Raw genomic sequence first — 72,089 nt, 5'->3', positions numbered from 1 at the left:
TGGCACTATATGCCTTGAAAGTACATAATATTCCATCTTTAAATTTGGCCATCGTGACCTTCCAGAGAACAAAGGGTGACGCTGGTAAGCCTGGGAACCCGAGGCCAGCTGTGAAGTAACAGCGTTGTGGCTGCAGTAGAGACTGGTGCACTTCACCAATAGATTCCATCAAAAGAAAAGAAGAAATGTCAAAATGTTCAAGCAGGTGGTTAAGACATGGACTCTATTGTGTATTCCAAGACCCTAAGCAGTAACTCTCCCCCCTCATCTTTATGAAGTATGCTGATAAGAGTGAAGAGATACTGTGTGTAAGGTTTAAAGCGGAAAAAGAAACACCAAATACCCTGAATGGTGAGTTTGAAGAAGTAGAAACATAAAAGGTTCACCACACCAATGTTTCAATACATATGTTGTCTCGATGTGCAGTATGTCAGTATATGAGAGCGCCACCAGCAACAACACAACAACATGCACCAGTCTGAGACCTGGAACAAGTCTTCCTTACATGGACTTCTAATCCTTTCGAATGTGCTCTCCAAACATCTCAGCAGAATATTTTATTCCTGCTTTGACCCTGCGTGTATGACTGCACTTTAATTCAACATTTTGTTTGCGGCGCTGTGCTTGATCTTTCAGCTTTATCCTGTTTAGGAAATTCCTGGAAGTAAGAAAAACTTTCAGCCAGAGTAAAAATAGAAATTCTTAAGCGGTGATGTAACCCTGTGACTGTGTTCTTAAAGTTTTTCTCCGAGACCAACATATGGCAGAGAAAGGGAACCAATTTATTTTGGCGTAATTTCAGGACTCCAGCGCTGATGAGGGGAGGCTCGCGCAAAATAAATCAAGTAGAAAATAAGCAGGGTTGAATTAACCCGTGGCAGCAGCTGATGAAAGAAAAACATTTCAGAGTTTCCCGCCATACAAATTCTTGCTCTGGATATTAGCACCTCTTCCTGCACACACAAAGGTTCAGGAGGACAAGATCTACGTGAGGTTGCTGCACGAGTCAATGCGCCTAACCAAAAAATAAGAAATCCTAAACTTTTATCTGAGTATCAGGAGCAATGGATCAGAAAATAAGAATTAAAGAGTAACAGAGAGACTTTTCTTGTGTACTTTGTGCTATTGTTTTAGCTGCTAAATATCAAACTAGAAGGTTAAATTAGATCATTTTCATGTATTTGATCATGTTTGTGTTTTCCATTTAACACAACTTGCTTTACAGTTAACCAGTTACCTAATAAATTTCTCACCATGTGAACCATTTGCTACACACCAAAATCCTTACTCATTGTTATATGATTGTTACTAAATAATTAAGGGTTAGAAATTGGAAATTTTAAATAGTTTGCAAACACTCTTTTACATAAAAGCTTCACTATTTAATTTGAAAAATTATTGCAAAGTAGTTTCCACATCAGTTATGCATAAAAGTCAGGCATTACAAATAAAATAAAACTCCCAGATGTTTTTCAACACTGAATATTGATATGTCATAACTTGGACTATTGAAAATCTAGGTTCTTTGTTCGTCGTTTGGCTAAGTCAGTGAGAGCCCTTCAAGTTATATTGTTTCTCTTCAAAATAAACAAAACAAAAAAAATAATAATAATGGGATACATTATCTCGAATTGAGGTTCCATAACTACGAACCTAAACCAGGCACAAAAAACAATGATTCTATTGGCCTTTCAGATAAAGATCAAAATATACTATGAAGGTTTGTCTTTTTCAGAGTCCACTTACTGCAACGGCATAACAAATGTTTTGTCTGGTGTTGGGTTTTACTCCTAGTCAACAATCAAGGAATCAGGAATTTTCCTCGCTAGCAACAGAAATGACCAAATCAGCTTTAAATGAGGACTCTGTTAATACAACTTTGGAGCTTTTAAAGTTTTTCCTTTGTGTGCAACTGGTGTGTTTGTAAAGCCGGTACATTGTTGTTCTCTTGGGACTTGTAAGCCAGATGGGGGCCCTAAGCAGCCACAAAGTGCTGGTATTCCTCTGCAAAGATAAATCTAGAAATGAACCTTTAAAATCCCATTTAGCTTGGAACAAAGAACTGATGTGTTTGCCAGACATTTCCATCCTCTCATCAAGACTCAGCTGTTGAAATTACTCATACTTCTTCCTTGCTCTCGCAGTAGATTGATAAGTTCCACACCATGGCTGGCACATATCTCAAGCATCCTTGTCTACAACCCACCAGAGCCTTATGCCTGCAAAGAAAATCATTTGTTGTGCAGCAATCTGCCTCTTTTTGATTAACACCCCCATTCTGTTTCCTTGGCTTGCCCCCGCCTCACCTCTTTCTTCTTCCATCTCTCTTTATGCACATCCATCTCTATGATTACTTAAACGGGTGCCAGAAAAACACTGTGACCCGTCTAATTTGGGCTGTGAGGGAGCGCAGGAAAAAAATAAATAAAAGGAGGAGAGGGGCCCTGCGATTCTCCACACTCGCTTTTACCGAGCGGGGAAGTGGCGGGCGAGAGAGAAACTGTTGCCATGGCTACCTGCTGGCAGCTTCTGTCCTTGCGTTTGGAGAGCACTGGTTGTTCTCTCTCTACCCAACGCCTGGGAGGGGAGGGGGCGGAGGCGAGGTGATTGGGGGGGGAGTGTATAGGAGGTGAAGTGGGAGGGGTCCAGCCGCCAAGGGGGACAACACAAGGTCCCTCTGCAACAAAACCAAAAAGCTAGAGGCTGAGAAGACAGCAACCAACCAGTAACAGCGAGGACTCTGGTGGCTAGTTACACACTCTCACATCCACACTCACTGGGGTTAATGACAGGTTTGACAGCGGTGGGGGGGTTTGCGGAGGAGTGGCAGTGGGTAATTGCTTTTGTGCTGCCATGCAATTCAGGTGGTTTCCATTTCTTCATGAGCTGGCTATTCAGCGATGACAATGAAGACATTAAAACTTTGTTTAGAACTACCAAGCCAGAAAAGTCATATTTGAATGTTCATCCTGCTTTGCTAATCTAGAGACTAAAAAGTTTTCTCCATTCGTTTTTGCTAAACAGCTCAAGCTCTGTCAGACTGGATGGAGAGCATTTGTGAACAACAGTTTTGCAATTCTTGCAACTGATTTTTTATTGAATTGTGACCTGAACTCTGGGTCATAATAACACATATTTATTATATACTTTGATTTAAACCACTCCATTATAGTTCTGCCACCGTTATGTTTAAGGAAGGAAGCTGAACCTCTTCTCTGGTCTCAAGTCTTTTGCAGCCTCTGACATTTTTTTTGTTCAAGACTGGGATGATGATGATGATGATGATGATGATGATGATATGATGATCATGATCATGATGATGATGATGACAATCAGCTCTTGTACCAGCTTCTCTGATGCTACTGAAGAAAAATGTCCCCACAGCTTAATGTTACCACAATTTTCATTATTGCGAGAGACATGCTGTGTTTGTTTTCCTTTACATACAGCTCTGGAAAAAAATTAAGAGATCACTTAAAATGATCAGTTTTATAGATATACGTTTGAGTAAAATGAACACTGTTGTTTTATTCTACAAATAACTGACAACATGTCCCCAAAATTCCAAGCCAAAGTTTTTCTATTTATTTGCAGAAAATGAGAAATAGTCAAAATAACGAAAATGATGCAGAGCTTTCAGAGCTCAAATATTGCAAAGAAAACAAGTTCATGTTCATTCAGAAAGAACAATATTTATGTTTTAACTCAGGAAGAGCTCCAAAATTATTATTTGGTGGAATAACCAGGAGGTTTCCAATGGGGTTCAGTGCAGTGGGGTTTCTTAATTTTTTCCAGAGCTGTATATCATTTTTAAAGCAGGTCAATCATGTTTTTTCCTTAGTAATGTTTGACCAGCGTATTGACTTGACATGTTATTTGTGTTCCCTACGTGATAGCAAACAGGACTTCCTTCTTTCAATTTCTGTTTTACAACAAATGTTTATTTTTTAGAAATCACTTTCCTTTACTTCACTCTATTTGTGATTGTGACAAACATCCAAATAGAATACATGAAAGCTTGTGGTTGTGGTAACATGTGAAAAAGTAAGTACATGAGCTCAGGTCCCGCCGTGGGTTTAGCTACCCAGTAAGGTGATCCAGGTAATAGATAGTTGTGGAATGGACATAATACGGAGTGAACACACAGGTCTCCATGTTACCCTCCTGGCTTTCCCTTTCATACCCCTAATCTCTGGAAGTTACTTTGTCAAGTAATCCAAAGTGTTTCTCTTTGCATCTTTAAAATGAGTCTATAAATGACTGCTGGTTTTCCACTTTGTCTCCACTCTGGAGTGGATTCTAGGCGTGAGTGTGAGGTTTGGGGTCGCTGTTGGACACCGTGTGCTGAGACCCCGGAGGCCATGCTGCTGAAGCACCCTCCACCCCCATGCTCCACACCCCACTGGCAACCACCGCCCACCCCCACCCACCTACTGGCAGACAGCTGACCTTGGCAGGGTCTGACAGAGAACTGGCCTGGAGGGGGATCCACGGAGCTCCACGCCAGCCCACTGAGCCAACCCACTCAGTCTGTGCAGGTGTGCAAACGCCTGGACAAACACACGCACACAAACACCAGACAGACACACACACGTACACGCACACGCACAGAAACACACACATGCTTGCATGCATGCATAACCAGCAGACCAGGGAAGGCCCCAGAGCAAGCAGATGTCCGAATGCTCCATATCTCTGTATTCTCCTGGATTTATCAACATTCTCATATTTCTGTTTTCTTCTCAGCTAATTTATTTTCAACAATGTTTTTCTCTCTGTCCTTCATTTATCTGAAGCGCTAAGGTGGAAAATGTGAAATGTCAAACAATAAAAACATAAAACAAACCTTGGGATTCACAAACATTTCTGAAAATAAAACATTTTACATGAAGCAAAGTCTGAACAACAAATAAAATAAATCCACAAAGAAATTTTGAAAAGAGGGATGACACTGATTCCTGTCAAATGTCAAATTGTGACTAAAACGTCAAAATATAGCTGCATAATATTATATGTATGTTAATTATAATTGATATAGGAAACAAAAAGTGAAAATATGTGAAGTTTTGCCATTATTGAAACTTTTCCCTCAAGTAACAATGTTATGTTTCATTCTACAGAAACATTCAACTTACATGTCTCACTTCTTTCAACTGGTTTCATTTTTGTTTTGCTATGATTCAATGAGATGTTTACTATTTACAAAATATAATAATAATAATAATAATAATAATAATAATAATAATAATAATAATAATAATAATAATAATAATAATAATAATAATAGAAATACCAACATTATTATCATATTTATTATCAATATAAAACAGATGTAACAAGTATATTATATCATTATTCCTTGATATACCCCCAAAAAATTTTGTTGTGATTAGAAACTTTCATATTAGTACACTAGAAAAAAAAAATACACATGGATTTAACCTGAGCAAAATCACGATGACCAAATCGCTGTAACCATAACATATTTTAACATATTGGGTACATATTTTAACAGAGTGGTAGTAGATGATGCTGTATACTTGAGATATATGCTTGAACAAATATTGTCAACGATAACAATAGATATACAGTACAGACCAAAAGTTTGGACACACTTTCTAATTGAATTCAATGAGAAGGTGTGTCCAAACTTTTGGTCTGTACTGTAGGTTTTGCAACGATGCGTCTTGTAAACAAATACATTCTAAGTGTTATGTCTAAACAAAGACAGTTAAAAATGCAATTCAAACATTTCTGTTTTTTTGTTATTTTATAAGATTTATACAATATTATTATTATTATTATTATTATTATTATTATTATTATTATTATTATTATTATTATTATTATTATTATTATTATTATTATTATTATTATTATTATTATTATTAAGACCAATGCTTCTGTGTGAATTGATGAACCTAATGTGAAAGCATGAGCTTCAGCCAACTACATCACACCTGGATGGTACGCTGTTGTGTAAATAGTTTTATTTAAAAGCATTGGTTTATTTTTATGCTTAGACTCTCAGTTGTGATTCACGATGGAAATTCAACCATCTGCTGAAACATATTCTCAAAATTACAGGGCATTATCTCAAAAACACAGGTGTTACATGATGTGAGACAAGGCGGGCCCTCATTAGAAACTCCAGATCTAATCAGAACGACATACAAGAAAAATATATTAAAGCACAATTGCAGTTGTTGATCCCTTGATTGAAATCGCATGGAAATATGTGTATTAATCAATGTGTGAAGGACATGGACAGTGTCTCATGCGTTGATGCCTAGGTCAATAAAAGTTCACAGCTGCAGCTTTTCAGTGATGTTCCAAGATGTCAGCTGTCAGATGTTACCAAACAAAGAAAGAAAAAGTTGAACCAGTGAACTGTTCTCATGTTGTCTGATCTTAAGAAAGGGGTTTTCGAGCTAATGTTGCTGGAAAACCGCTGTAGAACTCCCATAGATCTCCTAATACATGCTTACTTTCAATTTAAAAATGATGTTATAGAAATACTGTTTTAAAAATACACCTTTTTTTGACTGATGCGTAAAATGTTAATTCATTCTGACAGACATGAATCAAGGATTAAACATTACTGTCTGCAGCCACGAGGAATGCTAATCATGGGTTGAAAGCAAGATGGCCAGCAGTACTTAAAGAAAGTACTGCTGGTGTTCTCACGATCTGTGTGACCTCATCAGATTTTCCTTCTGTAGTCTGTGTGGACAGCTATATCTATCTGTTAGCACTACCTTTTGAAAAGGCTGGAACACCTGTTGAGGCTTGTGAATGATGCAATTATGTCTCCATGCCATTGTAGTTGTGACGAAGATGAATCTAAAAAATTACTTTGCAGACAGGAATTCATGCAACGCAACCTCCTCTCTGTAACCCCGGATTTATCACGTGTGTCTCCGCTTCGCTGCACACTTCGCTTGTGGAGTGGAGACATTCCTGACCATCCTTATTTTCAGTATGGATATCAGTGCATCAGAAACTGCAGACTTCCAATCCAAAGTCTGCAGGTCTATGAATTTGTTGAAAAGCAACTGAACCACAATGTATAACCAGATCATATCATTAACATGGACAAAGTCCGTTTTCAAATTTAGCAGTTTTTGAATACATGCGGTCTAAGTTTAAGGTAGTCAGGGAGATATTACTTCATCAATGTCATTCTAGGAAAAAAGCTTTCATTTTCTATATATAATGTGCAGTCACATACCAATTTTAAAGGTACATTTTCCAAATACTCGATCTGACCTCCAGTTACCTTCAGAACTGCATCAGTTGTTTGTGGTATAGATTGATCTAGGTGTTGGAAACATTCTCTAAAATGTTAGTTCTTTCTGACAGGAAAACATCACTGAGTTGCAAAGGATTTGTCAGCAACTTATCCATGGTGTGAATCTCCTCATCCTCCACATATCAAAGGTGTTCTACTAGACTCAGATCTGCTGACTGTGGAGGTGATAAGAGTACCGTAAACCTACCATCATGTTCAAGACACCATTTTGAGATATTTTGATCGTTTTGACGCAGTGCATTGACTTGCTGGAAGAGGCCATCTGGAGACATGGTCATTAAGGAATGGACATGGCCAGCAACAATACTCAGCTATGCTGTGACACTTACATAGTTTTCAGTTATTACTATTGGAGTAAGACTGTAATATGTCTGTCTGCCTTGTTTGTCTGAAGGTTGTGAGGGTAACGGGTGCAGACATTTTTTTTTTGTATCTCCAACTTTCCAACTTGGTGCAACAAACCCAGGAGACTGTGAGAGTGACTTATGTTATCCTAAACTATCTCTATAATAATGTAGCGATAAGTTTAAACTCTTGGAGAGCATACTGATCAACTTTTCTCTCCCTGCTACTTCCTTACATTCTACAATTATGCGATGTCTGTAGTTATTGCTAACATTAACTTTGTGTTCTGTGTTGTTTTCTTTTCATGGCGTTTACTCCTGGCTTGATGTTTTGTGTAGCTGTAAAGACTTTCTGGAGGGGACTATCGGCTGAGATGTTCTTTCCTATAATGCCTCGTCTTTTTCTATATAACTTGGTTCAATTTTTCAGTGTTTAACCCCGTCTCCATTCTAGTAAAAGTAGAACCTTGATTCTACTAAAGGAGCTACTGATGACATTAAATATTTGCATTGAACCAGTCCTTTTGTGTTTTTCATGTCTAGTCTGTTGTCTAAAACGCCCAGTTGGTGTTAGTAAGTGGTCGCTCACACTGAGAAAGATTCTGGTGGAGATTTCTTGTTGTTAAATGGGACTTTTCCTTCCCACTGTCATCATATGCATGTTAAGCATGAGGGATTAGTGGACAGTTAATGACTTAATGCAATCAACTGTGTACTGTTGCAGCATGTTGCAATTTTCCAAGCTTTTAGTTGGAGGAAGTGATTGTGTTTCACACCTAGCAGCTGGAAGTCAATTCTATATATCCAACATTAACCGAGAGTAAATAGAAAAACCTTGACTTTTAATGGTGAGACGACATGTTTTTCATCTTGTGTTACAATTCACAATCTGGGAATAGTAAGGTTGTTGGGCATAAAGAAAAGCTCCAGGGTTGAGCACTCAATTGCCTACAAATCGCCATTTTTGTCTGAAAACTCAAGCATGTAAAAATACATTCTTGTTCGTCCAAATTTCAAGGCTTTGAGTTAATTCTTCTGCTTTGAGTTCTTTCATGGCCACTCCTTGTGCGTTTCATTCATGTTCTGTCAGTTGCAGTTTATTACTCCACTGGAAGCCTGGAAGAAAACATTTCAAAGTGAATAATGATTTAGTTGACCTATCACTTAAATGGAAAAGAACCTATCCCAAAAGACTAAAAAAAGGACATGAAATGTGTTATTTGAAGCAGAATCCCCAGAGGGAGAAAAAAAAAGTGTTTTCTGCATTGGGCAACACACACACATTAATTCCCAGCTTCCTTTGCATCAGTGAGATGCTCGCCTCCTCAGCATAGATTTCGCAGCGTGTGACTAAATGATGAATGGTGTTACAATAATTTGATGAGATTGGGTCAGATGATGCAACGGAGAGGGGTGTAATCATAAAGCTCTTCATGATGTCTTACAGCCTATTATGTTGCTCCAACAAACCATCTCCCAGGCACCCACGCCTTCTTTGAACTACTCCCACCCAAGGGTGGCACATTTGCAACCCGCCTGGGAGATGTGTTCGGTTGTCAGGTGTTGAATAATCCCGGCGACAGGCTGAAGTGCCGTTTTCCACACCTGACCCCTTCACAGATACCTTCCTTTGTGGCTTGCTTTCTCCATCTTCACTGTGACCCTTCCCCCTTTGTCCATTTCCTATCATCCTCTCCCGCTTTCCCTCACCATCATGCCTACCGCCATCTCGTTCTCCAGTTAACAATCTACCTTCTTCCATCTTGAGGCATCTGTTTTTACTCAACTTTGCCTTCCTCCCTTCAACATGCCCCCGGACTTTATTTAAAAAAGCTCCTCAAATTGTCAGGACAGAGATCATCCATGAAACTGACCTTACATTAGCGTTCCATCACACACTCAGCCTTCATAGCTAGTTCTCTCGTAACCCTAGTTTAAATATTTCTCTGAGATTTATGTGTAAGGTCACAATAATCTGAAATTGATCACTCTTTTGCACCAGGTTCTTTAAAGCAGTTATGAAACGCAATACTCATCATAACACAGTAATAATTGCAAGTCTGACACAGAGTTTAGGATTGCCTTCTACTGAGGAAAAGAATTTTCAAACCTTATTCGACACATTGGCAAGTTTGTGTTAATTGGTGTTAATTATGGATCTAAACCAAGAATGATTAATTGTGGGGTTCCTCAAGGCTCCATTTTTGTGCATCTTTTTTTCAATATCTTCATGCTTCTCCCCATTTATTTTTGTAATGATTTTTTATATGTTTCTGGGCCATCTGTTTGTTGATTTTTATAATGTATTTATGTTTATAATTTTTTTCATTGATGGTGTTTTTTTTTATTCTATTTTTGTTGCTATTTTTATTTTTGCTACACTTGTTTGGATTTACGTTTGTGTCTGTGCCTGCTGGAGTGTGAAATGTGTCTTTGTGCATTGTTTGTTTGTTTGACATTCAGGTTATGGATCAGCAAAGAGGGACAGAAATATCTACATGTACACTATATGTGTGTTTCATTTCAGGTTGGGTGTGTGTTGATGCTGGGACGTCCTGGAGCTACCATTGTTTCATTTGCTTTTATCTTGTAGATCCCTGAGTTGCATAAGTTAATACAAATAAGCTGCTGTATAAATTTCACCCATAAAACAACTGTATGGGATTTATGAACTTCTCTTGCCACACTTACTCATAAAAAATGTAAAAAAAATAAAAAATAAAAAATTGTGTCTTACTATTTATTTCAAAGAATAACAATTTTATTTCTATTTTTAAGTTTTGAAATAGTATGGATACTTTTGCAATATGAGAGCTACACAGTTGGTAGCACTGTTGCATTTCAGCAAGAAAGTCCTGTGTTCGATTCCCAGCCCGGAGTCTTTCTGCACGTAGTTTGCATGTTCTCCCTGTGCATGGTGGATTCTCTGCGGGTACTCCAGCTTCCTCCCACAGTCCAAAAACATGACTGTCAGGTCAATTGGTCTCTCGAAATTCTCCCTAGGTGTGAATGGTTGTTTCTCCTGTCTGTCGGTTGTGACCTGTCCAGGGTGTACCTCTCGCCCGGAACGTTAGCTGGAGATAGGCCCACCAGGGGTCGGAATGTGCTGGGGTCGAAAACTAAGAAAATGGATGGATGGACTTTTGCAATATGAAAAGAAGTCAAGACAGTGTGATGCTTTTCAAATGGCTGATTCCATTTAACTGAGTTCAAAAATGTCATTACTCTCAAAAGCAAATTAAATAACCTTTATGACTAACTGTGTGGAGTTTACTAAGTCCTACAAGGACCTTTACGTGGAGCTATGTGCATTGGGTAGATGAGATGAAGTACTCCAGTGTAGTGTAAGGGATGAAAAAGCCCATCATGCCCACTTTTATGTATGGACATGAGGTAAAGCATAGTGGGGGAGCTGTGAAGCTGTGGGCCTTTCTCTCTTCCAAAGGCCCACAGAAGATTGTCAAGTTGCAAGGTGTCATGGCACTATTACATACATTGGTGTATTTATTTATTTAATCTGGTGGCTGTTGTCAGTAAACTGAAAGCAACTCATTGTCAGATCGTGAACACGATGAAAATCGTTGTGTGGCCAATGCAGTACCTGTAAAAATCCCAACTTCATTAAACAAGCCTTTCCATCCTCTCACATTCATACTGTGATGTCATCCTGTACTGACTACAAATAAAAAAACTTGTAGTACTTCAGGTGAAGCAGAGGATACCGGTTGGAAAAGGCTCACTCTACTGCACTATTTGGACAGTTTTGTTTTTTGCTTTTTTTTAGATTTTTTTGTCCTTTGGTGCTCTCGCTATCATAACTGACTCCTTAAACTCTAAGGCTAGCACCAATTTAAAGTGGTACGAGTGCCATCAGCCATGCAGATAAGTCCCGCTTCCTTTACCTTAATTAGAGCTCCCAGGGGAGTGGGTCTGAGCTTCGGAAGCTTCGGTCCCACATACCACAGAGAAGCCTTTCATTAAGGCCGGCAACACCAGGAGGAAAACTGACAACGGAACTGCAGCTCAGGGATTTCACAGAAGAAAATTTTGAAACTGTCATTATGGGGGAAATATTCCTGGGTGTTTTTGATCATGCAGGCAGTTACACACAGCAGGCAGAAATGTGCCATTTGATTGCAGGAGCAGAAACTGCAACTCCAGTGAGACAAGTAAAATTAGGAAAACTAGTTCAAAAATGGTCTTGCATTGCATACATAAACAGTATGTGGTAAGATTTTTTTTTTTCTTTTTCTTCTTCCTGAGTTTGTTAAAAGAACCACAAACTTTGACAGGACAAGTAATCTATCACTGATTGAAAGCTTATCTGACGCTGTTTCTTAATTAAAAAGATAAAAAAATTAACAGGTTGCACCAGTGTTTAACATTGCTTTGTTTTTTTGAACTTACACATAAGAGTGAAGATTCTCTTTGTTTTTGTTTTTTTCTTTTCAGTCTAATAAATTTACTCGTAAAGATGTTTCTCGCAAAATAATAATGCTTATCAAACTGTAGAAATAACAATTTTTTTCTTTTAAATATTTGTTTCAAAGAAAAGTAATATTGTAAGTTTCATTTACCTTGGAAATCCGAGGTTTTGGACATGAAGTCTCATGCAGTTTAATTATCTTCCAGCTGAAAGCAGCCCCCTTATTGCATGTGGATAGATGTCAGACCATTCTCCCTTGGTTTTGCTACTCATTGGGGATAGTTTTGACTGGATTGAGATCATAGCTGCAGTAAGAAAGTTTACCATGTTGAGGCCCGCTAAACTAAACGGTATTCAGCCTAGCAGGCTAAATATCCTGCTGGACTAATGGCATAAGCCACAAATTAAAAGCTTGTGTCTGCACTATTTTCAGCAAAAGGACTGAGTTAGCAAGGGTAGCAAAAACATCCCCTTTTTGTTTTCTAGTTTTGCTGAACAGTCACAGCTTCGTTCCAAAAAGGAAGTGTTGTTTTAGAATGGCAATTACACAAATAAAATAAAATTGAATTAAAAAGGAAAAAACATGAATTGGGGACATTGTAAAATTATCATTGACGGATGAAAATCTCCTGTGAATGGATGTACAAAGTTTTTAAAGGAAGTAAATGAAGGAAAGACTCAGCTGATTAGAATAAGAATAAAAACGTGACAGAGGGTAATTTGTGAAAATTTTCTTGAAACAAAGTGTATTTTTGTAGACAAAACTGTAGTTATCTGTGGGTTTCTGTCTTTTGCATTTGAATTATTTTGGTTTTGGAAGGTTTTTGTGTTTTATGGTTTGGAGACTAATGTTTCTTACCTGTGCTCTGTACTTTGTTTATCGGTTTACATCAGAGGTGTCTAAACTTCAGCCTTCAAGAGCAGTGCTCATTTGCATCCCTTCTCCAACATACCTGAATCAAATTACAACTTTTTCCTACTGCTTTGTTGCAGAACTGAAATTCTCATTACTGTGCGTTCAACCCCCTCAACATTTAGTCCTTTATGCTCATAATTGTAGCAGTTTTTCTTTCATTCCAGCAAATTAATCTTTTGGACATGCACCGCTTGCGTTCATAAATTTACTTATGTTATGTCAATCAAAATTAAATGCAGCCAGTGCTGAATTATCATGATCATTCCATATACAGTTTTTCTTGATTGCTTTGACCTGCTTAACTGGGATCCACTAAGTTGCATTGTATATGTTCCTCTTTACCAGCATGGATCCAAAGCAAACAAGATTCAATAGAGGGAAATTTTTTTACTGCAACACATTTTATTTATTTATTTATTTGCTTTCTTATTCTCTGATTTTATTTTCGGTTTACATGTACGGTATTTTCTGTAATATTTACAGCATTTCAGTTTTCATTCAAAAAAAAAAAAAAATAAGTCACACAATCAATAAAATTCGTAACAAAACATTTCTGATTTTAGATTAAATTCTTTTCAAGAAAAATTATTTGACACAGCCTGTGTAGAAAGATAGCAAATGCTACTCGCATGAAAGCGACGTGATGGACTACACCGGGGCTTTTCAAAGTGTGGGAAGTGTTCCCCCCGTGGGGGTTGCTACAGCTCTGCAGGGCATTGAGTTAAAAAAATAAACCAGAAAAGGTACCTGCGAATATTTAGTCAACTTCACCCAGCCTCAAGCCGGAAACAAAATTGACAGTGAGCAAGCTCTCCCACACTTCGAAAACCCCTGGGCTACACTGACTGATGAGAAAGTGCTATGTTTTGTTGTTCATTATGTAATGATTTATTGGAAGAGTTCATACCGGTGGCCAGATGTGCTGTCTGAAGGCAATGTTTGCTTTTTGTTTTATATTTTTAAAATGTTTTGGCACTTGTTAGTACTTTTACCAAAATGAATAAATAAATAAAAAATTTTAAAAGACCACATTTTAGGCCTGTGTTAACTGTCTTGAAAATGTGGAGTCCGATGAGGCGACAACTGCATCAAAGCAATCAAGAAAAACTATAAGTAAATCTCAGTTTTCACTAATGATTTTGTTCACAGTTGTGCACAGTTTTACCTGGGGGGTGTTTCTTACCTTTGTTATTGATATGTTTTCACAATGATGTGAGCAAATTAGAAACACAAAGAGCATACACAGTTAAAATGTGAAGCTTACCTTTTCAGGGGTTTTGTGCTCATTTGCCCCTCTCATTGTAACTGTAGGTTTCAAATGACTGCAAATTAGCACAGTCATTTGCAAATGACTGTGGACATCTGTATTCGGCAGATGTCGAATACACTGAATATTCGACTTCGGCAGGCATCGAATACCCACCGACAGTCTGGGTCACTGTCAGACTTTTTTGGCATTGAAAAATACTTTCGAAGTGAACTGTCATAATGAAAACATGGTAATGTAATTTGACTATTTTGTTCATAAACTATTGTCATCTTTTCATTCAGATGACGATGAAGCAGTCATTGAAATGAATGGGTGAGGAATGTGTCACACTTTTGCGAGTTGCCAACTAGGTTTGCGGAGTAAGCTAATTGTACCGAGAAATGCAATAGCTGTTGTAGCAATTCAATCTGGATAGACTCACACAGAGAAAAATAGCAGTTAGAAGATTTAATGGTACAAATTCGTTGGCGCTCGAACCCGGCAGAAGACTTGTGAGCTGAGGATCACCAATTACATCGAATTCGATCGGTTCCGGCGAAGCTCAGGGTAGTCTTCCCCGGGTCTGAACACTGGTGGTGGAGCGAAGCCTTGAGATGAAGGAACGCAGAGGGAGCCAGCAAAGTGTCCGTCGGAATGAAGGTGGAGAGATGGGAAGGAGGTGGGTCGAAGCGCGGCTGATGAACAGGTAGATCCAAGGTAGCTTGTCCTTTTGAAGGGATCCTTGAACGACGATTGGCTGGTGCGGCGCACCGGTGTTCTGTCAGATAGCCATACATTGTCAGATCGTCATACGCGTATGACAAACTGACAAACTATATCTGTCAGATCAGCATACGTTTGCATACGTTTCAGCATACGTTGTCAGATACGTTGTCAGATAGTCATACGCTTAGCTCAGACATGTATACGTTGTCATTACCATATGATTTTATTTAATCAGCAACATAGAATCATGACAATAGATAATATTTTTTCAAAAGTGAAACACTGGTTTTGCCCCAGTTTCAGTGTGGGTAAAATTATGCTTTTCATACACGATATGCTATCCAAGTTAGCAGACATGTTATCCAACCCAAAAATATTAAGGAAGTGGGGACGTGAATTTAAACAGGGATAGTGTTTTAGGACGTGTTTTGTAGTTTACTGCAGCTGCAGCAGCATTAAATTTAATTTATTTAGTTACTTTTATTGTGTCTCTGATGACAAGCTTTGACGACTCCTCTCAGTATGGCGGACCTTCCTGCAGAATGCGTATAAATAAATAAGTGCTACAGATGCGCTCTTACCATATGTATGCTATTCTGACATGTATGGCTATCTGACAGAACACCTGCCCTGATTTTGGCTGGCCGGGGCGTGGTGAGTAGATGATATGAATCAGATGTGTTTGTCTCCCAGCTTGAATTTTCGCCTAGGCTTCATATGTCTACAGTTACAGCGAGTAAGAAAAACTATATTTTTATAGTTCTAGCTAGTTAAAACTAGCTAGCTAGCTTGAGATAGATAGATAGATAGATAGATAGATAGATAGATAGATAGATAGATAGATAGACAGACAGACAGACAGACAGACAGACAGACAGACAGACAGACAGACAGACAGACAGACAGACAGACAGACAGACAGACAGACAGACAGACAGACAGACAGACAGACAGACAGACAGACAGACAGATAGATAGATAGATAGATTGATTTAATCGGTGATATTTCGCTAACAGTTTCCGTGTAAGGGCCTAGCTGTCAAGTAAAAATTTTTTCTCCTTGAAACTTGAGAACTTTAATTTATGTTTTGAAATGACGTGTTCCTTTCTCTGAACTTTGCTGAAAAAATGTTTTCTACATATTCAGTTGCATTTATTATGTAAATAAAGAACATAATTAAGGAAATATTTGTTTAAATTGAAAACACTCCCATATCTGTCAGGTTTGAGCTAATCCTTGCAGTGGGAGTTTCTTTTCACCTATTCAAACCTTTTGATTCGCCAGTTCATAAAGCACTGAATATGCAAACTTGCTTGAAATCAATTCTAGCTAAAAATGTAAACAAATACAGATTTTTTTCCCCCTTAAAGATTATTTATTTTAAATAATTTTAATATGGTTGTTTTTTGGGCGGAGTGGTAGGAAGAGGAAATTTTAAATAAATTTTAATGCAACATAACGGAACTTTTAAGGTGACAAACAAATTATGACATCAGGTTATTGTATTTGAAACATATATTCATACATCAAAGTTACTGTTAATTTATTGTTACTAAAGCACAGGCAATACAAATCATCTTAAGAAAGTTTAAGAAGAGCAGCCAAACAGTTACGGTAATAACTTGAGTGTATTTGCTTCCCCTTCCTCTCCGTCCCCTTTAAACGGGGAGGTGCAGCGGCGCAGCCCGGGGCGCACTGAGGGAGTCCGGGCTGGCTGTGAACGGACGCGTCGGAAACCTCCCCGGAGGGGCCCCATGTAATTCGATGCACGCTGTTAAAGCTTAGAGTATATTGTCTTCCCTTTTCGCTTATGAAGCCTCCACCCACCGGCCCACCCTACATTTAGCAGATCATGTGACTCGGGGTAAGTCATTTGCAAGTACAACAGTTCTCTGTGAGCTCCCATTCATTTCCTGAGAACTGCCCGAGCCGAGCAGCTGAGAGGCAGAAGGGAAGGGGAGGGAGCCGCTCACACACACTCACACATCTACACGCACACGCACTAACACTCCGCACATTCACGCAGGAGAGAAGAGGAAAGGGAGAGGAGGAGACGAGACAGAGAGGACTGTGGAAAGGAAAACAGTCTCCTAGTCTCCACGGCTCTGCAGCTTTTGACAAGGTATGTGCGTTTTTCCCGTTCTCTGCTCACAGTGCCCGTCTGCGTGAATGTGTTTGTGTGTCTTGTTTCATTCGTCACGTTGTTGTGCTTTGTGGTTGTGAGCTCAGCGCACCTCGCTCAGCTGTCATTGCTCTGTCAAAACGGATGACATCTCAGATCACCTATGGCATTGTTTGGTGTCCGTCAGTGTTGGGGTCGGGGGAAACAAGAGACCCCCCACCTCCCCCGCCCTCCTGAGTGATGGTCACTGGGCATGAAACCTCCATGTTTCAGTGTGTGTTCATTGGCTGTCATGAGCAGAGGAAACAGAAAAGTGATTACTCTCGAGAGTGAACAAGAGCAGCATCCGGACTTCAGCTGTGCCGGGGCTGGTTGTGGTTCAGATCTCCTGCCTCTCTCAGTCCGGATCAGCTCAGCGGTGCTCCACTGTAGTACAGTAACACTGGCTCAGTGTCTTGATGGGAGCGCAAAAAAAGTTTACTGCTGTTGTTTGCATCTCTTAAAGTTGTTTATGCCTGAGTGTGCAATTTCGCTGGGTGTGTGAGAGACCCGGCTTGTTTGCCTGAACTCCAACCAACCCAAATGTTAGCAACGGGTTAAACATTAGAAGGCTCGGGTAGCAGAGGAAGGACACTGGTGTGTGTTTGTGCGTGTGTTTGTGTGTGTGTGCGTATTGGTGTGTGTGGGGGAGTGTTGCAGGGGTGGTGTCTTGGATGTCATCGGCGGCGCTCTCACTTCCAGGGCAATAGTCATTGGTATTGATGGGTGGCTGTCACCACGGCAGAGAGCCACTGGGCAGGGGAGAGTGGCCGTGGGCTGGCCCTTAGCTGTTATTTTCAATTACAGGGGTCCAGGGCAGAGCTGACAGCAAAGGCATTTGTACATCCAGAGAGGGAGGAGGGAGAAGAGGAGGTGGAGGAGAGTGTGGGTTGTGTGTGTGTGTTTGTGTGAAGGGGTGGGTGGGCAGAGGAGAGTGGGTGGGTAGGAGAGAGGAAGGTTGGAGGGGGCCGAGACTCTGGCCTCTGCTCCTGGGTTTGATGTGGAAACTAAGCTCTGACCTCTGTGACTTTACCCACGCGATGCAGAGAGGCCCTGACTTGTCTTTATCTGCGCGTCAGCTGTCGGGTGTTTGTGCTCCACTGTTCTTGCATTCATAGAAAGTCAATTTGTCAATGCACTGTGCATATCTGTGTGTGTGTTTTAAGTGGGGGCTAAAATCTTCCATCTGCCGGTGTCGAATACCCATAAATGTTCCTGGTCGATTCAAGAGTCTGAGTAAATTTTCCCCGTACGCTTAGTAAGAGATGTATATCTATTCTTCTGTCTCCAAAGCAGGGGAGCGTGTGTGTGTGTGTGTGTGCAGGAGTGAATCAGACCCCCCGTAGCTCTTGGATGTTCAGGGAGGGAGATTAATGCCCATTTAAAGTCTCACTTGAACCCATTCACTAAGGGGCCGGCTTCTTGCGCATGAATAAACATGCTGATATCATCACTAAGAAGTTAGAGAATTGATGCATTGCTCCAATATTTTGAACTGCTGATGGTCACATCAGCAAGAGTTTACTTCTGTTTGTTTGTGATGCTGTAGTAATAATATATAGGGGAAATATTAAATTGTCAGCTGTCAACATCATTTATTACAAGTTGGTGCAACACTGACCTTTTTGTCTTGTCAACGCATTATCGTAGTAAAGAGTTGTCCCACCCAGGCTTTTATTAGCAAATGCTAAGCCACAAGATTCTCATGGTATGACCATGTTGCTGTATTAGTTTAACAGTATGTTGGTACTATCCTCTAGAAATTGGTCTTTCTTGAGAAAATCTGTCAGCCAGCTGACCAGCAGTGCACGGTGACACGTGGTAGATGAATGCTGTGTTACTCCACACCTCTTGTAAGCTCCCATATTTCTGTGTATTTTCCCTGATAATCTACATAAAAAGGACTTTGAGCAGTAGGAAATGTTGGTGGTTGTGAAACTAACAATTTGATACCGGAAACCAACTCATGCCTAGTCAACAAGGACCTCTGGTTTTGAGGTTTGACATGCCAGTTAAAATTTTCTTTTTTATCAACTTTAATAACACACACATCCAATCTTACCAAGTCTCCTCGACGCAAGCCTGGTTTTATTTGAGCAATTAAAAAACACTCATAAAATTTAATAAATGGCCTGCAGAGTCCTTTACGGATGTTTTAGTGTTGAATCCAACTAAACATGAAGTAGTTGCGACAAAGAATATGTCCCTTGTTAAACCCAAAAGGGGACCAGGGGGAATTTAGTGTTTAATGATGGGTTTAAAGACCAAACATGTGCTGATTTCCAGTTGTAACTGGGGGTTTCTACCAAGATCTCATGGCACGGGCACAATATTTCTCATCAAAGCGAAGTCTGTCCCGTAAAGCCCTGTCCAGTCTGCATGTGACTTCGTCAGGTGGAACATGTGCAAGCAAGTATTACGAGCCCAATGTATGAAGGTGAGGGTGTTAAACTCGACACCCTTCATCTAAGTTTTAGACTCTTAATTTGAAATAAGAAAGGAGATAGTTTGCATGAGTTATGATAACAGCTTTTGCTCGCAAACCTTTCATCAGTCTTGCCAGCACAAGCATCTGACAAGATTCCACCACCTTTAAATTGTCTCTGTGGCCATGTTTTAAGTACCAGTTCTTAAAAAATTAACAGTCAGGATACAAGTGATAAGCTCAAACGCTAAAAATAGCTACAGTTGAGTCTTTTGTTTTTGCAGAGAACAGTTTTGCACCAATTAGCATTGCTGTTGCTGTGACCTGCTAGTGCTTCTGTGGTGCATTCACTGGTCACAAACAAATTCTGGACAGTGGGTCACTGATCAGGGCAGCTCAAGCTGAAAATCAGTCTCTGCATCTCCATGCTTGACCACTGTAATAATTCAGCAGCGGACTAACGAATGCAGCAAAAGTTTGTGTTGGTCTCAGCGCTTCCATCAGGCAATAATCTGTGCTTCATCTGATCACCTCTAGATAAACATAAAAAAAAATTATTTGGTTAAATTCTTCTAAAAAAGAAAATTTAAGTTTTATATTCATGGAACATTTTTTTTTTCTGTTTTCAAAAACATGAAAAGGAATGGAATTCTTTTTTTGGTATTAGGATCGCATTGTTTTAGCTGCTAGCGGTGAAGTATTGAAAAACAAAACAAAAGACAAGCAAAAAAAAAAAACAACAACTATAAACCAACCACCAGTCATAGCCATTCAAGTAAAAATTGGCTGATTGAACAGTGTTTCAGAAAAATCAAGCTTCCACTAGAGTTCTTCTGTTTATTCAAAGGATTCTTTCATTCTGAGGCGACAAAGCTGGACAGCTTTCAAGATTGAGAACATCACCGGCACATCTGCTGTGGTGAAGACGAAAACTGTTTAGTTTATAATAATTGTTTCTCAGAAGGCTGAGCCATTAACTCAGCTATCAATTAGCAGTATTTGCACAGGCATAAGTTTCATCTGACTCTAGTGTGACAGATGCAAACAACAAAAACAGTCCAGAATGGTTTCAGATAAGTTGCATGTGTTCAATAATGAGTTTGTTTCAAAAAGAAAAGAATGTTAGGAATTGCAATTCACTAAACAGAAACTGTCTTAAAAAAAACCTCCACTGTGAAACGCTCATCTGTTACTTTAATTACATTATTTTTTTAAGCATATCAGTTTCAATTTTTGCTCGGGGCGTCTTTTCCTAAATATAATGGTTGACCACACTGTTTCTTGTTGCTGTCATTTTCATATCAGTAGATTCTATTAAACATGTTCGCCAAATTCCAATTAGAAATCTATGTGTTGGTGTAGGATCCGAAGCTTTACAAGATCACAATGCTACTGTAGCTGTTTGCAGAGATCGTCTGCGCACTGCCATAATCATTAATTTTCTGCATCGACAGGGGTTTGGATAGATATGAACAGTTCACTAATACTGGAATCCTTGATCAGCAAAACATTTGGAACAATTACAAACGAAAGTGTTAATTTATAGGAAGAAGGTTAAACCAGCTTCAAATCGGCTCTCCTGAGGAATCATTCATACATAAAGGGGGGGTTTGTCTTAATTACAGCCAAATTGATGTGAACATGTAAAATATAAGTGTTCATGAGTGTAATTACTTTCGGTTTGACTTCCTTGATAACAGGTGTGAGCATCCTTTCTGCTGTGTCTACGCAGCAACTGGTCCAAAGTTAGCAGTAACATTAATACACTCAATTAACTTGAGAACTTGCTGTATATTATGGTGCTTGAAAGAGGTGCTAGTTATTGAATTGTGTAGGTGCTCTCAAGAGTCATATACACATTTTGTATCAAGGAAATATACTTTGAATATAACTCCATGAACAAGTTTATTGTGTGCTAACATGTCAAGATATTTATAGTGTCTTTTAGAAGCCCTGCCAACAGTTTACACATGTTCCACCTTTAATGCACATGGCAACATTTCCAGAATTTATATTATTCCCTAAACCCACATTGCAATAGTTTTCACCTTATGTGAATAAATACGCTGGTTTCAGTCAACAGCATGATGGCTCACACATGTTTACAGTTTTTTTTTTTCCCACAGCTAGCTGTTCAAGGACAATAAGATAGAAATCTGTACAGGTGTGAGTGTGTGTGTGTGTGTGTTTGCCAGTTGTAAAAGCCAATCTAACAGATAGACTTTATCAGTCCATCAACTCTTTTCTGCCTCGGATGTTTAATTACTGGGTGAGATTTCTTCACTGAAGGCATCCTCTGTTTGTCGCAGTTCACAAAACGCAAGGTGAGCTCCTGTTGACTGAATCTTTCAATGAAGATGCTGTGGTTTGTTCGTGCCAGCAAAATATAGGGGCCAATTCATATTCATGGAGATTGAATTCCCCGAATTACCCCCTAATCAGCTGGGTTAACTACTGACATATTGAGTGACTGCTCATTGATCCAAGGGGGTGTTATGGAGCGCATCTGCATTGACTGCAGATAGAGTGCAGTGTACTACAGTACACGGCTGGATTCATGTTTAACTATAAGGCAAGGAGAAATAAAAAGAGCAAGGGTTTATTATTTACAGTGTAGGGACCCATTTAGAAGAACAACACACAGCATACAGAAATCATTCAAATATGACAGATGACAGATTTAGCACACGTTTCAATAAAACTTAATTACAGTTCATACAAAGTGTTGATAAAATTGTAAAATATTCAATAATTCTCCCAGCATCGGTTGACTCTGACCTGAACATTCATTTTCTGAGTAAAAATATAACAAAGATGGAGAGGATGTCTCCCCTTTATTCAGTCGCATATGAAATGATAATCAATTTACCTGTGCTTATTTTAAATTTCCACGGGGTACAGTAAGATTTAATATTATTTGCGCCTTGCAAATTGGAAGTCCCTGAGCTGTTATTTCATCATGTCAGAAAAAGACAAAGTGTTCCCTCCCTCCGTGTTTTCTCTTGTGGATACAACCTTTGACCCGGGACTCCAGTCCACGTTTGTTTACCAAATTGAGTTAAGGCTGTCCACAATGTTCTGGAGCGTGTGTTTTCAGGGACTGCAAGATACAGAGACAAAGTGCAGAAGGTGTTGCACAACAGCAAGTGATGTTAAAAAGTTGTGAAAATGTGTATATCTATCTATCTATCTATCTATCTATCTATCTATCTATCTATCTATCTATCTATCTATCTATCTATCTATCTATCTATCTATCTATCTATCTATCTATCTATCTATCTATCTATCTATCTATCTATCTATCTATCTATCTATCTATCTATCTATCTATCTATCTATCTTCATCTATCTATCTATCTATCTATCTATCTATCTATCTATCTATCTATCTATCTATCTATCTATCTATCTATCTATCTATCTATCTATCTATCTATCTATCTATCTATCATATCTATCTATCTATCTATCTATCTATCTATCTATCTATCTATCTATCTATCTATCTATCTATCTATCTATCTATCTATCTATCTATCTATCTATCTATCTATCTATCTATCTATCTATCTATCTATCTATCTATCTATCTATCTATCTATCTATCTATCTATCTATCTATCTATCCATCCATCCATCCATCCATATCCATCGATCCATCCATCTATCTATCTATCTATCTATCTATCTATCTATCTATCTATCTATCTATCTATCTATCTATCTATCTATCTATCTATCTATCTATCTATCTATCTATTCATCTATCTATCTATCTATCTATCTATCTATCTATCTATCTATCTATCTATCTATCTATCTATCTATCTATCTATCTATCTATCTATCTATCTATCTATCTATCTATCTATCTATCTATCTATCTATCTATCTATCTATCTATCTATCTATCACATTGATGCATTTATTCTTTTTGTTTTCATTACGACACCTTCTCGAGGGCTGCACTGTCAGATCTTTTAGGAAGTGACTCACTTTGCAGAGATCTTGTCCCTAGACTCTGATTGAAAGTTGCTTGACATGATTTTATGTCAGAAGGGTCTTCTATCTGCAGTGACGTTTCCTCCCTCTACACGGTGTGGAGTTTTACTTTGACCAAATATGGTTGGATAACAAACGGAAGGAGAAAAGACAGAAAGCCAAAGAAGAAGAAGGTTGTGGAAGACCAGTGAACCTCGGTATTTTCAGAGTGTTGTGGATCGTTTTACTAAAACAGCTTCCCCTAACAGAACCTTTGGGGAGCTTCGTCTCTTTAGCCTCAGTGCAGATGGCTTTTGCAGACCTGCGTAAGGAGGCAGCACAGTTTGCCTTTAGTTTTAGGTTACTGCAGGTCAGATGAAACGATGCACTAGAGATTTCCACTAGGTCTTTGACTTGTAGCAGCGGAGGCAAACGTAGGTGCAGACTATGAGCAACGTCGTCCATCTCGCACCTCTTTTCAACCTGGTATCAATGTGCTACAGTGCTGGCTTGAAAAGAGAGCGAGAGGAAAAAAAAAAATAATCGAAGTGAAGGCGTGAGCGGATGAGTAATGGAGGTAAACGTAGCTGCTGGCTTTCGTGGAGTGGCTTTGGAGCTCTGGCACGGGTCAAACTGAAGGGAAAAACTTGCTGAGCGAAAATAACTGCATACACTCGGTGTAATAAGTGTCAGTGTGTTGGAATGTTTTGGTTGGTTCGTTATTGTCCATTTCCATGTGCAGCATGTTGGAATGGATTTGGTTGTGTCAGCACAAAGTAAGGTTAGATAGGATGTGATGTCGCATCTAGAGGAGTCTGCGAGGCTGTTGAACTCTAAAACGCCCCTGAGCTTGCTATGCGCCTTCACGTTCACCACTCTTTATATCACCAGAGATACCAAGTGAGAGAGAGGGGAAAAAAAAAAGATAAAGGAAAGAGGGAACTAAAAGAGTTGATATATATTTTTTTCTCTCTGTGAGTTGTTCACAAGAGACGCTGTAGATGAGTCAGGGTATTGGTGTCTGCTCACGCCTGCGTTGTACAGTTAATGTAGAACATCTAGGTCGATCTTTGAGAGTGCTTTTGGATGCACATGTGCTGTGATGCATGCAGACGACCAGGTATTGTGAGTTCTATATAAGAACAGAACGTATGTTCGGCGGGAGGGGGGGAGGGGTGGATGGAAGATCGCAGTCAGCCATAGACGGTGGAACGCAAGAGAGCACACATATAGGATCAGAGCCTGAGGGGAATAAAAGACAAAAACCTGCTATGAATCCTCTAGTAGGGCAACAGACATGCCCTACTAGGGAGAAATGGGGGATGAGGGATGGTCTGCAGGGAGGGTACTAAAGATGCAGCTATGTTTGCATCATAAAATGCTCTGTCAATATTTAATACTGCTTTGGTTTTGGTGTTTTTCCAACTTGGGTTAATGTTTTTTTTAAATTTTTTTATCAGTATTAATACATTATATAGAATTCTACCTACGTTGCTGCTGTATAAGTTCGAGACTGTTAAGTACTGCACTGCAGTCACCTCGGTTGGGGACCTGTGAACTGAGGGTAAATAAAAGACTCGTACTGAGTCACTGAGTGCATTTCTTATTGATCCACTGCAACTAACCTTTTTCTCCCTGTCTCTTGTGCACAGCTTACCTCAATAGTCTGAAAACATCATTATAAAGATGAAAGAGGACTAGAGTATCTTTCTAAAAAATGGTGCAAGGCAGTACTTTACATATATCAGTACTTTTACATGGCTTTAATAGGAGTTTGTCCATGCATCTATTTTATAAGACCAGACAATATTTCTGCATTACTTTTTTATGGAAAAACGTGAAGCACGTAGGATGAAGGAGTATTTTAAAAACTGAGTAGCTGAAAGTAATTTACTTCAAGTTTGATCTGTCTAAGCAGCGACTAAACAATCCTTCAGTCTAGCGCTGACAGGAAGCTTTGAGGCAGATGTCTTCAGCATTGTTAGTAGCTAGCAATTAGCAAGTCACTGTGTCAATAGGGCACCAAGTGAAATGGGAATATTTTTAGCTTTACAACCAGTCAGCACCTTGTGAACTTTCTCGGATCAGTGAAAACACCATACCGTGCCCCAGTCACGTCATGGTAACAAGACTCAAAGTGAGATAATCGAAGTTTCAGTAAGGTGTCCAAGTTTAATTCAGAGCAAACACAACAGTGTAAGGAGCTATTTGAAAGGGACAATATTTTCCATATGTTGATGCATGTTTACTTATCATTCAGGCTCAATTAGAGGCAGAGAGAGAGAGATTAAGACATTTTTTTCGTCAATAACAGGAATGCTTAACGTAGTCCGTCATAGTTCCTCTTTTATGGTTTTTGAGTTTTCAACCTCTGGCTGTCATTGAACATGTTAGTGTTGTTATTGGAAACCTAGCCATGCTAACTGTACTAATAAATCTAAGCAATTATAGCACTTATTGCAGGTAGCATGGCTGTCATACATACACAACATATAACCACTCTTTCCCTCTTAATAGCACAAAAAGGCATAGAAAAAATATGAAAACCTTACAAAAACTAAAATTGAAAGTGATACAACTGCATTTACAAATCTTTCCTTTCTTCGTTTGTAAGCAAGTATTTTGAGGCAAGAGGTCTTTATTAGCCGAATGCATGACAGGGCCACTCAAGAAGTACCTCCTTAGCTACTTCAAAATAAGAGTCTCAGATATAGAAACAAGAAGCCAAGCTTAAGGAACATCTGTAGTTCATAACAAAAACTTACAAACACCTCAAGAGATAACGTCAAATGCTGAGAGCAAGTTGATAAAATCTGAAAGAGAGAGGTTAATTTACAACATTTTATTATTGTAAGATCATGTGGCAAAAGATCTAGATTTTAGGACTTAGTGTATATGTCCCTGTGTCCTCTTCCTTTTTTTAAGAGTGAGGTTTTTGTGTCAGAGGCTTTTTTAGATACAGCCTGTAACTACAGCATTTACACACACACACACACACACACACAGACCTTATCGAGATAAGGTCTGTGTGTGTGTGTGTGTGTTGTGTTTCTTTGAGGTCACCAGACTTTGTGGACCTTTCACTAAATTGTCTCTCTATGAAGTGTTTAGCTGCGTCCAATTGTGCTTTTTTCCAACTGTAACCATGCTAAACATTTACCTCATTCTTTCTCGTGCTTACATCAAAATTGTAGCCAATTGACCACAGACCGTCTGGAACGGTGTCGCAAATTGCTTTGACTCAGAAGCCGAGGCTCGCTCGAGTAAAGCCACCTCACTTTAGAGCTGTCACAGTCACAGCTTGTTTAGCTGCTTCTCTGCTGCATTTGAGGCACATGATGCAAGAGGATGTCAGACTCTTCTGTTTACCTCTCTCTGGAGCACTGTGGAGGAGTGTACGTGCGTTTGCGCGCTGTTCGTGTGTGTGCGCGGTAGGTGTGTGGGGGTGGCTGTTTGTGTTGAATGGGCATCCATATTCTTCTTTCATGGGCAGAACTGCAATACAGAGGGGGGATGTTGGTGTGAATGTGTGAGTCTGTCTCCAAACCTTAGATAAATATGGTTTATTGTGGGTCCAGGAAGAGGTCATAAGGTTTGTAAGCGAGTGCGCGCATGTGTCGGCGTGTGTGTGTGTGTGTGTGTGTGAGATTGCGTGTGATTGGGTGTGTGTGCATGTTTGTGCCAGATTGTAGAACGGAGCAGCAGCTCAGGAAGTCAGCTTTGTAAGACGTGCGTTTGACACACAGACGGAGACAGACAAACCAGACAGTGACCGACTCTTCTTTTCGCTTTGAGTGTTTCCTCTCAGAATAAACAGCTTCTTCATTTCCCACAGTTTCACAAGAGGCAGAAGATTGTAATGGTGGAGGTGGGGACCTTTCACAATCTCTAAAAGACGGGGAAAAGAAGAACTCATTTTTCAAGTGGAAAGAAAAAAAAAACAAAACCACACCACACCACAAAAGTTTTTTTTTTTCCTTTCTTTTTCTTGTCGTCTGAAAAACTGTCTCAGGTAATGTGCTGTACACATTACTCAGCGACAGGTTCCTCAATATTGTTCCGTCTGTGTGTGTTTGACTGTGCATATGTGTTACGAGGATGAAGGCAGTGGACTTGAGCTGCATCCGGCGACCTCATCCCCCTCATCCTGACAGGATTACTGACACAGGATCCCCCTGCCCCCGGCAGAAATAGCACAGGCCCAAGGGCAATCCACCAGAATATGGGAACTTCCGTGGGCCTTACTGTTGTATAAGTGTGTCTTGTGTGTTTGTGTGTGATTTGTGTGTTATCTGTGTATTTGCATGAGTATCGGCTCTATAAATGGAACTGCTTTGTTCTCAGATTCTCAGAGCTCGGTGGCTCAAACACAATTCATCACTTTGTTATAAGGTTTTGTGTAATAGCTTTTTGTTTTTTGAAAGTTACTCCCATTGTGTCATTCTGAAGAGAGATGTAAACGACGACACTCCATCTTATTCCTCATATTACATGAGTTCTGTGTTGGACAAGATGCTGTATTTGACTGAAGCAAGAGCTTTACGGTTCTATGTTGACGACATGTGAAGCACCACATGTTTAGTTGCACATCTGGAAGTTTGTCTTTAGAAAATATTGTTTTTAAATATCCTGGTATTTTCTAGAAAATCAAGTTCAAATTAAGTAGTTTGTCTCAGTGTCAGTAGAACTGTAACAGTGTTTGGAGTAATCCAGTATTCAAGTCAAAGTGGGTTAAGATAAGACCTGTTTAGTTGGTGGCCTGTCTTTTGAGAAAAAAACCTCTGTAGCTCTGAAAAAAATGATTCCAGCCATTTAAAGCCCTGCTGCTATTGGCTTTTACCACACTTGCTGTAGTATCACCACTTTTCTGCTGGTATAAGATGATGATTAGTTTAGTTGAGCTTTAAGGCCTAGAAGACGGATTTTGTCATGATTATAACTTTTACTCAGTAAAACTTCTCAGAACAAGCTAAAGTTTGTCCACGTCTGTGACATAGTCAAAGGTTTTCTCAAGGATGAACTTTATTGAAATGGAAGTTGATGTGTACTCTGACAGAGGGATCAATGAAATCAATACTCATCTTTTTCACCATTCTGCCTTCAGCCATCCACACCCTGAGCTCATCTTTGGATCTGTCTCGGTCTATTTTGTGTGGTGTCTCTGCTTTAACAAATGCTTAGGCTTTTCATACACTTGGGATTTTCTGCCATGCATTTAGTCGATGCAACGCTTGACCCAGCAACGTCCTGGATTGGTCTTAGAGGGCATGACCTGCTGGAAGAATGTGTTTTGTTGCATTTTTCTATTTTCCTGACCATGCAGTACTATAACGTGGAATATATTTTTGTATATAAACTGGATGTTTGTCTTGTAAAGTGACTTAGACTTTTTCCTGCTCTATGCTGAGGAATGCCATAAAGTGTAAGAAGTTTTATGTAATCGGTAGCTAGCCTGGGGTCATCTGCTTAACAAACATGCAGCTAGTAGCTTTAAAACATCATTATTTCCGAAGGAGTAATGGGTGGTACACCTTTTCCAGGCTGCCACTGCTGATGTTTTTCTTGACCAGAAATATTTCCAAACAGCTGAAGTTGAATAAGCAGCAACAGGTGCTGAAACGTGGAACGTTAGACCTCAGAGAAACCTAGAAATCAGTGCCATCAAGGCATAGCAAAGGAATGAGACCAGACGTAGTAACCCATAGTTTTTTACACCTTACTGAAAATGATTCCAGTGATTATGCTAAATTTTCAGTCTGCTTAAATAGCAGATTGAGGCAATGGTCAAGAAAAGATTCATCTGCTTACCTAACTACTGTTTTTACAACGTCCCCAAACTTTTTTTTTTTTTTTTTTTTTTTTACCCAAATTGTCCACAGATTAGGCTTTGTAGGATTAAATTACCCAACACATGATGAGAGTGTTCTCTCTATTAATAGCTGTGTTCATACAGAAAGTTTGTCCTTTCTGGACTGCAGCTATTCTCTGAGGAAATGTCTGGAGTGTTTTGAGGTAAAAGCATCAGCTGAGTGCATATTTAAGGGGGTTTTACCCCTAAAGGAAAGTGTTTTCTCCCTCCTGTTTTTTTAACAGTGCAGTGCACATAAGATGCAATTTGATGCCATTGGGCTTGTCATCTGATAGAGAAGTCCTCGCTTTTATAAGTAGAGGGATTCTGCTCTCTCGAGTCCTGTTCAGAAGTCTCCCAGAAGCATCTGAAAGACTTTATCTTGTTGCTCTTGCCAAGGAAAATACAGCTTATGAAATGGAAATTATGAGACCATTCACAGAGTGCCAGGAATTATACAAAAAAAAAAAAGAGAGAGAGAGAGATTATGTCAATGTCAGTACATCTAGAGGGTGGACTGTGGGAAAACACTTATTGTCACAGAGGTGAGAGTAACAAACATCATCAGCGGTGTTTACCTGGTATTGTCTGTCTTTGGCTGGAAAGCCATAAAAGGGGAACTCCGCCAGTTTCACATAAAGGTCACGTATCTTATTATGGGGAGTACTACTGTGCTCAACGTGTGAAAACAAATGCTGAGAACACTTTCTGTACCCCTGTAGAAAAGTTTACATGTCACATTATGATCTCTCGTGACATTCCCTGACTGCTGGAGACGTATTTCATATAAGTCGCCGTCAAATTGCTATGCTACAAATATGAAATATAAAACACTGATCTGCCACAATGTGGAAGTGCAAACAAACCTATTAGTTGTGTCACAGGAAACATCTGCTCCTACATAATTGGGGTTTAATGCAAAAAAGGTTAAAACAAAGCAATGTTCTTCAGTCTCTTCTTGCTGCTTCTGAAGGGTCTTAGAGAAAGAACATTAAAGTCAGGCATATTTTAAACTTGATATAATACCTTTTGTAGTGCCTTTAAAAAGTAGTCACACCTTAACCTGTTTCAGTGTGTCATATTACAATCACAAATGTCAATGTAACCAAAAGGATTCACAATTTTCAGAAATGTTCTGCAAATAAAAATCTGTAAATGTATTGTGCTTTTGTCTTCAGCCCTTATGATTTAGTTTATTGTGCAACTGCCTCCTGCTGTGAGTACTGCTGGAATTCCTTCGACATATGTCTCTACCAGCTTTGCACACAAGATACTCGCATGGATTTAGGCCTGGACTTTGACTAGGATATTCTAACTCAGGTTGTATTCTTTAATTGGTACCATTCTGTTCAAGCTCTGGCTATATCTCTCTTCCTGCTGAAAAGAGAACCTCCACCCCAACCTCAAGTTTTTGCCTCTAACTGTGTTTCTGCTATAATGATCCTGTATTAATTATCCATCCACTTGGCTCCCTGTTTCAGCTGAATAGAAGCAGCTGAGGCACCCAATGCTCGACAATCTGTACTTTTTTCGGCCACATTTCCAAAATGCGAATGTCGTTGATTGTTCAAAAGAGCCACCATAATGTGTTTAAATTAGTTGATGACTTTGCCTGCACAACTTTATTCCTGATTTGTCTGCTGTGTGCCTTTGTCTTCATGAAGGTGCTTGTTCACTGATGTTCTCTAGAAAAACCTCTGAAGCCTTCAGAAAACAACTGGAGATTAAATTACACAGAGATTCAATCTCTTTTTGAGGTTTGGTCACTTCTGAAGACGCATAGCTTCACTGCTTTTTGTTTAGGGGGATGAATACAATTACCCACCATAGTATTTCAGATTTTATTTTGTAAGAAATAATTTATCATTTTCTTTCCATCTAACAGGCAGTCTCTACTTTGAGTTCACTTGGTACAAGAAACCTTTTTGACAGGCTTTTTTTCTGGTTGCTGTGTAATAAAATAAAGAAAAATCTTAAGTCCCATGAATATTTTTCCTCGGCCTATTCGTCTTATACCTTTTATACCTAAATTTGTATGTACACAACCAATTGTACTCAACCAGTTGTTAAACCGTGCAACAATTTTTACCTCTTTTGGTGACGAAACTATGATTTTAAGGGATTTCTAAAAGCTAAAGTTCAACAAGAGACTACGGTAACTGAACATCAGCAAACATCCAAAAATGGCATTGGGCAACAAAAAGCTTATGGAAGACAAAAAGAGAAACAGGAGCTATAGACATGAGGAGATAAAACATACAGGTGACAGTCTGAAGTCAGAAAACAACACAAGGGAAACAAACTAGAACCTTTCAGACCATGACAGTTTGTAGCAGAACAAATGTTTTATTTATGTGATGTAAGAAAGCCTTTGGCTTTGCAATACGGGGAAGAGCAGGTGCAAGACTCAAGTATGCTGAACCTTTGACCAAACCAAGTACCAGTTTTTGCCTCAGTGAAGTTATTCTTTAAGCTTTAACTCTGCAGGGAAGTCCAGTATTTGAATGGCAGGGTGAGATATGTGGGGCGGCGGTTAAACGTGAACCATGATCAGATTGAAAAGCAGAGGTTTCTGTCGTTCTGTTGCTTTGGAGACAAAAATCAGTCTAATTACATTTATTGAAAATGTATTTTGCGGTATTGACAAAAGTGCCATTCACTATGGACTTCACTTTGTGACGGGAGTGTAATTGTGAATGTACTCAGCTTTTCTAGAAGTTCATGCGCTCAGCAACTGAAAAGAGAAGAAGTAGAGTGGTGTGCGGGTGAGCTAGCGGTTGTAGGCCAGTTATCAGGCCAATGTGTCACACCGGGGTGTCCAGGGGCTCAGAAGAGGGAAGTGAGCTGCTGCAAAGAGGCCAGCGACAGACAGTACAAGCATAACACAGGAAATGCTCATCTCATATCACCCAACAACTCTCTGGTTTTTGTGCAATAGCATTAATAGCTTTGTATGATGGTTTCTTCTCATTTTTTTCCTGATTAAGTAGTTTTTATTTGTAGCTTTTTCTCTTGCTTTTTTTTCTTTTTGTTAGGGGACCAGGAAGGGGTTGAGGGGTGGTGGGGGGGTCTGTTGACATTCTTGCACTGTATGCTTTGCGCTCGACCAGGCCTTGGCTCAGGTCCATATCCCCTCTCTACCCACTCTCACTTCTTTGACTCCTACCCCCTCCTCCTGCTGAACCAGCCCCCTCCGAGCCCTTTCAACTCTCCTTGATTGCTCCCCCCCCACCCCCGTACACCATTCTTGCCAGCAACTCTTCAACACGGCCCCCACCCTCGCTCGCTCCTTTTCCTATCACCTTCCCTAATCCGTACTCATGTATCGCCCTGAACTCGCTGCGGCCCACCCTTTCCCATCCCCTCTTCCGCCCCAGCTTGTGGCAGCAGGTCCGGCCTCTGTGACACAGATGCATGCGGTTGCTGTGGGCACTCAACACGGGAACAAAGCATTGGCGGGGGCCCTTCTGTTGCGCCGGGTTTGTGCCGTTTCTGTGCATAACTACATTCACATGAGAGCTAGAGATAAGAGGGGAAGCAGAGACGGTACAGTGCAGCCAGTTACTAAAGTCTGGTTTCAAGAGGTTGTATAAGCCGTACTTTTATTTTGGCAAAAGTGTGTTTCATTTCTCTTACATGGGAACATCCTAAAGCAGGATCATGCTTGCATGAACAAACAGCGATGTTCACCACCCGCTGCACAAGCTCTTTTCATCTGATTAGTTACTTATATAAACTCTTTTCTGTGTAATTCAGGTATAAACTAGCTTTCTTGTTCTGACAATGGAAGTGAACAAATCACTAAGTACCCAAAACTCATGCTGTATGATAATAAAGCCAACACGTGTGCACACTTGTATTCATCATATTCTAGTGTCAGCTATATTGTTAGAGTCGGAGAAATGCAGCCCTGCATATCAGGGGATGATGACACACCAGCTCATCCACTGGCTGTTTAAATCAGCAGAAGAATACAAAACATTTCAGTAGCTCATGTTGGATCACAGGTGTGCACTACACATATAACCTTCCTTTATGGATCCAGTCATGTTATCCACATGGATCTCTAGAGACCATGGGATGGGTGCACTTTCAGATTATGCAGTTGGGGTAGCAGAATCAAAGGGTTGTGAATAAACCCACAGAATTCATCAGAACTGCATGCACATGATAAGCTTGAGGGTTTCCCCAAATCTGACTGAATAGAAGCAAACATCTTGTTCCTCCTCCTATACTATGATTGTTACTGTCTGAATTAAATTTTGCTGATTGATGTACTTACACCAGACAGACACTGGTGGATCATCTGACCACCACAGACTGTCCTAATTCACTTTTTAGCATACTGAACCTTACAGGTCATTATGGTTAAGGGATTGCTACCACATGAGGAAGATGAGAAGCATATTATAAGTGGGCAGACAACAATTCCCAATTGTATGTCAGAACCTTTTTGCTGACCTTGAGGTGCACAGAACATGCATATCGTTGAAAGAAGTGGCGCTCTTTAAGAGGCTGGGGATCAGTGGCTTCCTTAAAAGCAAGTCTCATTGTTAATGTTTTCTTATGCTGCTGGTGATTTGGATCTTGGCAAATCACTGTTATATTTTATTTATTTATTTTAATGTGGTTCCTGTTAATTCCGGGTGGACCAAACTAACAGAAAACTTGTAATCCTGTCTCATACAAGGCGCTTTGCTTAAAATTATTTAGTTGTGTTTCAGCTGCCGTCTGTCTCCTACACAGACATTTCTGTGGGTAGCATAGCGGATAGAGTAGGTCACATGACACAGATAGTCAGAGAGCAGCAGCAGCATCCAACATAGTCTCTGTTGTATTATCGACACCAGTGTAAAGAACAAAATTTACCTGGATTGTGAAAAAAAACCCACCAGATTTTGTTACAATTTAAAAATAATGTACACGCCTTTCAAAGTTGTGCACATAAAAATGACACACTCTTTATTTCTACCAGTGACTTCCAACACTACTGACCTAGAAAACCTTGAACATCCCAGTCTGATTTGAGTCATCAGCCTGCAATGTCACTAACCTAAGCAGAAAGACTTAATAAAACCTCCTTGCATGGAGCAATTTTGCAGCTGACATTGCTACTGAGCCTCACCTGCTACCTTTAAAATCATTTTTTTTCCTTCTTAAATATATTTGAGGGGAGAGGAAGGTTTGCTGGAGGGAGAAATGAGATGCCTCAACACTTCACTGCCCTTCTCTCTCCACCGACTCCCCCCACACACCTGGGATGGCCATTTCATTTTGGAGTGGAGCAAATGGAAAGGTGATCTTAATCTACCCTGTTTCCTGCTACCTCCCCCCCCTCACCCCCAACCTCTCTATCTCCCACACACAGCGCCTCATGTCGCTGATGGACAACTCACTGGTGGTTGCCTGAGCCTGCCACTAGCACACACAAAAAGATGTGATATATAACACTGGACATGCACTGGTTTGTCGTCCTGTAGAAATTGTATCCGTTTCAGCCTTTTTTCTATTTCAGTCTGTGTGATTTGGGATTCTCTGGAGGCAGAAATGATTCTTTTACAAGAGCAAAAGCTGTTGATTTCAAGATATTCTGGCCTCCTCTGTTACCTCGTTACGCAGTGTTGGGTTTCTCTTTACTGCTGTTAGCTCTTTGCAGTCACAAGCAGAGCTATGCAACTGCCATTGATTTCCTATGAATGGTCCTCTGCAGGCCAGTTCATTAGGAAGGTGCTTCAACGCCACTGGATTAACTGGACTTTCAGGCGTTAAGCACGTTGCTTTCAGAAAATGAGCATAGGTGATTTGACAAAATAGGTTGAACATGCAGTGCTAACATAAAAGCAAAAACTTTTTTCTGCTCTTGAAAATAAGTTTTGAGAAGTTTCCCTTTTAGGAAAAAAAAAAAAAAGAAAAAACGATACGTGTACTTTAAAAAGTGAAAAACACTTTTAATCTGAGAAAAACAAATACCACTTTCCGCCTGCCTGAACACACTCCCCCTTTTTATTTTCTCCTCAACACATGGCTTAAGGCTGGACTCAGGCTGCTGCTCCACCCGCCAACTGTTACTATGGCAACGCTATCTGGGCCTACCAAGACCTGGAGCCGAAGGACATCCTGGACAACAACACAATAGCGGCACAGCCAGGGTACCTGAGGGAGTTAGATGTGAGAGGCCAGCTCTGGTGGGGGTTTGAAGGGGCGGTGGGTGGGGGGAGCTGCAGATTGAGGGAGTAAATCCGCCCTCTTTCTCTACCTCTGCTCACGCACAAGCGGTCAGGATTAGCCTCAAGCTTGAAAATCTGAGAAGAAAAGGAACAATCTGTGGCCCTTGATTTATTTTTTATTTTTTATTTTTGCTGCAACAGTTCTTTGGGATGTCTTGGATGGCAAGAAATGACTTAAAAAATGTAAAAGAATACCAGAAGTTTCAAAAATGTGAGATGTTTAGTTATAACAGGTGCTGTCCGGTGTACGTCAGCAGATGAAGAAGATGCTTTAATTCTACAGGGAGTGAGAAGACGGTCAGAGGTAGATAGATGGAGCTAAGTCTGTCGCAATAAGCAAGGCGTCAATTCACTGCATGATAAATTAAAGTTAACTCAATAATTTCCATTTGCGTGATTGTTTGTTGTTCTTGTGTCTGTTTCTATCAAAGACTGGATGACAGAGGCCTTCAGTCTGGTGCATTGATCTCTAGTAGTCCCTTTTTTGAAAGGCAATTTTGTTTACTACAGTATCCATTTTTATTTATTATTTCTGGTGTTTTGTTGTTTTTTTTCATTTTGGATGTTTAAAATGTCCTCCTGTTTTAGAGTTAAATTGTTTGTTAGAAATTTGTTTTAACTTAGTTTTTGACAGGATGTACTTGTATTTTTATGCCATTACCATTCTATTACTTGAAAACGGGTCTCCAAACAACATTATTGTTTATCGCAATAACTTATGAGAAAATTTATCATGCAGCAAAAATTGTTATTGTGACAGGCCTAGATGGAGCTAAGTCCCAAATCCCTCGGACACAATTCCTCAGTGTTCAGTCTGAGACACTGCAGAGTGCAGAGTTAGAGTCTGAGAATGCTTGAAAGCATTTATCCCTTTCCTTCCACTTCACCATTCTGCAGTCATTTTTGTTGGACTTCTACTTGAAATCTCAAGAAAACACCAGAAGTTTTTAACGTACGAAAATCTTCAATGCAGCTCGCCGCATACAAACGGCTTAAACACTCTATCACTAGTTTTACATTCGCGATCGCAATGATCTCGTTTGCTGCTTATTCCAAAGGCCGAGACGCAAACTCTGTCTGGTGGTGCCAGCAGCAGAGAGTAATAGAGATGTTTACAGTCTATTTTTCTTGCTTGCATTCCTCCATGTAGCGCTGCTAAAATAATAAGAGGGAGGGTTACCTCAGGTCGGCTCCAGCTGAGGGGATACGGCGCACGCATTGTTGTCATTGGCTCCATCTGAGTATCCCTCTTAAAGCCGCAGCGTGGAACTGAGGAGGCGGGTTGGGCTGCCTGCTTTAAATAACGTGACTAGGCAGAAGGGGTGAAGTGATGTGCAAATATTGTGATTGTGTGTATTATGCTTATGAGTTTAAAAAAATGAAAGTTTTCATTGTATGTAGCCATTGTTTTCGTTATCTTAGTGGACTCTGCTTCTGTTGTTTTTTAGATGATGTCAGTGCATCAGTTTGTATTCCAAAAATGTCTTGAGAGGTTTGTAATCAGTGTTATTGCATAAGCCTCACACCAGCAAACAAGGACATTAAGAATGCCCCGCTGCGTACGTACCGGCTTTCCACAGTTTGCGCTCATATTTGGTGTAATGACTTTCAACCCGAATTCATTCCCATTTAAAAATGTGCCCATTTCCCATTGGGTGCAGGCACTACATTGTAGATGTCCGTGTGTGAATAACTGAGTGTGGGACCTGCTTAGTCACGCCAAAATACCCGTCTTACACCTCCTCTGTGTTCCTTCGCAGGCAGCCTAAGAAACAGGATGTTAATGCTTGACGGAATGCCTGCAGTCCGAGTCAAAGTCGAGCCTCTGGAATCGGAACAAGGGGTAAGAGAGCAGTAATTTTCCAGACAATTCCTCTTTTTCTTTTTTTTCTTCTTCTTGTTCTTGTTCTTCTTCTTCTCTGCTTTCCTTTTCTTCTCTTCCTCCTCCTGGCAGTGGGCTGATAATCACTCCCAGGCCTGAGCTAGTGAGTTTGGGGGCTACGAGGAGTGGTTGGGGAGCATGGTGGTAGGCAGAGGGAAGAGAGACGAACCAAGCGGAGAGGAGGAGAGCCACAGCTGGAGCAGGAATGCAGTGGGGTCTTTTTGGGAGGTGACTGGGGCCAACAGAGTCCATGCAAGCAGGGGGGAGGTTAGGGTGGGGGATCAGTGCACAGATGTAGTCACTGCTCTGGGGAGGAGGGTTAGCATGGGAAACTCCAAATCTTATCTGGCTTTGTTTGTTCCTGCATCTTTACGTCGTTCAGTTTCCCTCCATTCCTCTTTTGCCAGGCTCTCTTACAAACACACGAATAGTATTTGTTTCTTACATGGAATTGCACACAAACCTTACATGCTCTACTTCTTTCTTTTTAAAGGAATGTTTAGATATTCATTTGCTGTTGGACTTGGACATATATTACTTAAAGAAATCTATCTCTCTATCGGTGTTATGATTACCCAATACAGATTTGTCCCACAGAGATGGTTCTTTTTACCACAAGCCTTCCAAGCGACGGTGATGAAGTCTGTGAATGTTCTACACCTTCTCTATAATCCTTAAATGTAAAACTTCAGAATTTTATGCAAGATCTATGCATAGATAGTAAAATAAGTCAGTAATGCAAAACCGACAGCCCGATGGAGGCTTTTTCCATTTGGCATGTAGTATGAGTCCCTTATGCACAATTTACTCCAACTAAATGTTTCCTGTAACTGTTGATCAGTCCTGGGTATCAGCTTGAAAGAATTTGAGCTCATTCATCCATGCCAGCCCCCTTCCAGTCACAACACAAATTGCTCACATCGACTTACTCCCCAGCATTTCTGTGGGACTAAGTTCGGGTATCCTAACTGGTAATTGTGTTTGGGTCAATGGCTGCATTTCCTTCGACGGTAAAATTGTGCAAGTTGGAATTACAAAAATAAATGATTAATGGAAGTTAGGCGACTTTTGAAAATACCCAAAGTTTTTCCATTAGGATGAGGTGGTTTTTCATCTGTATTGAAATTAGTGTATTTCACGAAACTGCAATTTCAACACTTTTTTTCACATCACGTTCATGTGATTAACAAACAAATATTACCAGTGGCGGAAAAAATAAAGAAGACGACAGGAAGTGGTAGAAGAATGATAGACTTGCATGTTTTTTACTGACATATTGTGTGAACAAGCTTATTCACATGTTACTTAAAGCTGTGTCTTATTTAATGGACACACAGCAATTTGACGTTAGTGGAATATCAACAAAGTTTTGCACACATTCGTATTGGAAACACAGATGCTGTCTTAGTGTATTACAAACTTCTTGACTAGATTCAGATAGTGCCACAGTTTTGTTCTACCAAAACTTCCTGGAGAATATGCAGCAACCACAACACCAATCATGCACTTTTGCAAAACTAACGTGTCTTAATCAATAAAAGTTTTATTAGGTACTCATCTGTCCAGAAAATTCTTCCAGCATTGCCTGGGAGTCCTTGCCTGATTTTCCAAAAACTGCAAATGGGCAACAATGACGTTTTCTAGAAAACTTTGTTTCCTTCTGCCCTACCCTAGATGCATATGAAAAAGATAGTTCAGGTTTTTTAAAATGAGGTTATGTTATATAAGCTACAACCTACCCACTGTAGACAGCTCTCTTGGCATTTTGATTTTTTTTTTTAGATCCAGATAGGTTTGATTTGAAAGCTGACCCTACCTGGACCAAAACAGACTCCCTGAACCTTTTTACTGCCATCAGGTTTACATTGGGTGGTTATTAATAAAAATAATTACTGTTATTTAAACAGGAAATTAAGGTAGGATGAATGACACCACTAGTAATCTTCCAATGAACATTCACTGGGGAAAGAAAATGTAAAGCATATCCAGTTAAAGTAGATGTCTGATTTAGGGGTATAAATGTGAAAGACTTAAACGATATAGCATTTTAGGTAATTTTAAAACACTTTCTAAGTTCTCTATGTGTCTCCGATTGGTGTGACACCACATCCTATCTTTAGTTACTGTACAAGTAATCTTCTTGAAACTCTGGATTTTCACTGGTTAAGGACATCTAGTAAGTTATCTACTGGTAAAATGGTAACTCCTTAAAATGTTTCAATCAAAAATATTCTGAGCTTCCACTATAAGTGTTCTCTCCATGTTGATCTTTAATGTTAGCTGCTAGTGATGCCAAGACTTTCAGAGTCTCCCCCACTCTCAACAAAACCAATTTGGTATCTTACTAATAGAAAGTTCATATTGAAATGGCCATCTAAATCATTACAAATATTTACTTTGGCAACATTTTTCTCCTCTTTTGGCTCATAAAATTGCAATGACAGACTTGTGACCCCAACTATCACTGATTCAAGCATAGAAACATGATACTAAGCTTATCAAGTGAGGAAACACTGACAAGACTAACAGACTCCACAACCACAACCATTGATCTAGTTTTAGCGACTTAGGGTTTCTCTTTTTATCTCTTGTAATAATATGACAAAATATGCTCTTAGCAACAATATTAAAGTGTCTGTGGATCCAAATGGGGAAGGGGGAACCCTAACTTAGGGAACCACTGGGATGGAGAACAAAGAAAATCTGCTGATGGGCATATTATGTAGAAATTCTATCACAGGTTTTCAGCTGCCAAGGTACATATTGTGTTATTTCTCACCATGTACTGCCTTTAGCTTCGCTTTTATGGCTCACATACTGTACAGTATCCGTGCTCTCTGCTCTGACATACCTAGAAATGAAGTGGTCTTGTTATTGTGAAGCTGTTGCTTGGTAACCAGGCCTGTGTGGCTCTGTGTTGCTGCCACAGCTGTGTTCAGTGGGTGCAGACCACTTAATATTTGTAATCGTGATAAATTAGTGTTCAGACTTGATCGATTTACCTTCATAAAATATCAATCTGGAGATAGAGGCTGCTGCCTGTCTCCAGGAGTCTTTGGGCGACAGGCGAGGCACACCCTGGACAGGTTGCCAGTCCATCACAGGGTATATAAATGATATTTTTACTCTTGATTTGTAACCAACAGATTTCCATGGAAGAACATTGCAGCGCTAGACGAATGCTGTCTTCTGATAAACCCTCGGGTTATCGCTGATTTGGAGGAAAATTGTTTGGCTGCAGGGGTCCCTATTGTTGATAAGAAATTCATCTGCCTCCCCACATCCGAGAAGTTGAGAAAAGGGTGCAGCAGGTGGTTGCTTTCCTGGGTGTCCTGCTCTCAGCTGTGGCTCAAGGCTTTGAGAGCTGTGCTCCTGCGTCGGTACCTAATACCTGGGGTTTGAAGTCATTCTCCTTTCAGTGATGTCAGTCACAGACAGGATGTGAGCGCCTCAGCCCACACAGCTTTGAAGTGCTCCGAGATCCAATCGCGCCCTAACAGACTGAGCTTCCCCTTTAGATGGCAGACACAGACAGTTCAGACTGCTGCAGAAATGTGGTCTTCATTTGAGTGGCACGGGGCCAAGCCTTTGCTGGAAATGGTCTGCCCCGTTAGATGATTTGCCTGCAAGGGGCTGGAAAATCTGCCCGGCTAACCGGTATCCCCTAATAAAGACAATGCGTGAGGACAGAGGCAGACGGGCAGGTCGGGCGTATCTTTATGTGTGTGTGTCAGCGTGTGTGCAGGACCGAGGTTTGCACTTGTGTGTGCTTTGCATTTGTCAAATCGAGACTGGAGGTGGCTTCAGTTTTTCCATTTCTGTCGGTTAAGAGTTGTTTTGTGAACCAAGCCCCAAAAAGCACCAGTTTCTGGTTTGTGTAACACAGCATTGCTATTGTTTACATACACTATGTAAGTGACATGGAAAATGCTCTCAGTACTCGCTGTTGTTCAATCTTTTATAACAGCAGAAAATACTCTGAACCTCGAGAATAAGTAGTAAACGAAAGAAATAAACAGCCAGACCTTGTTAGTCATGGTAGAGCCCCATAGGGAAGCAGGATGAACACTTTTTCAGAGAACCCTGTTGAATTTTAACTTCCATGTGATTTGCTTGATTTCACTTAAACAGAGTTGCGGTTGTATTGATTTTTTTTTTTTTTTCTGTTTCACTGCTTCACTTTATATAAGACAAACTCAGCCTTGCCCTATATGTCCATTTATGGTCCTAAACCAGGAATGTCTCTTTTTCTTTCTCATTTTAGTTCATGATTAACAAATACAGCCTACTGTCTTTCACTATTTTATCTTGGTGAAGCAGCTTTATCCCCAAAACAGATAAGTCTACATGGCAGACAGTAGCCTGAGAAGATTCAGCGCTTGGGAAGGTTACCTTGGAAATTTGTTGGAGTTGGTACTATCAATTTGCATTTGTATGGTAAAACAAACAAAATAACCCCAAAAACACAACATTGACATCATAACAGTTGTAGTTCCTGGAAGGAAGGAAGTGAACAAAAGTGGAGATGAACTGTTCACAAATCTGTGACGAATTTGTGATTTGTGGTTTTTGTAAAGCTTTGACTTACTTGGACCGGTTTTATCCAGTTCTAGTTTTTTTAAGAGCTATGATCTAAGAACTTGTGGGAGTGGCATTCAAAGGGTTATTTTTAAAATTTTCCTGCTGTTAATTATTATTTTACAAGCAGAGACAATGTCACACTGTGTGTGTGAGACCAGCCTTTATAGTAAGACTATTAGAATCATATAAGAACTTATAGTATAATTAGCATTACTAAAACAACAACCATTATTTATATACCCAAGGTTATGCAGACCTATACCCTAATTAAAAAGTAGTCACCATTTCCAAATCTAACATGTTTCCTGACAAGTAGACATGATAACGCTAAGCAAGTTTGTTGTATTACATACAGCCTTCCCGTTATCTGCTAAATGTCTTGCACTCTCTTACAGCCTTATTGAAGTATCGTTACCTCTGACTTGATTTAAAGAAACCTCTGCGCTGCTGGAAATAGCCAACTTTGAGTCCTTTTTACTCTGTAGTGGTGTCCGTAATGAGGAGTCTTGCTGTCAGGGCTCACTGTTAGTGAACAAATAATGTGTTAATTGACCGGGAAAAGATAACCCTGTTTAGAATTTTTGCTGACCAGCTTGTCATTGCACAAACTTGGTGCTACCAAGATGGCGCCATTGCAGCATTTCTATCAGCAAATGACTTTTGCTGATTTTTTTTTTTTTTTTTGCCACCTTACCATCATCATCACTGGATATGGATGGCCAGACCAACCTGGGTCCTCATCCAAATCTGTTTGCCTCAGTTTTAGTTGTTTTAAATTGTGTTATCATTGCTCTGACAGTAGATAAAAACCGGTTTATTGATTTGCTTATAGTCATACCCTGACTTATGAAGATCATCTGCTTTATGTGAAGAGCATGTTCTCTGAACATTCCCATTTTGAAAAGTGGTTGAAAGATATGGAGCCCTGTTCCATATTATACTTGCAGCTTGGGGAATCGTGGAATCAATGACTACTGAAAGGAAATTGAAAATGGCACAAATTGAATAAAATCCTTTAGCTTATTTATCTTATTTGAATATTTTTTTGGTGCCAGTGTCTGCATAAACAGTTATTTCTTTAAGTTGCATTTTTCTCCCCATAAGATAACTCGACTCAAATTACAGGCTGGATTTTTCAAAGTTTTTTGCAAGGGAGGTTAATGACTGTGCAATTGTAGTGAGGACTGTAATTTTTCCGCAGTACAATGATATAATGTTGCAATAACTTCCTATAAATTAGTAAATATTTCAAAACAGCCCGATAGTCAGTCTTTCTGCATGTGACACATGCGCGGTATTCATTCGCAGAGAGTATATTCATTACAGTTTTTCTAAAGTAAGTATGAAGAAAGTTAATTTGTAGAGTTTTATAGCTGAATTGTAGGTGACCTACGGCAAGTTGGGTCTTAATATGCCTGGATCTGTAAGGCTGCCAACTGTCTCTCATTATGTTCCTGTGTGACTGAACCAATAACTCAAAAGCCTGTTTCCTTTTGTTTTTATTTAGTTCAGTGGCCCCAGTTACACAAATTGCTTGTTTAAGAACTGCTTGGAGTTTTAGATGATTTCCAAAGCTTCATTGTAGCAGCTGTGCTGTTGCTGTAATTTTTCCATCCTAAGCACTTACAAATTCGTCCTATTGAAATTTAGGCTTGTATCTGAAGTTGATCTAATTATTAGGAGTGCCTTATTAAATGGGGGTTTGTTCTCTCACTCAAACCTTCATTGATGTTCTGTTCTTCTGAGGGCGACCTCTCAAAGGAAGAATCTGCTCCACCCATTATAACTTAAAAACTATTTGCTATAAATGGTCAACCCCTTCGGAGGAGCCTCTGACTGAAATGCACTGATAAGAGAGAAGTTCTGCATAGGAGAAGAAGAGCGATACTGTCTGATTTTTAGTTTAACATTGTTTATGTTGTGCTTCGTGCAGAATAGCCCAACATAAAGTCAAGTAAATATGGTACTATTTAGTGCATTGTGGGTGGTAAATATGAACCTGACCGTCATGTACTCTGAATCTCGACCTGACAGCAGTGGCCTTGAGCTGAACCCCACAAAGGTCCTGAGGCTATCGGAGGGCAGATTTCAGAGGGCACCATTTGTTTTACAACTTGGGACAAGTTATGCAGCAAGACGCTCCAGCAATTCCTTCTGGCTGAAAAGTGACTGGCGAAATATAAAAATCTGCATTACTAGTCCAGATCCTTGCAAAAATATTCACACCTCTTGAACTTTTTCACATTTTGTTACATTACAATCACACACTTCAATGTATTTTATTGGGATTTTATGTCATTAGGCCAACAAAACCGCTACATAACTAGTAGCAAGTAGTGTATTCCATAGAAAAGGAAGCAAAGGATACACAATTTTCAACATTTGTTGACAACTGGGTAGACTTCCCTCAGATGTCACAATGCACTCTTTAATAAAAAAAAAAAAAACTGAAACAAAAAGTGTGGCAGGCTGCAAATCTACCCAAATATAGCTGCCTACTTAAAATGAAAGGCTGAACCAAGACAGATAGCATTGATGAGAGACGTTCCAGCAGGAGAAAGACCTTAAATATACACCCAGAACTAAAGTTTTTAAAAATCAAAGCACACTCAATCAAGGACCTAACCCATATTAAGAACGTCAAATGTCACTGGTGATGTCATTTAACAAAATGTAATGTTTATTGCTTGTTTCATAGTTGACGACTGTATGATGTTTTATGATATGAAGCACTTTGAACTGCCTTGTTGACTTGACTCAAAAACGTTTGTAGACCACTGAGCTTGATTTGTTGAGCTAACAACAATTGGCAAAGGTTTTAATCTCCTGATGTACAATGGCAGTGTAGACTTTCCCCAAAACACTTCTGCTGTAATCAACTCTTATTAGATGTTAATTTGTAAAAAGAAAGAAAAAAATCTCGAAGATGCCTTTTTGTTCTTCTAGTATCATATAGAATCCCAATAAGATACATTGAAGTTCGTGATTTTAAGATTGTAAAATTTAGATAATTGTCAATAGTTGTGCGAGTGAGTAATGCATAAAAAAATGCAGACCCATCCACCAACGCTATCAAAAGGATGTGTAATTCACCACAAGAATAAGTCATAACATTATCTAGAAAGAAAGAACAGGCGTCAAATACTCAAGGCAAAGATTATGCTGCCGTTACAAATTTTGAAAAGTTTTTTAGTTTAAGTTGTCACACAGCTTCTATATCAAACAATGTGACTCAAGACTTTTAGTTGCATCAGACTTAAAGGAAATGAATGTGTTTCCTCACCAAAACTATGATGCAAAAGGAGGGGCTAAAACGTCTGGAATTTTATAGGAACAAATAAAACACAGTGGGCATTGCACTTGGATTAAAACCGTTCCCTGAAGCGGCTGTGTCGCAATCTGCTCGGTGTTGAGCCAAAGATGTGCTGAGGGCTCCTTCGAGCCACCAGCGTCGGCCTTTGGAGGCCCTTCGCCTGAGAGACTCAGAGAGACGGTCAGGAAATTGAGCCCATATGATGTTTTTCCACAGTCGAAAAGGGGAGATTTAGGAGAGATACGTGGGTAGCCAAGAGAGCTGCATTTGAGTGGGAGTCATGGAAAACAGGAGGAAGAGGGAGAGAGCTCGGCCCACGCCAAGAGAAAAGAAAGACTAGAGGAGGCGAGCGTGAGCGACACTATCTTTGCTCTTGCATTTTATCTTGCTTGAGTTAATGCTGCTCCTTTCTATATAAATGTCACCGCATATCCCTCTTCTGACACCGCTAACATGCTGAGTAATTATTTCTGGAGAGGGAATATCGGCAGAAACAATTATCTTTGACCCTAATTCGTTAATGTGCACCTTTTTTGGCCTCACCGATGGGTGAGAGATTAGATTTCAGCTGACTTTTTATGCCGACAGTTTCGCTTGTTTGTTTCTTCCCTCCTGTGTGTCACAGGTTAATGCATTTTTACGGCTCTGAAATAACAAAACTCTTAACGTCCTTTTTGTTTTTACTCCCACAGTCACCTAAAGTTCGCCCTTTCTCTGCGATGGATGGCGTCCCCTTCTTCCTCAGCAGAGTAAAGTCGGAACCCCCCGAGGATCTGCTCGCCCATGACCTCCACTTCCACACGCAGACAGAACCTGTGGACCTGTCAATCAACAAGCCCCGCCCCTCCTCCTTGTCTACCACCACAGCTAGCATAACCTCCTCCTCGTCGCCCCCCCACAGATCCGCCTTCTCCCCGTCTTCGTTGTCGTCCTCCTCGTCCTCCTCGTCTTCTCCGTCGGTTATCACCTCGGCGTCCTCGGTGCTCACGCCGGGCCCACTGGTAGCCCCCGGAAGCGGGGTGAGAGGTCAGCCGTATTTGCACATCCTGCAGTCCGTGCCGCCGCCTCCGTCCAGCCCCCTGAGCCTGCAGGGAGCCGGGAAGCTGGCCGGCCATGTTCACCGCATCCCAGTTGTGGTGCAGTCACTGCCCCTCATGTACACCACTGCAGTGCGATCGCCCTCCAGCCTCAACAACGCTATCATGCTACCTCTACTGGAAGAGGCCAAAAGCCAGGGCAAAGGTGAGACCATGCTCTTAGGATTTACTACATATTCATGAGGAAGACTTTGTTCTTTTTACAGCATACGAAAAAATTAAAAAAATTCCTGTGGTTTTCCTGCAGTTATATAATCAGAGACCCCAGAAAAGAAAAAAAAAAAGAGAGTTTCATATTTTGTTCCGCTACCTGATTATTAAATATTTATCGACTTGGTAAAACATCAATGCAGTGCAGTGTAGAAATTTTAAAGCATCCCTAATTTCTTTCCACTTTGGTTACAGGAAGCAAACATCCTTGTAAACCTTTAGTACTGAGTCAATATAGGTTGAGTCTCGACCAGTTTCTCCAGTCTTTCTTAAGGGCTTTCAAAGTACGCGGTTCAATCTTGGCTGCTTTTTCCCCTCAAACACAAAATTTAAAGCAATGTTAGTGCAGAGAATTTTGACTTGTTGCAATAAAGTCTCACCTCATGGACGCAAATAAAAAAAAAGAAAGGGTTACTCACTTAAGACTTTTGCCTAAAAATATCCTAGCTTTTTCGCAATAGCTTCAACCAGCAGCTTTCAAAGTGACTACACAATTTCTAAAATTTTCTGAAGAGACGGTGTCGACTGTATATAAAAGTGCTTGTGGCAAAATGTGTGAAGAGCTCTAAAGTAAATTAATTCGTTCTTGCTGTAGGACAATCCCACACTGTATCTTTTTAAAATCCTACTTTAACCTGCAACCTTTAGAAAAGCATTCAGTCCTCTCTTTGTTGATTTGGTCATATATATTGGATTAGTGTTGATTTGGTTACATCTTTTGGATTATTATAGTAATGGGTCATTACAATGGGTCATAGTAATGACCCACATTCACATTCCTAGCCACCAGATTTTCATTTCAGATCAGTAACTTTCACTCTGAAAAGGTTCCGAGGGTCTTTGGAATACAAACAGGCCCACAGGATCACACATCTTTTGCCATACTTGAAAGAGACCAGAGATGTTTTTTTCACATGTTCATCCTTTGTTTTATAGCAGAGCTTCCTGGAGCGTTTAATGCCATCTAACCCAGACAGGCTGCCCCAATGAAAGTTCCAGCAGAGTTTAGCAAACTCCACATGTTTTCGTTTGCTATGGTAGGTCAGAAAAGGGCGTTTTCTTGACAAGACACTAAAGACAGAGCGCCACAGCCAAGCATATTAAAGAAAAGCTTAGTGGAAGGAAAAAGGTTTGCAGATAAAGATGGAGAAAATATGAGTTAAATGTGAACCGAAGATAATTGTGGTTTTTGAGTTAAATTTGTGAAAAAATATTTTCCATGAGATTGTGAGGTGCACCTGTGTTGTGAACCATTATTCTGATATTCAATGCATTTTGCACATACATTATTTACATTGATTGTGGGTCAGAAAGCTATCAAAGAAAAGGTCACAGAAAATAGTGGATTGTTGATCTGAATATCCTAATCTGAGGTGTGCAGAGGTTTCACTTCAACTCCAATTTTCTGCAGTCAATTTACTTGCAGATTCAGTGCTGTGAACACGGCTACGCTTTCAGAAATGCCCTCGGATGAAAAAATGTCGCACCTTCCGAGCAAAGATAAGGTTTACGGATTGAACTTTTTTTTTCCCGCTTTCTATCTTAAATAGCCTGCTACGGCGGTTTCTTCTCCTCCTCTGAAAAGCAGAAATTTCGGATAGTGCGAGTATTAGACTTCTGTGGCACAGCCTCGACTGTGTTGTTGGTTTTTCTCTTTGGGTGTGGTTTTACTGCCAGCCGCTGGAAGAAAGCCTACAGGAGGTGTTTCTGTCCAAGTCCGCGCCGTACACAGGGCAGCTTCTGGTTGCAAAAGAGGTCACTCCTAGTCACTCCCTGCAGAAAATGGATAGACGCATTTAGACTTGCACTCACGCCCATGTACAGTATGTTCTGTACATAAAGGCAAAACAACAAAGATGTGTAATTAGAGCATGTGCTCAGACAGACACTTGGCTGCTTGGGTGGGGTGGTCCTCAGAGATGGGCGTTTTAAATGCTGTCTATCTGCTCCCATGGAGAGCAGAGAAAAAAAAAAGAGACAGAGGAAAGGATAGGAAAAACATAACTTGTACAAAAGGGTGTGGATGTTGATGGATATTGAAGATGTGTGGCACTTAAACAAACACATGCTTTGCTTGCACACACACACAGCTCAGCGCCGCTTCTAATAGGACCAAACAAGGAAATAGGAGGTGAAGGGGGGGGATCAGTGCTGCGTCTCGGGTGTGGTTGATGTAGTATGCCAGCAAGACAATTAAACCATTTAGCTATTTTTGCATAATAAGACTTAATGTTGAAAAAGTGAGATATCCAACAGCACATTGGATAATATTGTGATGAACTGCTGACCAATGTTGGGTGTACCCTGTCTCTCGCCCAATGACTGCTGGAAATAGGCACCAGCTCTCATGCAGCCCTGGAAGAACAAGCAACTGGGAATGGACAATATTTGGATGGATAATAATTTTGAATGCAATAGAGATGCTTTCCATGTTTCTGCATCTTAAGCCTAATGCCAGTTTGCTGAAAAAAAAAAGAAAAAGCAAACACAAACACAAACAATCTTGGTATCTTCAAAAATATGTTTGTGTAAACCAGGTACATCTTTGAATAAAGTGAGGGTGTTCCTCAAGGAGGACTTCTTTATCTGTTTGTGTATAAAGGATTTGAACTCCATATTACTGACTGCTAATTTTCTTTTTCATGCAAAACTGCCCCCTGATGCCTTCTGTCAAATCGCCTCTTTACCAGGCATCCTGTCCTGCCTTAAACATGACTGTAATATTCAGTAAAACTTTGTGAAACTCCAAATTAATTTTGAAGATAAAAAAAAACAATCTAAATAGATGTTTTTATAACTGAGGTCTCTGAAGATTTCTTATGTTGCTGCCCTTTGCAGAATGAGCTGGAAATCAAACAGTTGGTAAAAACTCCAGTCATCTAATTGACTGAATCTGGTCTTTTTTCAAACCAAGAAAACATTAGTATCAGCAACTTCCTCATCTTTCGTTGACTATGCTGCTTTAATTAACATAAATGCTTCGTCACATTGCTATTCTTTTGATATAGCTTATTATGTGTCAAGACACGTAAGAAATGTATAAAAAAAATGAACTCATCAATGTGCTTGAGTGTTGATGAGTCTCCTTTGCATTGGCACACTGGTTCATAAATCCATTCTCTGCATCTGACAAATCATAAATGACATCTTATGATGTGCTAAATCCGCAGGAAGTCGTCAAATTCGCTCACATAAACAGTTGTTAATCATACTAACACTCTTACATTGATTTTGTGGAAAAAAGAATTCCAACTTTCTGGCTCAAACTTGTGAAACATACTGCAAAATCAGCAGCATATGAATAAACTAGTGTCTGTGAGAGCACTCGAAGAACTGTAAGCATCAATAGTACTTGGAATATTAATGTTTTAACTGATGAGTTTTCCAATAACTGATCTTGACTCACGAGTGTTTTTCTCTTTGGTTTTATTGATTGTATTTTATTATTTAAAGTTCCTCTTGTATGTTTTATATATTGACTCAGTTTTAGTGCTTTTTTTGATTTGCTGTCAACTTGGCCTCGTCACTCCTAGATAATATTTTAGATTATTTTTCTTTTTACAATCTAAACATTGTATGAATAAACAAATCCCACTTAAGAGAACTTTAAAGTCAGCATTGTTCTCTTTAAGTTCTCAACACAGACGTATAGACGCACACATACACATGTGCGTGCACGCGCACTCTCCTGTGGAAACGCACACAGTGCAGGTTGGCCACCCTCTTTCAGTGAGGGTGGGTACACTTTTCTTTCACTGCTGTCTCCCTGTCTCCGGCAGGAGGTTTCCATGGAAACAGGGCTTGACTGGAAACAACAGGAGCGAAAGAAAGAAATCCGGTGCTCTGCCCACCTCTCCACCACTCCTCCTTTGTGTCCGTCGTTCAGAATGACCCCCCCCCCCCCACACACACACACACACACACCCACCCCCACCCTCACTCTTCGCTCTCCCCCCTTCCAAGTGATGCATTTCGAACTAATTACAGGTTTTTGACGGGGCCGCTGACCACTCTGCATGTCTTCATCCGTGACAAGAGCACAAAACCTTTAAAAGCAAAAGTCCAGCAGAGTTGAGCATTATTTTTCTGTGCGCAACCCCCCCCGTCCTTTACCACCACACACTTTCCCCCCCAACCCCTTCAGTAATAACACCATGTCTGCTCCTAACTCAAGACCATTATTATGAACCATTATGGCCACAGTCTCAGCTGAGAGGGCAGAGGAGGTGAAGTCCTGATAGCTTATAAAAGCCCAAACCTTCACAGCAGCTAGACATTAGTGAACAGGACTGTATATGTATCACCATATATGCTCTGTCTGCTGGGTGTTTTATCTCCAGACATAAAATCTTTGCCATGTTATTTCAGGACTGATTTTTTTCTTTTTCTTTCCAGCTTAATTGTGAAATTGCTCCAATCCTGCAGATTTTAGCACCTTTCCTTTGACAAGTACTCCCCAACACGTCTGTATTTATGTATTTTATTTATTTATTTATATATTTTTTTCTTGACAATGATTTCTGGAGTACTCTAGGATGTTCCCTGCTTGTGTCCATGGAGACAGAAGGGACAGTATCTCTGTGAGCTTTGGCAAAGAATCTGAATTTCTCCTCAAGGACAACTTGGCACAGGGATGTAACTTTTTCATATAGCTCCTCCGCAAGTTTGATTTCATATTTTGCAGACATTTGATCATTTTAAGTTTCAGATCTTACCGACTCAAAAAGTCATACTTCAGTGACTTACTTCTTAGATTTATTTTATTTTTTTTTGAGTCTAGTAAATCAGATAGATGTGTTCTTCTCTCAGTAGTACAGTGACTTGAAGAAGCATTAATACTGCTTGAATTGTTTCACATTTTGTCACATTTTATTTGGCTTTTGGGTGGCAAACCAATATTAGTGCAAAATTCTGAAATTCTGAATGCCACCATTTGTTGAAATTACAGAGGCAAGTTTTTCTTAATTTGTCTACCCAACAAACAGACAAATCTGTGTTTGTGGCACAGACAACAAATACAAACTTGCTGTGTTTGTTGCCATGTAGACTAAAACTTTTGGTATTTTTCTCATACTGTGCGTTATTTGATGGAGAGTGTTTGTGAGCATCGTTTTTCCAAGTCTTTCTAAAGCATTTCTGTTATGGGTCTGTTCTCACATACGACTATACTTTATTATAAATCGTTGAATTTTACGTCCTGCTGTATGTTTCAGGTCATTAGTGATTCTGACTGCTTTATCTCCATCATCTCTGACCAGTTTCCCTGTCCCTGTATAAATAGATTGCTCACAGCATACCATCATTATGTTTCACTGCTGGAAGCATAATGATGTTTTTACCTATGCCTGTTGTCTCAGGTAAAAAGTAAATTTTTTAGTCAGATGTGATCAAAGCACCGTCCACATCTTATTTTTACACCCTACAAGGTTGCAAATTGGACTTCTTCCACCCATAGAAGTGGGTGGACAGCAAACACACCTGTGTGCTGCTTTTCTTGGTCTTCATGATGCTGGTTGTTGTCTAGTGTTCACTAATAAACCTGAAGCTGTGACTAAATACATTGTTGCATTGAAATTTTAGGATGTAATGTGACAACCTCATAATTTTCAATGGATATGAACATTTTTGTAAGGACAGGCACTCAGTAGAATGATGGTTAGATTTATAAAAAATTTTTCACTGACACAATGACTGATTCGTTTAATGTTTCCACAACTGCACTAACAGCCAACTAGTGGTCCACCCCTTTTTCTTTCTCCCAGGGTTTAGGCTAGTATAGATTAGGTGTGTGTGTGTGTGTTTATTTTTTCATGCGCTCCTTTTATTCTGTGAGTGTGCAGCCGCTGGGTTTAGTGTCATGGTTGGCTGCTCTGTCCACAAGTTGGGCCCTGGAAATCTACCAGGGCTGAGGACACAGCACTCTGCAAAAGGAATAGATATTCTATACGAGCACACGTTTTGGCAGTGATAAAAAAGACTGGATGTGTTTGAACTGAAAGAAATTGAATTATTTCATTACATTTAGTAATGCTTTTCAGCACAGACGATGTGATCCGGCTTATAAGTTTACAGCTCCAGTGTCATGTGTCTGACTCCTGTGTGTGTGTGTGTGTGTGTTCGTGTCCCTGCAGTACACACAGACCCCAACGGCCTGTCACCGAGGCAGATCAAAAGTGACAGCGATGACGATGACCTACCGAACGTGACCCTGGACAGTGTTAACGAGACCGGCTCCACGGCGCTGTCTATAGCCCGGGCTGTGCAAGAGTGAGTATCGCTGCCTCGTTTGATATGTGCCGTGCAGAGCTCTGCAAAAGCTTAAGGTGAAGTCAGTTTAGCAGGGTTTTTTTTTCTTTTCTTTTTTTTTCTTTTTTTTTTTTTTGAAGGAAGAGAGCGGGCAAAAGCGCAAACAGCCACAAAGGAAGTTGAGCCAAGATAGTGGTGACCTCAGAACGAACCTGCCCAGACTTGCCTGCTGTTATGACCCTTTTTCCTACTGTCTTTGCGAAAGAGGTGCATCACATCCCTCACAGTTTCTTAGCAACCAAAAAATGTTTCCAATGAAACCATTTTAACGTCATATAGAGGGCTTACAGATTTGTTAGAGGCTTTCATCACGTATCCTAAAAAAGTATTGGTGTCAAATGTAATTTTCGTTTTGCCTTTTTTAATCAAATTAATAGTGCCTTCTGGTGTTTGACATAAAATGAACATGAGCAATGAACAGTTTCATTTTCCTTTCTACTCCCCATTTCTTTCAAATTACATTTTTAACTCCGGGCTTTAAGGTGAACTTTGACTGTCCCTAGCTGGTTGTCCAGCCTAACAATAGTTTTTCACAACTTCAGTAACAACAACATTGTTGCACAGGGAATCTATTGCGTCATGGTTTCTTTCTTTTGAAGCTGGTGTTTCTTCACATCACATTCCTAGAGTGTGTGTGGCATCAAGTGTGAGAAAAATATATCAGAGAAACAAGAAATTATTTTCACTGGGATTCACAATTCAAAAGTACACCATTTGTAAATTCTAGGGTTTCATGTGTTTTCTGTATCTCAAGTTTTAGGGTGTACTTAGTTTTTTTGCAAACCTTTTCACAATGGCCCAACTTTTGCTTTAGAAATTTTGAGTTGCAATGTGTGGTGACTGATTTTGTACAATTGAATTAGATAACTAAAGAACCTGGTACAATAAGTCCTAAAGCTGCTTTTATCATTTTGTGTCTAGAGCTACATTTCTCTAGACTCCCTCTGTTACAGAGGGTAGTCAAAGGTTTGACTCCTCGGCTCTCTTCCGCTGGGTGTGTGTTTTGTAAATGGTGGTAGACTCAAACAAATTAGTTGACATTAGTCTTCAGTAATTAGCCTCGGTTTACAGCATTACAACCAAGTAGAGATTGCACTGATAACTACTTGCGGCAGATTTTAAATGGTTGTGATTTCTCTTTAAGACGAGCACATCTTCCTGTTTAATCTGGTAAAAGTTCCTTGAAATTATATATATATACCAGCATATATATATATCAAGAACTCAGATTAATATGCAACAAGCTACAACAAAAAATTTATTTTTTCCGGGTCTTCAAACCATTGACAATATTTGATATTTGTTACAAAATATCATGATATCTGAAATTTTGATTTCACAAGTCAAAATTTCACTATATCTAAGAAAACGCCAAAAGTATTGAATGTAGACCTTTTAAATAGTTTATCAGCACACCATGTTAGCTGTAACCACAAGCAGCATGGTTAGCTTCACTAAATACAAACACTGAATAATATTTATTCATATTCAATGCAAACTGTTAGCCTAGCTTTATGATTTCCAAAAAGACCATTAATGATAGAAATACTCCTACTTTAACGGTTATCCTTCTAGGTCAAGTTGCTATTTTTAGTCAAAATCATACCAATTAGCTAACTTTCTTGGCTTCCTTTTGTTGCTAAAGAAGTCCTGTGTATGTGTTGTTATGTACCAAACCAGTGAGATTTATATCAGTAGCAAAATGACAAGCACCAGTCAAAGGCTATGTCTGACTGAACAGCTAACATATCTTTCAATAACGTACAACTTCCTTTTAGATTGAAGGTTTTGTGCTTGTGTTTAGCATAATTTTTAAACTCCTCAAACGGAAACTGAAAAGAGCTATCTTTGAGTTTTCTTCATTCAGTACCAGCAACCACACTCAAAAGTGCTGTGCTACCTATTGGCACTGGGTTTGTTGCACTCACTGATCAGAATAGACCGAATTTCTGAGTTTCTGAACATCTAGAAGCAGAGACAGTTTTTTTCAACAGGATTTTTTTTTTTTTTTTTTTTCAAAGAAATTTTATCTTTGCAGGACACAAAAACTCAAATTTCCATAGAGTTGTTGAGCATTTGACTTGCACAAAAGAGAAATATTTTCAAGAAGACTAAAAGATCATACACTTATACATGTCAAACATGTCTGGCACACTTAAAAGCAACAAAAATATGCACATAAAGAGGTACCTCAGTAGCTTAAATGTTTTCCTTGATGACCTGCAGTCAGAGCTTTAACTTCACGACCTGCTGCTCAAGTGCTCCTCTACTTTACGACGCATCTGTGTGGGTGTGAATCTATAAGACTGAGTACATATGGCTCAGACATACTTTGTGCCCTGTTCGGCCTGCAGACATCAGCTCCTGCGGTGCCAGTCCATCTGTGTCGAAATGAAAAGACTTCCTCTCCAGTGGATGACAGCTTATAATATTCTGATCCAAAGCAGGAAATCAGAAGCATTCAGACGCACTTGGCTCAGTCCTGCCATCCGCCGCCGCCGCCGCTGCTGCCCAGAAAGCCTCAACAGTCAAAACTTCCAACCTAGTCAAACTCCAGGAGCATTTTTGTAGATTAACCGTAAGGAAATCATTGGAGGAGAGAGTGAAAATTCGACTAATGATGCAACATCATTAGGCTGAAGCCGAGCTTGGCTTGTTTTTATTTTTTTCGTGGTAATGCTCCAGCTTTCAGGGTCGACATTTGTTTGTACACTAGCTCTATTAAAACGTACACTAATTAAACCAAATGAGCTTTTGTGCGACACATTAGGCTTTAAAAAAAAAATAGCAGGGTCACTTTGCTCAGAAGTAGAGGTTGCCATTTCTCCGATGCACGCAGGGACTCACTCTAGGATTCGGGTTTCAGTGCAGGTTATTGAAAGGGACAGGCGTGCCCCAGAGTGTCACACGTGGGCACTGGTTTGGTCAGAGGACAACAGAGGTTGGCAGAACCCAACCTTGCACTGCCCAAGCTTTCACTATGGAGATAAATCACCACCCTGGATAAGCAATACCCTGCCAGGGCCTGCCCACACACTCACTTCTCTATGTGCAAAGTGCAAGCTGTGTGGAAACTGTGTGTGTGTGTGTGTGTGTGTGTGTGTGTGGAGGGGTGGGGGGTAAAAAAGTATGCGCACACACTTGTAAGTATTAATCCCCGGCATAAGTGTGTTCTGTGCTGTTTGCGTGCACGTGTCTCTGCACGGTGGACGGAACAGCTGGTTCCAGGGGGTGGTCGGCCATTGTCAACAGGAACACAGACTTGCGTGTTTGTCTGCGAAAAACAAAGCAGTCTGTGGCGTTCTTGAGTTACACGCCGGCCTGGTGACAGGAAAGGAGAGAGTGTGCGCTGCGTTTTGACACGCCACACGAGCTCCCTGGACATCTTCACAGCGACCGAAGCCAGAATACTACTCCACCGTGTCGCTATGTTTCCTGTTTTCCACACTTTTATAGCTTTTTTTTATTTTTATATGCTTTAATTTGGCCCCCGCATTTACACAAGTGGCCCGCTCAGAGTGCATCAGGGAGGAGAGGTGTGAGGGTGGAGGATGGGAGTGCCTGCAGCTTCCAATCCAGGTATCCATAAATAAATAACTGAGTGAAAGGAGAGAGTTACGGTGGGTGTGAGTGGATCATGCTCTTCTAGGGCAGCCTCCTCCATATTCATGCGTTTCCTTGGGGACGGCTGGATGGGCTATTGTGGAAGAGCGAGGGTGAAAGAGGGAGAAGGAGAGAGAGAGGTGTGCGACTGCGTGCGTGTGCGTTTGGGAGGAGTAGCCTCTGCTGAAGCCTGGCCGGTCCTCAAGGACCCAGTGGCCACGCAACAGAGCAGGTGGACTGTTGAGACGTGGGGTAGTGACCTCCGACAGGTATGGGAATGCCGGGTGGGCTGTCTCCCTAAGGCACACATCGAGTCAGACGCTCCTTTTTCCTGTTTTCCTGATAAATCCACAACTCTGTTTGAAAAGCAGTTTTGTGTGTAAGAGCTGTTTTGACCTCAGCTGCCCGTGAAAATCCTGAAAAATAGGCGCCGTGTTTGGGTTGTGAGTATTCAGGTGACAGGTGAGGAGATGAGGGGGTTGGAAGGGGCGGAAAAGTTGGAGAAGCTGATGAACTAAAGCAGAGGTCAGTTCTGTTTGAAATCAGTTTCATCTGCGCTTCCTATTTTTCCCTCTTCTGCTTTGAGCGATGCAAACAGACACATTCATTCAACCAAAAATGTTACTCTGACACAAATTTGGAAGCAGCGAGAGTTTGCCTCTGGAATCTCATAAGAAAATAAATCTAATTCATGTTCCAAAAGAGCTGCAGTTTAACTAGAGTTTGAGACGGAAATAGAAAGACAATTATATGCAACTTATTCCTGTGTACACTGCTTTGCCAAAGTATTAAGACCCCTTGAACTTTGTCATATTTTTTTCATGTTCCATCCACAAACCTTACTGTATTTTCCTGGAATCTTATTATTGAAACCAAAACAAAGTGGATAACTGTAAAGCTTTTCCTCCATGATTGGCGTTTTGTTTACCTCCATGCATCTTTCCGTCAACTCTGACCAGCTGCTGATGTAGGAAACCGTCCATGCAGCATGATGCTTCCACTACCATGAAGATGGTGTGTTCAGGGTCCGGTTTTAGATTTCCCCTCAACCACAGTGTTTTGAATGTAGGCTAAAAATTTTACAATTTAGGCTCATCTGATCCACATTCTCCTACATGGCTTGTGACAAACCGTAAACTGGACTTGTTTTCTTTCAACGGCTTTATTTTAGGCCATATATGCAGATTAAACTAGTAGCAATAATAGTCAAACCGTTGATAGATTCTCCTACATGAGCTGTAGATTTCTCTAGCTCCTCCAGAGTTCCCCTTTGCCACTTCTCTGATTAACCCTTTCTGATGGAAATTTCAACTCTTCGCCCAGGTGTTTTTGCTTATTTAAATTGTACACAGTTCTTTAAATGTCCTGTGAGTAAATATATTTACCCATTTATCCGTAACAACTGGGACTTTCAATATCTACCAAGTTATTTTATCAATATACCGTCTATTAAAAGAGCGCACCTCAGATTAATTTCACCCAAATCTGCTGCGGCAGAGGTATCATTACCGTAATAACCCAAATATTGGATGGAAACCTTTGGAATTTTTCAGAGTGTGGCAGAATTACGGTACGGCAAATTTGGCTGGATCGCCAGCTCTCCATTTGGTCTGGAAAGGTTGATGCTCTTCCTACACATTCCATGTGTAATGCTTCAATTTTGTCATGACCTTCTGTTTTTCGTCCATGGATTGAACTATCAGGTGTGTTGCATCTAAAAGCTGAAGGACAGGAATTTGTACACCCCAGATGTGAAATCATCAGTTGATTGCTTTCGAAGACGTTGTTTATTAAAGCAACGCAGCTTTTTGTGACTGCGGCGTCAACCTGTGGCGAGTGTCAGTAGTTGTCAGACGTGCTTCTAAATTTATATGCAAGTGACCACAGAGCTGAGGCACTGTACATCCCTGCTGCTCAGTTTGGCTTTCTGACCTCAGCCCCTGCTTTCGCTAAATCACGACTGTTTTATTACTTAACAGTTATTCAATCATTAAAATTCTCAAAATGTGTAATGATGTAATCGTGAGATTGTGAAATTTTGTTTTGAAAATGCCTAAATGAGGTCATAGAAGACCAAAACAAACCATCCCCATCTTTTTTTTTTTTTTTTTTCTTTTTTTTTTGGCTGTTGGATTGCACAACGTCTCCTGTCTTTGTTTTTCCATCAAGCAGAGTACGTTCTTGTCTGGCCAACAATAATGCTAAGCTATTAAAATGTTTTACTTTCCATAATGTGAAACAGAAATTAGGAAGTTGTCGAGTTTGTAAAAAAAAAAGCACTTTTTTTTTTTACTAACACTCTTCATACAGTTATATTAAGTGCTGTCACAAAACAGCTGTTGAAGTATTTTACAAATTTTTATAGATACCCAAAATGAGCAAACATGAACTTCATCGCTGTGCTATTCAGTGATGACAGAATCACCTCCAGAAAAATTGCTCATTAATTGATCTATCTGCTTGTTGTAAGAAAGAGCAACCAGAATAGAAAGATTTAGACTTTTCTGGATGATATTATAATCACGAAGTTACGGTCAGGATGAAGTCAGAATGTAAACATCTGCCTCATCTGTTCGGTGTCTGAGCCCAGAGTGTTTCCATTGTAAATCCTGGCGCTCTGCTTCACTCTTCCCTGGCAGACACATTTTCTCATACGGTCCCATGCACGTTAGACGGTTGCCTGCAGTGCCTTGCAAAAACTATTCATACCTTTTGAACTCGTCTAAATTTGATCACGTAGCACATTGAGAAGAGGAAGGGGAAAGGACGGGCATGTTTTTTAACATTTTGTGCAAAGAAATAAAAAATTCTGTATGTGTTAAGCCTCGTTGTGTCTACCTTTAGCTGCGGCTGCAAGTTTGTTGGATATGTCTCTGCCAACTTTTCACATTACCTTTCTATTAAAATTGCTTGAGAATCTGTGAAGATTAATTTTCAAGTCTTATCATAGACTCAGGTCTTTTTTGACGCATATATATTGCTTGATTTAAGTCATCCGGTTGTTGCTTGGACTGTATGTTTAGGGTCATTTGGGGCTCTAATGGGTTTTCTCCCAGGAGTATTTTGCATTTAACTTAACACGTTTTCACATCCAATCAGCTTCCCTCTCCCTGCTGAAACAAAGCAACCCCACAGCATGATGCTACCACCATTCCTCCAGACCTGGGATGGTGCGTTCGGGGTGAGCGGTTTTATTAGTTCTGCAACACAGAACATTTTGCATCTGATCCGAGCTCCTTCATCCATGTTAGCTGCGCTCCCTTCATGCTTATGGCAAACTTTAAACTTTTTTTTCTTTTTTTTTCTCGTTCCTCAAATCTGTGAAGTGCCTGCTTAGTTGTGATTCTAAGCTCATATGAATATGATCTATTTCGGTGACTTCTGAAGGCAATTTTATGCACTGTGTTTCATTTAAAGACGTCAGATTAAAGGGGCTGACCACAACATATAACATATAATGCATAATTTCTCTTTTGCCTCACAATTAACCACTGCTTTACATTTTTCTATCACATAAAGTCCCAAAGAAAACTCTAAAGTTTGTGACGGTAAAGTGAAAGAATGTGTAAGTGTTTCAAAGTGTATGATTGCTCCGGCAAGCCGATGTAAATTTATGAGTTATTTAACTAGATGGCTTGTGAAAAACATAATAAATTCATGTGGTTTGTCCAAAAGTTGAATTTTAACATCCGGTTGCAGTGCTGTTTGCGAGCTAGGAGAGAGCAACAGAGTAAGAAAAGGAGAGGGAAGTATGATTTCGCTTCATATCTGACCCGTGTGCTCATTTCCTGTAGGGCTTCTGGTTGGTAGGAAGCCAACAGTAACAGGTGATTTGTAATCATATGCGTGTGTGTATGTGTGTGTGTGTGCGCGGTACATCTCTGTAATTCTGTCTCGGTGTGTGTGTTTCTCTCTCTGTAAGGTTGTTCAGTACGCTCGAGCCTGTGTTTGACAGCTCATGCTTTTGGTGAAAGACAGCGAGACAGGAAGTGGGTTGTGTGTGGCGGAGACAGTTCACAGGAGGGCCTGTCTGGCAGCCTCTGCTCCTCTTTCAAATCCCTTTAACATGATCAGAGCTGTTCTTCTTCTAAAGCCCCCATGTCTCCCCCCGCCCCCACTCTCTGACCCCCTCACCTTTTCTTCCGTAAATGCAGCACACGAAACTCCACCGCTGCTCTAAGAACCCCATTAAATATATTTCATAGATATTCCTCCTCCTCTCATGTAAACAGAGATCCTCTTGTTGTTTCTGCGTAGCGTATCTCCTGCCTCTGGGCACTGGGCTGGGTGTGTGCTGCAGTCATGTGTTTATCATTTCATGAAAGGTGCTCCCTGTTCTACAGTCAACAGTCTGGGGCAAGGCATGAAGTCCGCACTATTACAACCCCTGGGTTCTTCTTCTTCTCCTTCTTCTTCTAACTTTATTGTTTCAGGCGAGTTCTGATGAGGCCTGCAAATAATAAAAGAGGACAGTTAGACAGTTTAAAACTGTGCTCCAACTGCATTTACTGACTTGGGACTTTCCCTTGAGGAATCATAAAATCAGCACTTAATTTAGTGTCATGAGCTAACTGGGTTATTATTGTAATGACTGAATAAGACTCAGAAATGTATATTATTATTTTTTTTTTTTCCAAGTTCTGACGATCCAAAATGCCTCTGCTCAGCTGCCGCCGCACAGATACTCTTCTGTAGAGCTGCACTGCCACCTGCTGGCAAAGTGACGTTTCTGCTTCTCTGTGCTACAAAATGTACAGATTTCCTCTCAGTATCAATGTTTTCTATATGAATAATTTTATGGTAGACAAGATTGCACAAGCAGCATGAAAATAAAATAAAAATAAAATACATATATTGTTTTAATAACTTATTACTCTTATTAATACTTTTTTTTTTTTTTTTTAGAAAAAGGTCAATATTAGCATGCATATTCAAACTAAGATATGAAATAAATCAAAAATGAATGTTATAAACACAAGTTTTCTTGGTAAATGCAGTTTTTTCTATGTAAATAAATTATTTAAATGCACTTAAAAAGCACTAGCATAAACCACAAAGCTACCTGAACTCATAACTTCTTTTTACATACAGATTCAGTACTGCTCTGTTACTTATATTTTGAATAATACATGAAAGGTTAGAACCTCACTTTGAACAAGCTTTTCTTGTTCAAAGTTTCTCAGGGCTCTGGCTTGGCTCCTCCAAAAAATGTCGATGTTGCTTCCAGTGTTGAGAAAATGGAAAATTAACTTTAAGTCAAAGTCTTCCAGCTGTATGGATACATTTGGGATTCACTGTATGAATATTCATTCCTGTGCAATGGTCGAAATGCGAGCCTGGCATGAGCAAAACTGGAGTGGGCCGGTTAAGGTTAGCGATAAAACACGCTGGTTGAACAATCAAACAAGTTTAGAATATAATGTCCAATTTTGTTTACCTTTCAAAACCTCCAAACTGACACATGTCTACTGAAGCTGTAAAAAGATTACCTGAGAAACATGAAAGAAGCAGCTGGAAACATCCATCAATTTGTGCTGTGGAAAGACGAACAAAGGAAAGAGAGAGAGAAAAAAAGCACTTTAGTTGGATCAAAAATAAAGGAAAAAAAGAAAAGAGCGCAACCGACTGAAAGAAGACGGAAAGGTCACGTTGGAATAATTGTACACAGTATTTGTATACATTCTTACAATCTTCATCGCTGTAAGTTATGCAGAATCTTTCAAGCAGAATGTGTCAAGCTCAGTTTTCTGTCAACAACAGCAACATTTTACCCACATTCTGTTGCTTCAGTCATCATTTGATCAAGTAAGTTTCCAATCCTCAGCACCTAACAGAGGACAGCCAGTAAAATTACCGTCACTGTTGTCAGGACAAGTTGTCGTCCAGCACTGGCCACGTTTCCTGATAGGGATGCAAGTCTTCGTTGATTAGATTCAACGTAGTTTGATGGCCGCCAGTGTATTGGATTATGCTGTTATTTTTGTTGTTACTGTCGCAACTTCATATTTCTTTATACTGACTTCTTTTGGGCCTTGTGTCTTGCAGCTCCATGTCGCCGTTCAGTATTGACAGCATCCGACGCCCCCGGAGGTCAGAGTCACCTGACTCGAAGAAGCGAAGAATCCACAGATGTGACTTTGAGGGTTGCAATAAAGTGTACACCAAAAGCTCACATTTAAAAGCACACCGGAGGACACACACAGGTCAGTTCACTGTGTCTGAAGATGTCGTTTTATGTAATATTGTTGTTTTTCTTCAGGTCTAAATATGGTCGAGATTAATGTTTTCTGAAAGGCGTCTTATGGTATATTTGTTGGTCGGAGCATCAAGAGCCTGAAACCCTATTAGTAGCTAGCGAAGCTGAGATTTATTGAGGTTTAATGACGCTTGTGGACATTAAAAGAGATGAGAAGAATGAGAAGTTATTTTTTCCATTCCATTTAGAAATGCATTGACAAATATTGAGAAGGAAATCAAAAGGCTGAGAAAAAACGCCAACATTTTGATAAAAAAGGCAAAAGTTGGAATCTTAAATAAAAAATGAAAGCTCTTAAAGACAGTGTTGAATTGGTTTGTTTATCATAGTGCTTAGTGAATTTATCTTCAGCATTTGGACTTTATATTTGGTCTTTCTCCTCGTCCTTCCTTGTTTTGACAAAACTCATCTACTTTCTCCTTTATCCTTTTTCTCCTAGTGACTCTAACAGCCCATTATCAGAAAGGGAGTTTCATGAAAATAAAAAAAAAGAACTAGAATTTTCCGCACTATAAGGCGCACCTTCAATAAATGGTCTATTTTAAAACCTTTTTCATACAGAAGGCCCACCGCATTATAAGGCGCATAGAATAGATGCTACAGTAGAGGCTGGGGTTATGTTATGCATCCATTAAATGGAGCTGCGCTAGACGGAATGTCAACAAAACAATCAGATCAGTCAAACTTTATTAATAGATTACAAACCAGCATTCTGACAACTCCGTTCACTCCCAAAATGAATAAACAGCTGTTTTATTATTTTCCCCGAGATAAAGTCAGTGACGTGGTAACATGTAGTGTGACATTTATATCACATAGTGGAGGGGAACTTTTTCTCGATTCAATAGACACGTAAAAACAGTCTGATGCTGTAACGGTAGATCAAACATTAGTGCAATCACAATATAGTAACTCTGAATAGAGCAAAGCAATAACAATATATCAATAACTCAACATTGTTCAAACGTTAATGTCCATATTCACAATATGACCAACCTTGTTCAGCTGTAAACACACAAAATAAACATGTAAAGCTCACTTTATTAATTTATTCCTCGTCCACGAATCCCTCGAATTCTTCTTCTTCAGTGTCCGAGTTAAACAGTTGGGCGAATACGGCGTCTAACACGCCCGGCTCCGTCTCCTTAAAGTCGTCATTAATTGAGTCAGTGTCGCTGCTGTTCTCCAGCAGTTCAGTGACAATTCCTGCCTTCCTGAAAACTCGGACCAAGAATGATATATCAGCCCAGGCATTTACAATCCACTGGCCGATAGTAGCGCATGTCGTCCGGCGCTGTCTCCCCATCTTGGTGAACGTGTGTTCGCCTTCTGTCATCCACTGTTCCCACGCAGTTCGCAGTCTAGCTTTGAATGTCCTGTGACACCAATATCTAGCGTTGGAGTTCTTCTTCTTCTATGGGGTTCAATGAAGTCGGCGGCTGCTTACCGTAGTTGCGAGACCTGTTGTGGCTCAATATTGGTACATATATGAGGCGCACCTCATATATGTACCAATATATATATTGGTACATATATATAGCGCACTGTCGGCTTTTGAGAAAATCGAAGGTTTTTAGGTGCGCCTTATAGTGCGGAAAATACGGTATGTCTCAAATTTGTGGCCAAGATAAACGTGCCCCCGAGTGAACAGGAGGTTACCGATTACTAGGTAAAACTTCCTCACACTCGAAAAGTAAAGTAAAAAAATTCAACAAAAATACTTCAGGCATATTTATTTTTGTTGGACTTTTCCTTACAGAATAAATGCACTCCAATTAGAAGTTGGATTTATCAAAGATTTCGGTGTAAGATGATGGTAAAGCAATAAATAATGTATTTATTTTAAGTATTTATACACATCTGAACTAAGAGGCTCCTGTAAATATGATGGGCACTGTGTAAGCTTATGAGACACTCCACGTATATTCAACCAAAGAGTTATAGTCTGATGTTTTTTTCATTGCTTTTTTTTTTTTTTAAACAGTGTTTATTTAAACTGTTGGGAAGTTATTTATTATCCAGTTGTAACAACTTCTACAATAAGTGGGTCAGAGACAGCTATCCTCGTAAATTATTCAAGTAGCTCGAGGCTTTAAAAAAAGAAAAGAAAGAAAAGCATTTTCAGAAATCTTACACACCAGTTGTTTTTCCTCTTTGGTAACAAGAGTGTATTGTTTATTTATTCTTTATTTTTACATGATGAAGAATAGTTTGACACATTTTTCTGACATCATTTTTAGACGCAAACTACCGTGGAAACAATTTTCTTTAAAAATGACCTTAAAGCGTCCGTCCTTTGAAAGTCCGCGCAGGAAAAAAAATGGAAACTGATAACCTCGTTAGCAGACCAGTGGATCAGTTGTATTATCTATGGTGGTGTGGAAGATGTGACCCGGGCGTCTGCTGTTGTCCTTCTGCAGGGGAAAAGCCATACAAATGCACCTGGGACGGCTGCACCTGGAAGTTCGCCCGCTCCGACGAGCTGACGAGGCATTACAGGAAGCACACGGGCGTGAAGCCCTTCAAATGCGCAGACTGTGACCGCAGCTTCTCCAGATCCGACCACTTAGCCCTGCACCGACGGAGACACATGCTGGTGTGAAGCACAACGGGAGCGACTAAGAGAAGATGTCAGCTGAGCAGACGCAGCCACACACATGCACACACAATCACGCAGACGCACGCAGGCAGCCATGGGAGCTGGATCTCCCTCTGAATGTTTTTCAGCTGGCCTGGATGCCCAAACTTATTCATGCATACACCCCCCCCCCACACACACACACACACACAGACACGCACACACGCAAATTGGAGATGGAGAAGCTGGACGGACAGTCGGAGCAGAAAACAGGGTGACTTCCGGATCCTCTCTGGATGGGAAGGAAGCGATGGCGGGATCTTTCTCCGTCATCAGATAATGATGGGGAACTGCTTTTAACAGCACTGTTTGTTGATGTTTAGCTTTGATTAATTTTTTTTTTTTTTTTTTAGGATGAAGTGGCACACTATAAATTTGGATTTTACTCACTTTACAATACAGCTGCTTTTCCAGCGTTCATAATGTGAAAGACCCCTATGAAATCAGAGCGGGAAGTTCGACCTTGTGTGGATTTTAACAGGAAGAGACTCGGCCGGAGTTGGATTTACAGACAGTATTGTTTTTTGTTTTTTTTTGTTTTTGTTGTATTGCCTTCCCGTGAGTTGACCAGCAGAGGGCAGTGTTTGATCACGGAAGGTTTACTTGGACTTGGACCGTCACATTTAAGACGTGGAGAAGTTGAATGAGGGTTGGACTTTCACCTTTTTTCCCGAAGCCAGCAAAGTGCAAACAACTTCACAAGGATGGATCCATTTTTACCCGCTCACTCAGCCATTGGCTGCAGGAACTGGACACACCAACTCATCATCACACCAGCAAAGAAGCCCCACCTTATCACACGGACTTCAGACAAACCCCATTCTTCATCAGTGCTTTTCTTTATTTTGAGCCTCTTTAAAGCATTTTCTTCAAACAAATCTTATGTGGATTTTGAGCTGTGATTAGCAATCAGTAAAGTGCAATCTTAAAGAATATATATATATAGATATATAAATATATATAAACTTTCAGTATGAAAATGTTTTCTTTATTGAATCTTGCTTTTTTTTTTTAAAGTACCTGCTTATCGCTTATGTTTGATTCTGACAAATACGATCCCCCCATTCCCCATGTACAGTGAATCTTGAAACAATCAGAGGAGAGTATGTGGGAAAAAATAAAAAATAAAAACCCAACAGAGGCACCTTAGAGACTTTCATTCTGTCAACATCTACCTGTACTCATCAGTCAACTCATTTTTCCTCCTCTGAAATTGAGCCAAACCAAGGAGCTTTGTGTGGTGGTCTTGGTAGGGCAAGGCGGCCCCTCGACCGCAGGCTGTCGCTGACACCAGCTGAAGACTTTACGGAGATAAACCTGCACACAAAGAAGAGCAATACATTCTGATCAAAGTGTTTGTTGATGTCCAAAATCAGAGACAAAGGGTCAAGGTCAGCCTCGCTCTGGTTCTGAAGCAGCTTCAAGTCGCGATGTCAGGTCTCTCAGCTGGGTCATTCACTTCGCAGCATCTTCTGTTTGTTATTTTGTTTGTTTGTTTGTTTTCGTTTTTTTTATTTTTTTATTTTCGTAAACATCACTTGAAATGTTCTCACCTCACTTTGGGCAGTTTTGTGGGTTATCACCAGAAGTTTGGTGATTGAAACGCAGGAGTTGCACACCTAGTTACATACATACACGGCTTTGCAAAACTCCTGATCCTTGAACTATTTGACATTCCGTCACGCTACAATGACAAACATCAATGTATGGCCCTCGGAGACCTATAGTAGTAGTAGTGTGTAGCTGTCAGGTGGGAGGACACTGATCCATTCGGATTCTGTTTCCAATGCAAATGAGTGAAAATCTGAAAAGTGCAGCGCGCCTACGTCTTCAGCATCCCTGAGTCAGTACTTTAAACGTCTGACGCCTTTGCAGAACAGCAGCATGCATCCTGAGATTTTGGTGGACTTCTCTTAAAAGCTTATTAGCTCACTTCTCTTCATTTAGATGTATCGGAGTAAAGGGGGGACGGAAAAAATGAGCACATCTTTTTTTGTTCCCACTCCGCAATCACGCACTACTTTGAAAAGCCCCATAAAACCATATTAAAGTTTATGGTTGTAACATGGTGAAATGAGAACAAGTTCAAGGAGTCTGAAAACTTTTGCAAAGTACTGCACATAATACAGATATTATTATGAAATTGTAACATTATATCACAGAAGATTAAGACTTTAGATGCAGTTACTGGCAGAAATGTCTCTCAGAAAACATCACACTTGACCTCAATCAGGGAATTCAATTAAAAGTATATTTTTATAGTCCTAAAGTCAAATGTCTTTTCTTTTTTTTTTTTTTTTTGCAACTAGTTCCAGCGCTTTTGATGCCGTTTAAAAGCTTCGGGCTTTAGGTACCAAGCCAACCGATGTTATATGATATAGTGCTGCCAAATGCAGTTATTGGGCAGAAGCCAGTAAAACGACACGGCAACCTTTTCTTTTGATTAAGGTATCTTGAAATCCATATGCTTTTACACTAACGCCTACAAAAACACACACACACACGTCAACAGCTCTCACTTTTAGTAAAGAAGCCAAATCCAGGGAACAGTTTTTCACACATGCAGAGTTCGTGCGGCCCTCTCGTATGTTACCATTATTTATGTATATTGTTTGTGCACATGTCATTACGCCCAGTTGTATTATCGTTTTGGCAAAAAGCATATTAGCACCTTCTTTGTTTATTGAGATGATTTTCAGATAATTTTATTTCAGATGTCAATTTATAAACAAATCTTCGTCATATTTTATCATCCATATAATGTTTTAGGAATTTTGTGTGTGTGTGTGTGTGTGTGTGTGTGTGTGTGTGTGTGATTGAGGGACACTTCATCTGACGGCTTGTAACTCTTTCTCTTATGTGAAAAAAAAAAAAAAAAAAAAAAAATTTTCTTGGATCTTTTGAAATGTTGTAATATATGTGATAGTGAAGATACAAAGCTATTACAAAGTTCTACAACCTGTACATACAACGGAGAAATAGGGCTTTCGATTCGTAGACGCAGGAGATACATTTATACACATAAAGTCTTTTTTCTGAGACCGTAATTTATCTAATTTGATATACAGCGAAAATGGGCTAAAGGTGTTCATCATGTAAATGATCATTATGTGATGTTATATAACAGCTTTTTCTTTATTATTATTATTATTATTATTAATATTATTATTATTATTATTATTATTATTATTAATATTATTATTGTTTTGGTGTGGGGTTAAACAAGTTCACGATCAAATTATTATTTTTTATTTTATAAGGCTGCACCAGTGTTTGCTATAAACAACAAATTATTTATATACACTGACCATATTAAGGTACTTGAATGGCTGTGTTGGTATTTTGCTATTTTACAGTAGAAACCAGGTATTTACATATACATACGCATATTTTTACTCACTTTCTGATATTAAATATGATCAAATGTTTCCTGTTTTAGGTCAGTTAGGGTTAACATTATTATAATTATTATTTACTAAATGCCAGAATAATGATTACTATATATATTTTTATAATGACAATAAATCAGAAACTCATTTAATTTTTGATACCTCTCCAGAAGCTTCTTACGATATTCTGCTGGAATTTTGTTCCATTCCTGACAGAACTGTTCTAATTGAGTCAACACACACACACACACACACACACACACACACACACACACACAACGTTTCAGCTCTTCCCAAACGTCCCATGGGACTGTGGTCAGGATTATGTCACTGTAACACTCCAGAACATTGACTTTGTTGATTTTGAATCGTATTGTAGCCAGTCTGGTGGGACGGTTAGGGTGATCTTCCGTTTGGAAGACTCGTTTGTACCCGAGCTTTAAACTTTGAGGCTGACATCTGGAGCTGTTGCTGCAGTTATTTCCACACATCTGCTTTGAGAAGTGCACAGATCCTTCCTGCAGCTAAACAAACCCGCAACATGAGGCTGTCAATCCCATAAACGTTTCCAGAAAATAGGACAATAATCATCATGGTCAAACAAGTCAGTCATTTCAATTGTTGTTGTTTTTGTTAAGAATTATTTTGGCACGTGTGGCCTTTTTAAGTGGCCTTTCAGCGTATTTTGATACACTAGTTGTCACAAGATTTGGCTGATTTCATTTTATTTGTCCTTGATGGTACTCACGGAAGCGACTTTGTGCAAATAAATCTCAGAATTTAAAGGGGAAAAAAAAAAAAACATTATTCTGGAATTTAGGAAATGGAAATAATTCTGGTAATACTGACTTTCCTAAAACAAGTCAGGTTTTGCCTGTCCAAATCTCAGATGGTGAGTAGAAAAAAGGGGTTGTGTCTTTTTAAATACAGTGTATGTAAACATCTGGTTTCAGCTGTACCTGAATGACAACAATGGAAAAAAAAAAGACAAATCAATCACATATCAACAAAACATGTGCTCTTTATTCAGTATATCTACAAATGATGTTAGATGCCTTAATACACCAGTGTTTAAACAATTCAATTAGACTTGAAGGTGACGTCTCCATGGAGACGGGGTGTTATCGTATTCTCCCCCTTCCCGGCTTTACACACCGCATCTCTTTCCTCGTTTTGAAGCATAATTTTGTTACGGTAACCAGGGTCAAAGTTATGCAATAATGATAAATAGTGCCTCATACCACAAACTTGTAATATCACCTGCCCTGTGCAATGTTTCGATTCCAACACGTGTCCTTCAATTGCTACTTTTCAGAAGGGGAAATAATGACTTCTTTTTATTATGGATGTTATTTGGGAATAGTAATAATAATAATAATAATAATAATAATAATAATTAATGAATAAAAAAGCACAGACAACAATATGCAAGTAGGACCTCTAACATCAAACCTTCTCTTCGCACTGAGCCTTATATCATGGTGTCAAACTCAGCGTCCCACCGCAACACGCTCCCCGGTTTGAAGCACACGTCATTACTTTGGCTGCAATAAGTCCTCCTCCGTAAGGGGGGTAAACCCGAGTTACGAAGGCCTCTGGATGTTTCAGCTCCAGCACGGTGATTTCAAATTAGGCCATGAGGAACCAAAACCACGGTTTGGTAGTTTATGTCTTTGTTAATAATTCGAGACGTACGATCAGATGAAAAAAAATATTTTAATTTCTGTGTAACATTTGATTTTGAATTTTTTTTTTTTCTCTCTCTCTCTCTCTCTCTCTTCTGGTTTTGAAAACTTAAGTAGTGAAGCCAATGCCTATGTTTCAAGTTTGCTAATATTACGTACAGTAATTGTTGTTCCTGTATTTATGTAAAGTGAGTGTTGTGTAAATATATTCAGATCTTTTCATTCTTACCGTGAGGACAAAAAAAAAAATGTGATTATGCTTCAAAAGGGAGATTCTGCTAATGGGTAAAAAAAAAAAGACATTTTTAACCCTGGTATTTTTAAAAAGAATAATTTTAAAAACAGGTGTCCTTCTGTTTTCTCTTTTTTTTCCTGTTACAGTTTTATTTTCTCCAAAAGTTGTTTGAGTAACAAGTCAGTGTTTTTTGCCTTTTATTTTTTTCTTGTACTTTTTTTTTTTTTTTTTTTCAAATGGATGGAGCTGTGAAATTAAGATAAGTTCAAACATATACATGTATATTGAAATGAATGGAGGCATGAAGGTTAATAAAGTTGCATTTTGTATGTAACACTACTGGGATTGGAGCCCCTTTGCTATCTATGATTGGGATGGATGGAATGTGGTTTCGGTGACACATTTGAGTGACATCTGAGAACCGTGCTCACGCCGGCATTCGGAAACCTAATCTGGATTTGGGGAAAATATTGGTGTGGAGGGCAGCTAGCGGGATGCTGGGGCTGCAGGGCCACCCCTGAGCCAGCTGACGGAGACGAGCAGCTTAAATCGACAGAAAATCCACAAAAGACAGCAGCAAAGTTTACATTAACAGTGTTGTGAAAAAGTATTTTCCCCCGTACAGATTATTTTCTTTTCATTTCATTTAGTTCACTTAAATGTTTCACATCTTCAGAGCTTCCTTTATTTATATATATACCAGAAATAAAATAATAATAAAAAAAAAAATTATTACAATGATCACTTTGGTATTTAGGAGAAGAAAAGTATTTAAAGAAAAAAAATCTGACCCTATGCAAAAACATAGCAGTTCACAACATTCAGCGTAATCTGAGTTAAATTTTATTCCAGACTTGGAGTAGGCCATGCCAGGACCTACTTTTTTTTATTATTATTATTAAGGGCTTGCTTGTTTATGTGTTCCATCAACGTACTGTACATTATCCTGGAACAGGAAACCAGAGTTGGAACATCAAGTTTGAATGTCTGCATGATGTTCTTCTCCTGAAAGCGTTTTCGTTTTATGTCAAATAATAACAACACACACTGTACCGTACAGTGTGTTTGTCTCGTCTGTTCACAGAATATTTTTGCCCTTAGGTTTGCACAGGGACCTGTACTTGTTAAACAGGTCTATGTGGGCCCTAGTCCAACTCATCTCCTCCTGCCAATGATGCTGTACCAGCAGGAAAAAAAATAACCCACAGATGAAAATGTCAAATTTATGTGTGAATATTACTCCCACCGACAAAGAGGCACCTGGCGCGTAAAGCT

The 72,089-nt window shown here is 39.8% G+C and overlaps 1 protein-coding gene across 3 annotated transcripts; it reads left to right on the top strand.

Annotated features, from left to right (window-relative positions):
- The first annotated feature begins 16,644 nt into the window (after nt 1-16,644).
- Nucleotides 16,645-70,682, top strand: klf12b (Kruppel-like factor 12b). Of its 3 annotated transcripts, none has more exons than XM_044132648.1 (7): nt 16,645-16,838; nt 17,001-17,096; nt 37,380-37,462; nt 46,088-46,637; nt 52,804-52,969; nt 62,657-62,814; nt 65,288-70,682. In XM_044132648.1, the coding sequence occupies exons 3-7, from the start codon at nt 37,397-37,399 to the stop codon at nt 65,467-65,469; spliced, it is 1,122 nt and encodes a 373-aa protein (XP_043988583.1). In that variant the 5' UTR covers nt 16,645-16,838; nt 17,001-17,096; nt 37,380-37,396; the 3' UTR covers nt 65,470-70,682. The 3 variants fall into 3 exon arrangements, with proteins under 3 accessions (XP_043988583.1, XP_043988584.1, XP_043988582.1); XM_044132649.1 differs by having other exon boundaries at nt 16,646-16,838; nt 52,834-52,969; XM_044132647.1 differs by lacking the exon at nt 16,645-16,838 and having other exon boundaries at nt 16,881-17,096.
- Nucleotides 70,683-72,089: the final 1,407 nt, after the last annotated feature.

The sequence above is a fragment of the Gambusia affinis genome, linkage group LG11 (genome assembly GCF_019740435.1).
Source record: "Gambusia affinis linkage group LG11, SWU_Gaff_1.0, whole genome shotgun sequence".
Classification (NCBI taxonomy): domain Eukaryota; kingdom Metazoa; phylum Chordata; class Actinopteri; order Cyprinodontiformes; family Poeciliidae; genus Gambusia; species Gambusia affinis.
The sequence above is the reverse complement of the archived record's forward strand: the minus strand, read 5'-3'. Positions and strand labels throughout refer to the sequence as shown.

What these genes read in the sequence shown, in the direction of transcription:
- klf12b (XM_044132648.1), top strand. Translation starts at nt 37,397, where the DNA reads ATGTTAATGCTTGACGGAATGCCTGCAGTCCGAGTCAAAGTCGAGCCT. An exon ending in ATAGCCCGGGCTGTGCAAGA is followed by an intron (nt 52,970 to 62,656) that starts GTGAGTATCGCT and finishes TGTGTCTTGCAG; the next exon opens with CTCCATGTCGCCGTTCAGTA. An exon ending in ACACCGGAGGACACACACAG is followed by an intron (nt 62,815 to 65,287) that starts GTCAGTTCACTG and finishes GTCCTTCTGCAG; the next exon opens with GGGAAAAGCCATACAAATGC.